We start from the raw sequence: 72,089 nt of genomic DNA, 5'->3' as shown, positions 1-72,089 counted from the left end.
TTTTAGTATGTTTTAGTTAGTTTTTAGTATATTTTTATTAGTTTTTAGTTAAAATTCACTTTTCTGGACTTTACTATGAGTTTCTGTGTTTCTCTGTGATTTCAGGTATTTTCTGGCTGAAATTGAGGGACCTGAGCAAAAATCTGATTCAGAGACTGAAAAGGACTGCAGATGCTATTAGATTCTGACCTCCCTGCACTCGAAGTGGATTTTCTGGACCTACAGAAGCCCAATTGGCGCGCTCTCAACGGCGTTGGAAAGTAGACATCCTGGGCTTTCCAGCAACGTATAATAGTTCATACTTTGCCCGAGATTTGATGGCCCAAACCGGCAATCCAAATCAGCTCAAAACTGCCTAGCGTTAAACGCCGGAACTGGCACAAGAATGGGAGTTAAACGCCCAAACTGGCATAAAAGCTGGCGTTTAACTCCAAGAAAAGTCTCTACACATAGAAGCTTCAATGCTCAGCCCAAGCACACACCAAGTAGGCCTGGAAGTAGATTTTTATGTCATTTAGTCATTTCTATAAACCCTAGACTACTAGTTCTCTACAAATAGAACCTTTTTCTATTGTATTTGAACATCTTGAGATTTTCATATCTTTAGATCTTTAGATCTTTGGACGTCTAGTTCTTAGATCATTGGGAGGCTGGCCTCCGGCCATGCCTAGACCTTGTTCTTATGTATTTTCAACGGTGGAGTTTCTACACACCATAGATTAAGGTGTGGAGCTCTGCTGTACCTCGAGTATTAATGCAATTACTATTGTTCTTCTATTCAATTCAGCTTGTTCTTATTCTAAGATATTCATTCGTACCCAAGAACATGATGAATGTGATGATTATGTGACGCTCATCATCATTCTCACTCATGAATGCGTGCCTGGCAACCACTCCCGTTCTACAAGCAAACAAGGCTTGAATGTTTATCTCTTGGATTCCTTAATCGGAATCTTCGTGGTATAAGCTAGAATTGATGGCGGCATTCAAGAGAATCCAGAAGGTCTAAACCTTGTCTGTGGTATTCTGAGTAGGATTCAATAATTGAATGACTGTGACGAGCTTCAAACTCCTGAAGGCTGGGCATTAGTGACAGACGCAAAAGAATCAATGGATTCTATTCCAACCTGATTGAGAACCAACAGATGATTAGCCGTGCCGTGACAGGGTGCTTTGAACATTTTCACTGAGAGGACGGGATTGTAGCCACTGACAATGGTGATGCCCAACATACAGCTTGCCATGGAAAGGAGTAAGAAGGATTAGATGAAGACAGTAGGAAAGCAGAGAGACGGAAGGGACAAAGCATCTCCATACACTTATCTGAAATTCTCACCAATGAATTACATAAGTATCCCTATCTTTATCTTTATGCTTTATTCATATATCATTCATAACCATTTGAATCTGCCTGACTAAGATTTACAAGGTGACCATAGCTTGCTTCATACCAACAATCTCCGTGGGATCGACCCTTACTCGCGTAAGGTTTATTACTTGGACGACCCAGTGCACTTGCTGGTTAGTTGTGCGAAGTTGTGAAATTATGTTTAGACCATGGTATTGAGCACCAAGTTTTTGGAACCATTACCGGGGACTATTTGAGTTGTGAAAAGTAGAGATCACAATTTCGTGCACCAAGTTTTTGGCGCCGTTGCCGGGGATTGTTGAGTTTGGACAACTGACGGTTCATCTTGTTGCTTAAATTAGGCATTTTTTGGAGTTCTTAAGAATGAATTCTAGTGTTTCAAGGTGATGTTCTTATCATCACCAAAGCTGATTGATTCTCATCAATTTAGCTCTTGAATGCAATGTCTTGCTGAAGCTTGGCTAGCCATGTCTAATTCCTTTAGACTAAAGCTTTAGACTAACATTGCATGATTCCTGGAATTCTCATTAAGAATTTTGATATCCTTATTTTCTTTTCCACTTAATTTTCCAAAAATCCAAAAAAAATTTACAAAATCATAAAAACCAAAAATATTGTATGTTTCTTGTTGAGTCTAGTGTCTCATTTTATGTTTGGTGTCAATTGCATGTTTCTGTTCTTCTTGCATTCATTCATGTGTCTTAAGTGATCTTCAAGATGTTCTTGATGATTTCCTTGCTCTGATCTTTAAATTCTCTTATCTTGAGTATTTTTGTTGTTTCTCATATGCATTCTCATTTTGTTAGTGTCAGTAGTATACAAACTGCTACGTTTGGTGTCTTGCATGCATTGTTATTTGATTTTAGTTGCATTTTGATTATTCCTCATTATTAAAAATCCAAAAATTTTTAATTGGTATCTTTTTCAAGTCAATAATACAGAGAATTGAAGATTCAGAACATTCAGCAAAGGAATTGCACAGAAAAAGCTGGGCGTTCAAAACGCCCAGTGAGGAAGGAAAACTGGCGTTTAAACGCCAGCCAGGGTGCCTGGCTGGGCGTTTAACGCCCAAAAGGGTAGTATTTTGGGCGTTAAACGCCATAATGTGCACCATTCTAGGCGTTTAACGCCAGGATGGCATAAGAGGGAAGATTTTGTTTTTAATGCAAATTTTTTTCAAGTTTTCAAAATATTTTCAAAATCAAATCTTTTTCAAATCAAATCTTTTCAATCAAATTTTTTTCAAAATCAATTTCTATCCATTTTCAAAAATACTTGCTATCAATTAATGATTTGATTCAACATTTCAAGTATGTTGCCTTTTCTGTTGAGAAAGGTTTAATGTTTGAATCATATCTTTTCTTGTTAGCTAAGTCATTAATTTTTAAAATCAAATCTCTTTAAATTTTTTTCCAAATCATATCTTTTTTATCACATCTTTTTAAAAATAGTTTTCAATCATATCTTTTTTATTTCTAATTTCAAATTCTTTTTCAAAAATCACTTGATTTCTTTCCCACTTTTAGTTTTCGAAAATCATCAATCAATTTTTCAAAATGTTTTTAAAAATCTTTTACTTAATTTTCAAAAATTTCTTCCCTTCTTCTCACATCCTTCTATTTATGGACTAACACTACTCCTCAATGCACAATTCGAACTCCATCTTTCATTGATAAGTTCGAATTTTCTACCTCTTCCTTCTATTTTTCTTTTCCTCTGACACCTCAAGGAATCTCTATACTGTGACATAGAGGATTCCATATTTTCTTGTTTTCTTCTCTTTCATATGAGCAGAAGCAAAGACAAAAGCATTCTTGTTGAAGCTGACCCTGAACCTGAAAGGACCTTGAAGCAAAATCTAAGAGAAGCTAAGGCACAACTCTCTGTAGAGGACCTAACAGAAATCTTCAAACTATAAGAAAAATCCATGGCAGCCGAAAACAGCAACAATGCCAACAATGCAAGGAAGGTGCTGGGTGACTTTACGGCACCTACTCCCGACTTCTATGGGAGAAGCATCTCTATCCCTGCCATTGGAGCAAACAACTTTGAGCTTAAGCCTTAATTAGTTTCTCTAATGCAACAGAATTGCAAGTTCCATGGACTTCCATTAGAAGATCCTCATCAGTTTTTAGCAGAGTTCTTGCAAATCTGTGACACTGTCAAGACTAATGGGGTTGACCCTGAAGTCTACAGACTTATGCTATTCTCTTTTGCTGTAAGAGACAGAGCTAGGATATGGTTGGACTCACAACCTAAAGAAAGCCTGAACTATTGGGAAAAGCTAGTCAATGCCTTCTTGGCGAATTTCTTTCCACCTCAAAAATTGAGTAAGCTTAGAGTGGAAGTCCAAACCTTCAGACAGAAGGAAGGAGAATCCCTCTATGAAGCTTGGGAAAGATACAAATAATTGATCAGAAAGTGTCCCTCTGACATGCTTTCTGAATAGAGCATCATAGGTATTTTCTATGATGGTCTGTCTGAACTGTCCAAGATGTCTTTGGATAGCTCTGCTGAAGGATCTCTTCATCTGAAGAAGACGCCTACAGAAGCTCAAGAGCTCATTGAAATGGTTGCAAATAACCAATTCATGTACACTTCTGAAAGGAATCCTGTGAACAATGGGACAAATCAGAAGAAAGGAGTTCTTGAGATTGATACTCTGAATGCCATATTGGCTCAGAACAAAATATTGACTCGGCAAGTCAATTTGATTTCTCAAAGTCTGTCTGGAATGCAAGCTGCACCAGACAGTACTAAGGATACTTCATCTAAAGAAGAAGCTTATGATCCTGAGAACCCTTCAATGGAAGAGGTGAATTACATGGGAGAATCCTATAGAAACACCTATAATTCTTCATGGAGAAATCATCCAAATCTCTCATGGAAGGATCAACAGAGACCTCAACAAGATTTCAACAACAATAATGGTAGAAGAAACAGGTTTAGCAATGGCAAGCCTTTTCCATCATCTTCTCAGCAATAGACAGAGAATCCTAAGCAGAACCACTTTGACTTAGCAACCATGGTCTCTGATCTAATCAAAACCACTCAAAGTTTCATGACTGAAACAAGGTCCTCCATTAGGAATTTGGAGGCGCAAGTTGGTCAGCTGAGCAAGAAAATTACTGAACTCCCTCCTAGTACTCTTCCAAGCAATACAGAAGAAAATCCAAAAGGAGAATGCAAGGCCATTAACATGACCTACATGGCCGGACTTGGAGAGGAGGAAGAGGCAGTGAATGCCACTGAGGAAGACCTCAATGGATGTCCACTGGCCTCCAATGAGTTCCCTAATGAGGAACCATGGAAATCCGAGGCTCACACTGAGACCATAGAGATTCCATTGGATTTACTTCTGCCATTCATGAGCTCTGATGAGTATTCTTCCTCTGAAGAGGATGAGTATGTCACTGAAGAGCAAGTTGCTAAATACCTTGGAGCAATCATGAAGCTAAATGACAAGTTATTTGGTAATGAGACTTGGGAGGATGAACCTCCTTTGCTCACCAAAGAACTGGATGACTTGTCTAGGCAGAAATTACCTCAAAAGAGACAAGACCCTGGAAAGTTTTCAATACCTTGTACCATAGGCACCATGACCTTTAAGAAGGCTCTGTGTGACCTAGGGTCAAGTGTAAACCTCATGCCTCTCTCTGTAATGGATAAGCTAGGGATCTTTGAGGTACAAGCTGCAAGAATCTCACTAGAGATGGCAGATAATTAAAGAAAACAAGCTTATGGACTTGTAGAGGATGTTCTGGTAAAGATTGAAGACCATTACATCCCTGCTGATTTTATAGTCCTAGAGACTGGGAAGTGCATGGATGAATCCATCATCCTTGGTAGACCCTTCCTAGCCACAGCAAAGGTTGTGATTGATGTGGACAGAGGAGAATTGATCATTTAAGTGAATGAAGAATCCTTTGTGTTTAAGGCTCAAGGATATCCCTCTGTCACCATGGAGAGGAAGCATGAAGAGCTTCTCTCAAAACAGAATCAAACAGAGCCCCCACAGTCAAACTCTAAGTTTGGTGTTGGGAGGCCACAACCAACTTCTAAGTTTGGTGTTGAACCCCCACATTCAAACTCTAAGTTTGGTGTTGGGAGGTTCCAATATTGCTCTGAGTATCTGTGAGGCTCCATGAGAGCCCTCTGTCAAGCTACTGACATTAAAGAAGCGCTTGTTGGGAGGCAACCCAATGTTATATTTATCTATTTTCCTTTGTATTTTATGTTTTCTGTAGGTTGATGATCATGAGAAGTCACAAAATCAATTGAAAAAGCAAAAACAGAATGAAAAAATAGAAAGAAAAACAGCACACCCTGGAGGAAGACCTTGCTGGCATTTAAACGCCAGTAAGGGCAGCAAATGGGCGTTTAACGCCCAGTCTGGCACCATTCTGGGCGTTTAACGCCAGAAAGGGGCACCAGACTGGCGTTAAACGCCAGGAAAGGGCTAGAAGCTGGTGTTAAACACCAGAAAGGGGCACCAGCCCGGCGTTTAACGCCAGAATTGGCAAAAAGAGCAGTTTTGCTCGCCACTTGGTGTAGGGATGAATTTTCCTTGACACCTCAGGATCTGTGGACCCCATAGGATCCCCACCTACCCCACCACTCTCTCTCTTCTTCACCCATTCACCAATCACCTCAACACCTCTTCCCCAAAAACCTTCACCTATCAAATCCCATTTTTCTCTTCACCACTCACATCCATCCTTCATAAAACCCCACCTACCTCACCATTCAAATTCAAACCACTTTCCCTCCCAAACCCACCCTCCCATAGCCGAACCCTACCCCTCTCTCCACCTCTATATAAACCCATCTTTACTCCTTCATTTTCACACACACTAAACACTACTTCTCCCCCTTTGGCCGAACCATAAAGCCATCTCCATCTCCTCTATTTCTTCTTATTCTACTCTCTTCTTTCTTCTTTTGCTCGAGGACGAGCAAACATTTTAAGTTTGGTGTGGTAAAAGCATTGCTTTTTGTTTTTCCATAACCATTTATGGCATCCAAGGCCGGAGAAACCTCTAGAAAGAGGAAAAGGAAGGCAAAAGCTTCCACCTCCGAGTTATGGGAGATGGAGAGATTCATCTCAAGGGTGCATCAAGACCACTTCTATGAAATTGTGGCCTTGAAGAAGGTGATCCCCGAGGTCCCTTTCAAACTCAAAAAGAGTGAATATCTGGAGATCCGACATGAGATTCGAAAAAGAGGTTGGGAAGTTCTTACCAACCCCATTCAACAAGTCGGAATCTTAATGGTTCAAGAGTTCTATGCCAATGCATGGATCACCAAGAGCCATGATCAAAGTGTGAACCCGAACCCAAAGAATTGGCTTATAATGGTTCGGGGGAAATGCTTAGATTTTAGTCCGGAAAATGTAAGGTTGGCATTCAACTTGCCCATGATGCAAGGAGATGAACACCCTTACACTAGAAGGGTCAACTTTGATCAAAGGTTGGACCAAGTCCTCATAGACATTTGTGAAGAGGGCACTGAATGGAAGAGAGATTCAAGAGGGAAGCCGGTTCAACTGAGAAGGCATGACCTCAAACCCGTGGCTAGGGGATGGTTGGAGTTTATCTAACACTCAATCATTCCCACTAGCAACTGGTCCGAAGTTACTATAGACCGGGCCATCATGATTCATAGCATCATGATTGGAGAAGAAGTAGAAGTTCATGAGGTTATAGCCCAAGAACTTTATAAGGTGGCGGACAAGTCCTCTACCTTGGCAAGGTTAGCCTTTCCTCATCTCATTTGTCACCTCTGTTATTCAGTTGGAGTTGACATAGAGGGAGACATCCTCATTGATGAGGACAAGCCCATCACTAAGAAAAGGATGGAGCAAACAAGAGATCCCACTCATCATGAAATCCCTGAGATACCTCAAGGGATGCACTTTCCTCCACAAAATTATTGGGAGCAAATCAACACCTCCCTAGGAGAATTGAGTTCCAACATGGGACAACTAAGGGTGGAGTACCAAGAATATTCCATTCTCCTCCATGAAATTAGAGAAGATCAAAGAATCATGAGAGAGGAGCAACAAAAGCAAGGAAGAGACATTGAGGAGCTCAAGCACTCCATAAGATCTTCAAGAGGAAGAACAAGCCGCCATCACTAAGGTGGACCCTTCTTTAATTTCCTTGTTCTTTATTTTCTTATTTTTCGAAAATTATGCTTTATGTTTTATTTATGTTTGTGTCTTATGATCATTAGTGTCTTAGTGTCTATGCCTTAAAGTTATGAATGTCCTATGAATCCATCACCTTTCTTAAATGAAAAATGTTCTTAATTGAAAAAGAGAAGAATTGCATGAATTTTGAATTTTATAACAGATTAATTATTTTGATGTCGTGGCAATACTTTTGTTTTCTGAATGTATGCTTAAACAGTGCATATGTCTTTTGAATTTGTGGTTCATGAATGTTGGCTCTTGAATGAATGATGAAAAAGAAGACATGTTACTGAAGAAAAAGCAGTGAATATTCAAAAAAAAGAGAGAAAAACGAAAAAAAAAAGAAGAAAAGAGAAAAAGAAAAAGAAAAAAAAATGAAGTTGTGATCCAAGGCAAAAAGAGTGTGCTTAAGAACCCTGGACACCTCTAATTGGGGACTCTAGCAAAGCTGAGTCACAATCTAAAAAGGTTCACCCAATTATGTGTCTGTGGCATGTATGTATCCGGTGGTAATACTGGAAGACAGAGTGCTTTGGGCCACGGCCAAGACTCATAAAGTAGCTGTGTTCAAGAATCATCATACTTAACTAGGAGAATCAATAACACTATCTGGATTCTGAGTTCCTATAGATGCCAATCATTCTGAATTTCAAAGGATAGAGTGAGATGCCAAAACTGTTCAGAGGCAAAAAGCTAAAAGCCCCGCTCATCTAATTAATACTGATCTTCATAGATGTTTTTGGAATTCATTGCATATTCTCTTCCTTTTATCTTATTTGATTTTCAGTTGCTTGGGGACAAGCAACAATTTTAAGTTTGGTGTTGTGATGAGCGGATAATTTAAACGCTTTTTGGCAATATTTTTTGTATGCTTTTAGTATGTTTTAGTTAGTTTTTAGTATATTTTTATTAGTTTTTAGTTAAAATTCACTTTTCTGGACATTACTATGAGTTTGTGTGTTTTTCTGTGATTTCAGGTATTTTCTGGCTGAAATTGAGGGACCTGAGCAAAAATCTGATTCAGAGACTGAAAAGGACTGCAGATGCTATTGGATTCTGACCTCCCTGCACTCGAAGTGGATCTTCTGGAGCTACAGAAGCCCAATTGTGCACTCTCAACGGCATTGGAAAGTAGACATCCTGGGCTTTCCAGCAATGTATAATAGTTCATACTTTGCCCGAGATTTGATGGCCCAAACCGGCGTTCCAAATCAGCTCAAAACTGCCCGGCGTTAAACGCCAGAACTGGCACAAGAATGGGAGTTAAACGCCCAAACTGGCATAAAAGCTGGCGTTTAACTCCAAGAAAAGTCTCTACACATAGAAGCTTCAATGCTCAGCCCAAGCACACACCAAGTGGGCCCGGAAGTGGATTTTTATGTCATTTACTCATTTCTGTAAACCCTAGACTACCAGTTCTCTACAAATAGAACCTTTTGCTATTGTATTTGAACATCTTGAGATTTTCATATCTTTAGATCTTTAGATCTTTGGACGTCTAGTTCTTAGATCATTGGGAGGCTGGCCTCACGGCCATGCCTAGACCTTGTTCTTATGTATTTTCAACGGTGGAGTTTCTACACACCATAGATTAAGGTGTGGAGCTCTGCTGTACCTCGAGTATTAATGTAATTACTATTGTTCTTCTATTCAATTCAGCTTGTTCTTATTCTAAGATATTCATTCGTACCCAAGAACATGATGAATGTGATGATTATGTGATGCTCAGCATCATTCTCACTCTTGAATGCGTGCCTGACAACCACTCCCGTTCTACAAGCAAACAAGGCTTGAATGTTTATCTCTTGGATTCCTTAATCGGAATCTTCGTGGTATAAGCTAGAATTGAAGGCGGCATTCAAGAGAATCCGAAAGGTCTAAACCTTGTCTGTGGTATTCTGAGTAGGATTCAATGATTGAATGACTGTGACGAGCTTCAAACTCCTGAAGGCTGGGCATTAGTGACAGACGCAAAAGAATCAATGGATTCTATTCCAACCTAATTGAGAACCGACAGATGATTACCCGTGCCGTGACAGGGTGCGTTGAACATTTTCACTGAGAGGACGGGATTGTAGCCACTGACAACGGTGATGCCCAACATACAGCTTGCCATGGAAAGGAGTAAGAAGGATTAGATGAAGACAGTAGGAAAGCAGAGAGACAGAAGGAACAAAGCATCTCCATACACTTATCTGAAATTCTCACCAATGAATTACATAAGTATCCCTATCTTTATCTTTATGCTTTATTCATATATCATTCATAACCATTTGAATCTGCCTGACTAAGATTTACAAGGTGACCATAGCTTGCTTCATACCAACAATCTCCGTGGGATCGACCCTTACTCGCGTAAGGTTTATTACTTGGACGACCCAGTGCACTTGCTGGTTAGTTGTGCGAAGTTGTGAAATTATGTTTAGACCATGGTATTGAGCACCAAGTTTTTGGAACCATTACCGGGGACTATTTGAATTGTGAAAAGTAGAAATCACAATTTCGTGCACCACCATGCTAAAGTACAGAAAAAGTAAATCTATAGAGAGTAGTGCCCAGAAGTGCCAAGCTCCTCTCTAGTTCAAAACTACTCGTATATATACTACTCCTCATGATCTTCTAGTGAGTTCTTCAAGTCTTGGATGTGGGCTCTGGACCTTGAGTTGAAGCAGTTCTCATTTTTAGTGGGCCCAGCTTGCAAAGAAATATGAGTTAGGCTTGGGCATTTAGTGAGATTAACGTTGAGTCACATTTTTAGGTGCGAGAACGTTAGTGCCATTCACTTTTTCCACTAACGTTCCACCCTTATATACCCACGTTAACTCCAACGTTAGTAGTCTTAACGTGACTACTAATGTCTCCTATTCAATCCTTGGCCAACGTTAATGGGACTCACTTTTCCCATTAACGTTGGCTTGTGCCCCTTTTCACAAACGTTAATGGGACTCACTTTTCCCATTAACGTTGGCTTGCCTCTTGCCCCTACGTTAAGTCTCACGTTAGCTTAGCTAACGTGGCTCTTAACGTGGGTGTTCTTCACCTTCGAGAGCGTTAGTGACACTCACCTTTGTCACTAACGCTCCAATTGACTAAAGTTCCTATGTTAGGACTCACGTTAACTAAGTTAACGTGGCTCTTAATGTAGTAAATGAAACCATCTCCCAACGTTAGTGACAAAAGTGAGTGTCACTAACGTTTGTTCTTTGAATTCAACTCCACGTTAACTTTCACGTTAACAATCTTAACGTGAGAATTAACGTAGGCAATGCTAATGATCCAACGTTAGTGACAAAAGTGAGTGTCACTAACGTTGGCGTTGTTGCTCCTCTTCCACGTTAGAGTTCACGTTAACTAAGTTAACGTGACTCTTAACGTGGGGCATTGTCTAGTTTCCCAACATTAGTGGTGTTCACTTTTCTCGTTAACATGGAGTTCCCTTTTTTCTTCTACGTTAACTACCACGTTAACTTAGTAAGTTAACGTGGCTATTAACGTGAGCTATGGATGGCTTCGCAGGCATTATTGGTGATCACTTTTCTCATTAACGTTGCAAGCTCCTTGCCATTCCACGTTAGTGTTCTCCTTAACTAAGTTAACATGAATGCTAACGTGGTTCTTCCATGCTTCAATTGTCCTGAAATCAAGCAATTAAAGTGCATCAAAGCTCTAGCCAAAGTCATGAGATTATGCATCATCAAGTTATCATGCAATTCTAGCAAAAATCTCATGAAATCATGCAAAATTCACAATAGTTGCTTAAATCAATGTGTAAGTGTATTTTCACCCAAAATATGCCTTATTCACTAAGAAAATGCATGAAACTACCCTAAAATAATAAAGAAAAGGTCAGTGAAACTGGCCTAGATGCCCTGGCATCACAACACCAAACTTAAAGCTTGCTTGTCCCTAAGCACGTACTGAAGCATAAGAAAAATGAAATGAAAGACAAGAAGATAAAATAGAAGTGGCATTCCTGGTTCATGGAAATTCATGCATAGCAACTTAGGTTCTTTCCCTTTAGGTTTCAAGCCTTTATCAAATCCCTAGTCACTCTATTGATTGCATCCCTGGAGGCTTCTTTCTTAGTGATCCTTCCTTCCTTTTCAAAGTTTATTTTTCTTTTTGCTAAGTGCTTTGTAAGAGGGCGACTCTTTATGATAAGCTTTCAGCCAACACTCCCAAACTAGTTGGTTTTAGGGTGCTAGGTGTTAAGACACCCCTAAGGACTTACTCCCTCAAGTCTCTTTCCTTCATACATAGACACCATAGGCACATGGTTTGTTATTCTTTCTTTCTTGAGACCTTGGTGTCCAGTACCTCTTTGGGTTACTAAGTGCTCTGTAGCAAAGGTTACTCTTGATAGTGGACTTTCAGCTGATAATCCCAGATTAGTTAACCCAAGTTACCAAGTGATAATGCACCCCTAAGAGCTTATTCATCCAAGTATATCCCTTGTACATAAACACCACAGACACATGCCTCAATTTTAAAACCCTTGGTGCCTAGCATTGTTTCTTATTGTGTTCCTTTTCTTATTTTCAATTGTATTGCTCTCTTTCTTTTCTTATTGGGATCTTATTATTTAGCTAGCCTCAAAGAATGTGTCTCAAACATAGGACTTAGGATGGCTAGTTGCTTTCTTTCCTTTCTTGGTGAACCAACTTAGCTTACTAATCAACCTACCACAAACATTCAGAATGCACTTCACAAAATGACTCCACTCTTGTTCTTCCCATAACAGTTTCTTTTAGATAAACTTAGAGAGACAAGCATACAAGTAAGGAAGATGAAAGTGAGCATTCAAGACATTAGGCTCAATAACATAGACCTAAGCAATGGAACTTAAATGCATAATTGAAAATTCTAAACTACCATGGAAGCATGTTCTATTTCATACATGACTTTCTTTATTTAAAGCTTTGAAAAAGAAAGTAAACTAAGGAGGAACTTCACCACCTTTCTCTTGTTGGCATGCTCATTCTCTTCTGCTCCCTTGCCATTTTTAGATTCGCTTTGTCCACTTGTGCTTCCTCTCATCCGATTTTCTCTAGCTAATTTCCAGTCTTCTAGTGCCTTCCTTACCGATTCATGACTTTGTTCAGCCCTTTCGCGCTCCACTCGTGCTAATTCATCCTTTACATCCTCATATTTTGTGATTCCTGGATGCAAAACAGGCAATTGTCCGACTAGATATCCAAGCCTGGCTTGGGTATTCACATGGTATCCAGTCTCACTCATGTAGACTCCTTCCAAGAATGTTCTATATTCATCGAAAAAATCTGCTTGTTCTCTTTGTTTCCTATGTATCTCATGAATGTGTGCTCCTTGATGTGCTTGGATGTTGATTAGCCTTTGGATGGCTTCTTGTTGATCATGTTTCTGATTCAGGTGGTGGAAGGATTCACTCCATTGTCTTCCTTGTTCCAATTGCTGATCCATCAGTTGTTTTTTGCCATTCCCCTTGTTGATTCATCCATCTAGAAAGTGACTTTTCATGGCGATCCCTTGATTGTATTTGGAACTCCTTTTGCGCCTCTTGATTTTCCATGCATTGCCTAGATAAGGTGTCAATATCCTCCTGCAGTTGGTGCATGCTTAGGGTGGCTGAAACTTGCTCTTGTGGATGTTGTTCTTCTTCAGCTTGATAAGCTGGCCTCTTCCGTACCCTTTGTGGAGGTAATGGAGTTGCAGCAGCGTGCATCCGACGATAAGTGAGTGGAAGACCAACCTTTATCCACTCAGGGTTTTCATATTTGAATATCACCCTGGCCAGTTTGCAAAGGAGGAAGATAGTGCTAGGATAGCCCAACTTTCTTCCAGAGTCACTCTTCTCAGCGAGCTTCCAAATGCCTTGAGCTATGAGTTCATGAACCTTGATTTCTCCTCCCTTCATTATACATTGCACCATCGTTGCTCTCTTGAGGTTTACCTCCGAGTTATTTCTAGCTGGGAGGATGGATCTCCTTACAATTTCGAACCAACCTTTAGCCTCAGGGAGGAGATCTCCTCTTTTTATAAATTTTGGCTTCCCCTTGGGACCTCTCTCTCAATCTACTCCTTGCACACATATATCCTGTATAATCTGGTCATAATTAGAGTTTTGGTCCATTCTCGAGTGATAGCACTCCTCTTCAAAGGGTATGCTTCTCAATTTCAACACTCTCATGATAGTCATGGGACTAAAATCTACCATGACCCCTCTCACAAAACTTGTGTATGAGTCATCCTCCTTGTCTTGCCTAACTGCATTTGCATAGAACTCTCTTACTAGAGTGGCATTCACCCTTGTGACTGGATCGGTGAGGAGCTCCCATCGGCGTTGTTCCACCTTCTCTATGATTCCTGGGCACTCAGCTTTTGTGACTTGAAAGCATAGTTGATAAATTATTTCCTTCTCAGTCATCCACCCATACTGAAGTGCATGATAGAAGGTTCTAAATCGCACTTCATCAAAAGGAGGATGCTCTATGGGTCCCTTCCCTTTCTGCCTCTTGGAGCTTGATGATGCCATGAGTGAGGATTGGTTTGCGAAGATGGTGAAAGCTATGAAGTTGAAGATGGAATTCGGTTGATGTGAGGCAGAATGTGTCTTAGAGGAATGTGTTTTGAGAGAAGGAAGAAAGGTGAGGATATAAGGTGTACGTGAAGTACGTATAGCCGAGAGAAAGAAGTGAAAAAGATGGGGATATAGGGTGTGTACGGAAAGGTTGTGTGAATGGGTTTTTATAGAGAGATGGCAATTGTTGAAGGGTGTGGATTGATGGTGTTGTTTGATAGTGGACAGTTGGGGTTTTGAGATTGAATAAGCACAAGGATTACCTCTTTTATGATGGTCTTGGTTCGGTCTCCAAAGCCATCCACTCCCAATGTTGCATGGCAACACTTCCAAAGACATTCTCCATGAGGACAAGTTTGAAATTCCCTTGGTGTAGTAGCCGAATCCCTCTTCCTCATTTGTCTTATCAAGTACCATCAATGTCCTTTTTTATTCCCTATACACGAAAAAGAGAGAATGTGAAAATTAATTGAAAAATTGGTGGGAAAATTCAAGGGGTGAACTAACTAAACAAAAATCTCTTTTTTTGTGTGGATAATTTCTTTCCATGAATTCATGAATACACATCAATCAACCATTAAGCTGCCCATGCATGCAACGTTGGTACACCAAACTTGTTTGTGGTCATATGGTGCAACAAGTTTGGGGAATGAATTGCTTTTTTCAAAAAGTGTGTTCAAACCCACTTGGTGTGCTTTGAACACCAAACTTATCATGTACTATACTTTGCATGTAAAGGAGTCTTATATTGGTTGTCAAAATTGATCTGAAAATCCATGAACTTTGCATTATTACTATTATTAGAGATTTAAGAGAGATAGAGTTATAGAACATGGGTTGCCTCCCATGAAGCGCTTCTTTAGCGTCACTAGCTTGACGTTTGGTTCTTGTAAATCTATAGAGAGTAGTGCCCAGAAGTGCCAAGCTCCTCTCTAGTTCAAAACTACTCCTATATATACTACTCCTCATGATCTTCTAATGAGTTCTTCAAGTCTTGGATGTGGGCTCTGGACCTTGAGTTGAAGCAGTTCTCATTTTTAGTGGGCCCAGCTTGCAGAGAAATATAACTTAGGCTTGGGCATTTAGTGAGATTAACGTTGAGTCACATTTTTGGGTGCGAGAACGTTAGTGGCATTCACTTTTTCCACTAATGTTCCACCCTTATATACCCACGTTAACTCCAACATTAGTAGTCTTAACGTGACTACTAACGTCTCCTATTCAATCCTTGGCCAACGTTAATGGGACTCACTTTTCCCATTAACGTTGGCTTGTGCCCCTTTTCGCAAACGTTAATGGGACTCACTTTTCCCATTAATGTTGGCTTGCCTCTTGCCCCTACGTTAAGTCTCACGTTAGCTTAACTAACGTGGCTCTTAACGTGGGTGTTCTTCACCTTCGAGAGTGTTAGTGACACTCACCTTTGTCACTAACGCTCCAATTGCCTAAAGTTCCTACGTTAGGACTCACATTAACTAAGTTAACGTGGCTCTTAACGTAGTAAATGAAGCCATGTCCCAACGTTAGTGACAAAAGTGAGTGTCACTAATGTTGGTTCTTTGAATTCAACTCCACGTTAACTTTCACGTTAACAATCTTAACGTGAGAATTAACGTAGGCAATGCTAATGATCCAACGTTAGTGACAAAAGTGAGTGTCACTAACGTTAGCGTTGTTGCTCCTCTTCCACGTTAGAGTTCATGTTAACTAAGTTAACGTGACACTTAACGTGGGGCATTGCCTAGTTTCCCAACGTTAGTGGTGTTCACTTTTCTCGTTAACGTGGAGTTCCCGTTTTTCTTCTACGTTAACTACCACGTTAACTTAGTTAACGTGGCTATTAACATGAGCTATGGATGGCATCGCAGGCGTTATTGGTGATCACTTTTTCTCATTAACGTTGCAAGCTCCTTGCCATTCCACGTTAGTGTTCTCGTTAACTAAGTTAACGTGAATGCAAACGTGGTTCTTCCATGCTTCATTTGTCCTGAAATCAAGCAATTAAAGTGCATCAAAGCTCTGCCAAAGTCATGAGATTATGCATCATCAAGTTATCATGCAATTCTAGCAAAAATCTCATGAAATCATGCAAAATTCACAATAGTTGCTTGAATCAATGTGTAATTGTATTTTCACCCAAAACTTGCCTTATTCACTAAGAAAATGCATGAAACTACCCTAAAACAGTAATGAAAAGGTCAGTGAAACTGGTCTAGATGCCCTGGCATCAATAATTCAGACAGACCATCATAGAATATATCCAGGATGGTCCATTCTGAAAGCATATCAGAAGGACACTTTTTGGTCAGTTGCTTGTATCTTTCCCAAGCTTCATAGAGGGATTCAACTTCTTTCTGTCTGAAGGTTTCAAACATCCACTCTACGCATGCCCAGCTTTTGAGGAGGAAAAAACTTGGCTAAAAAAGCCGTGACCAACATATCCCAAGAGTTCAGGCTATCTTTACGTTGAGAGTCCAACCATATTCTAGCTCTGTCTCTTATAGCAAAAGGGAAAAGCATAAGCCTGTAGACCTCGGGATCAACCCCATTAGTCTTAACAGTATCACAGATCTGCAAGAATTCAGTTAAGAGCTGAAAAGGATCTTCTGATGGAAATCCATAAAACTTGTAATTCTGTTGCATCAGAGAAACTAATTGAGACTTTAGCTCAAAGTTGTTTGCTCCAATGGCAGGGATTAAGATGCTTCTTCCATGGAAGTTGGAATTTGGTGCAGTAAAGTCACCAAGCATTTTCCTTGCACCTCCACCATTATTATTGGTTTCGGCCATCTCTACTTCTTTTTCAAAAGTTTCAGTAAAGTCCTCTTCAGCGTGTTGTGTTTTAGCTTCTCTTAGCTTCCTCTTCAGAGTCCTTTTTGGTTCCGAATCATCTTCAACAAGAATGTTCTTATCCGTGCTCCTGCTCATGTGAAAAAGAAGAGAACAGAAAAGAAGAGGAATCCTCTATGTCACAGTATAGAGATTCCTTTATGTGAGTAGAAGAATAGAAGAGTAGAAGAGGAAAAATTCGAACACAAAGAGAAAAGAGAAGAGGGTTTGAATAGGGAGAGAATTTCGAAAATAATTAAAAGGAAAATGAAACTATTTTTTTGTTTTTATTTTAAAAGATAGTTAGAATTCAAAAATTAGGAGAAGAAATAAAATTAAAATTAAAATTTAAAATAATTAATTAATTAAAAAGAATTTTGAAAAAGGGTGAGGAATTTTCGAAAATTAGAGAGAGAAAAGTAGTTAGGAGATTTTGAAAAAGATAAGAAATAGTGGAACAAACAAAAAAGTCAATTAGTTAGTTGAAAAAGATTTGAAATTCAACTTTGAAAAGATAGGAAGTTAGAAAATATTTTGAAATTGATTTTGAAAAAAAGATATGATTTTGAAAAATTTATGATTTTGAAAAGATATGATTGAAATTTATTTTGAAAAAGATTTGAAAAAGAAATTTTAAAAAGATTTGATTTTTAAAAGTAAAATTAATTACTTGACTAACAAGAAATTAAAAGATATGATTCTAGAATTTAAAGATTGAACCTTTCTTAACAAGAAAGTGACAAACTTCAAATTTTTGAATCAATCACATTAATTGTTAGTAAAGTTTTCGGAAATAAAAGAAAAATAAGAAAAAGATTTTGAAAAATAATTTTTAAAATTTTTGAAAATAATAAAAAATGAAAAAGATTTGATTTTTGAAAAAGATTTTGAAAAGATAAGATTTTTAAAATTGAAATCTTTACTTGACTAACAAGAAACAACTTATTTTAAAAATTTTTTACTAAGTCAACCCAAAGATTTCGAAATTTATGAGAGAAATAAGGGAGAGATATATTTTTTTATTTTAATGAGGAAAAAGAAAAACAACTAAAAGACTCAAGACATAAAATTTTTTTATCAAAACAAAGAATGCATGCAAGAACACTGAATGTCAAGATGAACACTAAGAACACTTTGAAGATCAAGATAAACATCAAGACTTATTTTTGAATAATTTTCAAGAAAAGAAAAGCATGCAAGACACCAAACTTATAAATTTTTCATGTTTAGACACTAACAAACTAAAAATGCATATGAAAAACAAGGTAAGACACAAAACAAGAAAATATAAAGATCAAACAAGAAGACTTATCAAGAACAAGTTGAAGATCATGAAGAATGCAATGCAAGAATTTTCGAAAATTTTTAGAAAATTAAAAAGATGCAATTGACACCAAACTTAAAAATTGACACTAGACTCAAACAAGAAACACAAAATATTTTTGGTTTATATGATTCTTTTTGTTTTTTTCAAAAATTATTTTGGAAAAACAAAAAAGAAGAAAAATTTGGAAAGATTTTTGAAATTTTTTTGAAAACAAAAAGAAAATTACCTAATCTGAGCAACAAGATGAACAGTCAGTTGTCCAAACTCGAACAACCCCCAGCAACGGCGCCAAAAACTTGGTGCACGAAATTGTGATCTCAATGGCGCCAACAACTTGGTACGCACAATTGTAATATCACTCTTTTTCACAACTTCGCACAACTAACCAGCAAGTGCACTGGGTCGTCCAAGTAATAAACCTTACGTGAGTAAGGGTCGATCCCACAGAGATTGTCGGCTTGAAGCAAGCTATAGTCACCTTGAAAATCTCAGTCAGGCGGATTCAAATGGTTATGGAGTTTTAATAAAAAGATAAATAAACATAAAATAAAGATAGAGATACTTATGTAAATCATTTGTGGGAATTTCAGATAAGTGTATGGAGATGCAGTGTTCCTTCTGAATTTCTGCTTTCCTACTGCCTTCATCCAATCCCTCATACTCCTTTCCATGGCAAGCTGTATGTTGGGCTTCACCGTTGTCAATGGCTACTTCCCGTCCTCTCAGTGAAAATGGTCCTCTACGGTTTCCCGCATGGCTAATCAGCTGTTGGTTCTCGATCATGTAGGAATAGGATTTACTATCCTTTTGCGTCTGTCACCACGCCCTACAGTCGCGAGTTTGAAGCTCGTCATAGTCATCCCATCCCAGATCCTACTCGGAATACCACAGACAAGGTTTAGACTTTCTGCATCTCAAGAATGCTGCCAATTGATTCTAGCTTATACCACGAAGACTCTGATCTCACGGAATGGAAAACTCTGTTGTCAGGAGAGGCAACCATGCGTCGTGGATCAGGAATCCAAGAGATACACACTCTAGCTTTCGCAGGTAGAACGGAAGTGTTTGTCAGGCACGCGTTCATAAGTGAGAATGGTGATGAGTGTCATGGATCATCACGTTCATCAGGTTGAAGTGCGAATGAATATCTTAGAATAAGAATAATCATGAATTGAATAGAAAACAGTAGTACTTTGCATTAATACTCGAGGAACAGCAGAGCTCCACACCTTAATCTATAGTGTGTAGAAACTCCACCATTGAAAATACTTAAGTGAAAATAGGGCAGGCATGGCCGAATGGCCAGCCTCCCAAAATGTAAACAATCGTCTAAAGATAGATACCAAGATCCAAGATGTCTAATACAATAGTAAAAAGTTCTATTTATACTAAACTAGTTACTAGGGTTACAGAAATAAGTAAATGATGCAGAAATCCACTTCCGGGCCCACTTGGTGTGTGCTTGGGCTGAGCATTGAAGCTTTCACGTGTAGAGAGGTCTTCCTTGGAGTTAAACGCCAGTTTGTAACTTGTTTCTGGCGTTTAACTTTGCTTTGCAACTTGTTTTTGGCTTTTAACGCCAGAATAGCGCAGAAAGCTGGCGTTAAAAGCCAGTTTGCGACGTGTAAACTCGGGCAAAGTATGGACTATTATATATTGCTGGAAAGCCCTGGATGTCTACTTTCCAACGAAATTGAGAGCGCGCCATTTGGACTCCTCTGGCTCTAAAAATTACATTTCGAGTGCAGGGAGGTCAGAATCCAACAGCATCAGCAGTCCTTTGTCAGCCTCTGAATCAGATTTTTGCTCAGGTCCCTCAATTTCAGCCAGAAAATACCTGAAATCACAGAAAAATACAAAAACTCATAGTAAAGTCCAGAAATGTGAATTTTGCGTAAAAACTAATAAAAATAAATTAAAAACTAACTAAATCATACTAAAAACTATGTAAAAACAATGCCAAAAAGCGTATAAATTATCCGCTCATCACACGTGTAGGTTACGCGCACGCGTGGATAGGCCAACGTTCACAAAAAGCTTTAAAAAATTGGAGTTGGGAACTTCGCAACGACACGTACGCATCAACATACTTATTCAGCCCAACCATGCGCACGAACAGGCAATGCAGACGCGTGAAATACCAATTTCTACCATCCACGCGTACGCGTGCACCTTGCGCACGCGTGGATGGAAAAACGTTGCTGCATCAACGTTGAGTCAATCGTTGGTGCAAACACTCATTCCTTTGAAAATCCTTTCACAAGACAAACGTTTGACTCAACATTTTCTTGCAAATGTTGAGGCCAACATTGACACCAGCATCAATAAAATTTGGCACCCATGCAGATCAAAAACGTGAATTGCCAATTGCCACTGTTCAACATCATTGAGAGCCATTCTTGCTTGCTTCAACAAGGCCAAAATGCCCAATCCAAGTAACTTGAAGATTGAATTAGAAAGTGTATAAATAGAGAAGAATTTGATTTAGAAAATGGGAGCTGGCTAGCAGATCTGATTTTGTATTTTCCCTTATGCATTTTTCTGTACTTCTCTGTAACTTTTTGTTTTATGGTTTTACTTGAGGAATGATGACCTAAACCCCAAATTTATTAGGGGGAGGAGCTTGGTGACCGGACTTTTGATGGTTTAGAATTCACAAATAGATTCTCGTTGAAAGTATAGTTTCTAAACCAATAATAATCCTTTTATACAAAAATTTGGATGTCACAAGTAACAAACCACTAAAAATAATAATAACCGAAGTATTCAAACCTTGGGTCGTCTCTCAAGGAATTACAGGGAAGTGTTCTTATAATTGGTTATGTAAAGATATATTTTGGGGTTTTTGAATAAGGAAACAAGAAAAGTAAATTACAAAGGAAATCAAATGACTAGAAAAGCTCTTGGCAAGGTTTGGTGGTCAAGGATATCTATCCTTATCACTAACCACAACATGAGAATTGGCAAGGATCAATCTCATTAAGTCATCCTCTAACTAATAGTAAAGGAAAGTTAAATGAGCTATATCAATCCAAGTCCATAAGTCCTAGCTCTTCACCAATTATATTAGTGAGAACTAGAGTTAATGGCTCCCAATCATCAATTCCTTGGACATTAGTAACTCAAGAGTTCCTAAGTTACCATCCCAAGCCAAGAACATAAAAGTCTAATTTGAGATCCTCCCAAGCATTTTATCAAACACTATTTGGGAGGAATTGAGGTTTTGAGAATTTGTGTGGCTTTTGGATAAGAGAATGTGCTCTAACTCTTCTCATGACAATTAGATCAAGGAATTAGCAAAATTGATTGTGATTAGAGAGATTGGATTTCCAAGAAATTGGGATCCAATCGATTTCAATCAGCCATAGATCTACTCATATGATTGAGAAATGCTCAAGGAGTTGAGACCCATTTGATTCATGAAGGATTATGATATCTCCAATCCATGATAAACCATTCTCTTTGATTTTCTTCACTTTAGATCTTCTGATTTCACTTTAATTCCAATCATTCAATGCTATTTTGATTTTCTGCACCCATTTCCCTTTACGATTCATGCAATTTAAGTTTCTTTGCAACTTAGATTCTGCAATTCTATTTTCTTGCACTCTAAGATTCAGTTATTTACATTTCTTGAAATTTAAGTTTCTGTCATTTTACTTTTTTGTTCTTTAAGTTTCAGTCATTTAAGTTTCTTGCCATTTAAGTTTCTGTCAATTTACATTCTGCACTTTTGATTTCATGCAATTTACTTCCTGTTGATCCAATTTCACCCAGTTCATCAATATTTTCTTGACTAGACTAATCACCATACTAAAGTTGCTTGATCCATCAATCCCTGTGGGATCGACCTCACTCACGTGAGTTTTACTACTTGATGTGACCCAGTTCACTTGCCGGTTAGTTTGAGCGGAATTAATTTTTCCCCTCATCTAGTTTTTGGCATCGTTGCCGGAGATTGATTTATTTTGACAATGATTAAGTGGGTGATAAATCTAGATTAAGCATTTTCTTTATTTTTGTCATTTAAGTTCTTTCTAATTTTCTACTTCCTGTTGCTGATACCAAGGTGTTTGTGTTATTGCCTCACTAAGAAATTCTCATCTGTGAGATGAATTTCAATTTTCATTGGTGATTGTGATTTTACAAAATTCAAATGGAGTTCACCTCATCTTTTGATCAAACAAATTTCATGGGATATTGACCATCACCACAAAATGATTCAAGTCATTATCTTAATGGTGGCCGGGAATATCACCAAGAAATGACAGATTATGATCAATCCACCCACTGGGGATATGCTCCAAAGTCGCAAAATGAGCAAGACAATTTCATGGGATATTACCCAATACCACAAAATGATTCATGTCATTATGCTAATGGTGGATGGAAATATCAACAAGGAATGATGGAGTATGAACACCTCCCAAAGACACAAAATGACCTATATTTTGATGAATCTAACAACTACTCATGTTGTGATTGAGAGGATCAAAATCAAAGAGCATTTAATAGTTCATAATCCACTTATCAAGAGCCATCATCACTTGAGCGTACCTTCAATTCATTTATGCAAAATTGTCCAACCTCACCTCCCAGATTTTCATTTGAAAATTCTTCATCACTTGACTATGCCTCAACACAAAATCCCTTCCAAAACTCACAACGCACACAAACTTCCGTGAACCAAAGACTCTCAAAGCTTGAGTCCATGCTTGAGAGACATGAAGAGGCGACGAGGAAATATTGGGAAGAATAAGAAACCTCTTTCAAAAATATGGAAGTGCTATTAGACCAAATGCTGAGTGAAAAGGAGGAAGTGGAAGAGTAAGATGAAGCGGTTCCTGTGTCAAGTGAATCTCAATGGAGAAGGAGGTTGTGGAGGTATATAAGCCTAGGATTTCATGTCTACAAAGGCTACTTGTGGTGATAGAGGAACAAGAAGACTCACTCCCAAAGGACTTAATGGAACATCATGCAGAAGAAAGGGAGAAAGACAATCAAGGAAGTCTACACTCAAATGAAGCAAAGAGCTACATAGAGGAAGGGTTCATTGAACCACCAATTCAAGATGCTTTTATTGAAGAGGACACTCTAACAAACACACAACACCCAAGTCTTGATATCCAAGAAGTGAAGGCAACCAACAAGAGCACCAAAGAGAGGATTGTGACCAAGCTACCATTGACCATATCCATTAAGAAGAAATGGTCAACTACAAGCAATCCAACCCCTGGTCCAGCAAGCAAGTTCAATCAAGAAAATAACAAAAGAAAGTGTTCCGAGGGTCACCTGAAACTGAAAGTCGATCTCGGACGAGATCTTCTATGCTGGTCGGTGCTGCCGTGTCTGACCTGTTGAAGTTGGAGGTGCTGTTGATCCTTGATCACTGGAGGGTGGTGGTACCTGCAAGAGACTCTGATGCTTAAGTTAGCACATGCTTTAGGCAGGTTTTTTTGTAGAATTAGAGTATGAGTTATATCTGGGTGCTCCAATGTATTTATAGTAGTGTGGGATGTCCTTTAAGATAAGTTAGTTATCTTATATTATCTTTTAGGGGAATCACCTTATCTTTCTAGGCTTTTCCGCCTTTAGATTGGGCTGTGTTCCTTCGTTTGGGCCTGCTTGGGCCTTTATGGTGATTTGGCCGAACTCTTTAAAGGAGAGGTCGGGGGCGCCCCAACCTGAAGAGGTCGGTCGCTTTTGTTTTCGATCAGCCCGGGTTGCCTAGCTCGACCCAGGCTATGAACAGTGCCCCTGCTCGAGCTCGGTCTTTCTTTTGAGGTTGTGTCTTTAGACTTCAGCCCCATTGGGGAAGTCGTGCTTGATCATTTTGCTTTTAGTCGTTCTCCTGTATAACTCCTGCTGGGATTCCTTGAATGCGAAGCGTTTTTTTAATTGTAGCACACGTTGCGCTTTCTTGGGAACGTGCGAGGGTTTAAAAGCTCATTAATTTCCCTTTGCCGTTTTCTCCTTTCCCACTTTTTGCATTTCATTTTGAATTTTAAAAGATCACTTTTCAGTTTCTTCTTTCCTTTCTCTTCGCTCTTTGCTTGTTATTTGCTAAGGTGCTTCGTTCTCTTGTTTTCACGCCCCCAAGATTTCCATTTTCTTTGCCTAAAAGTGATTGTTTGGCACGGATTTTGTCGTTTTTTTTTACTTGAGCGGTTATCGTTTTCTCTTCTGTAAGTTGGTCTTCCTTCTTTTTATTTCGACAATCGTTCTTTCTGCATGCTTTCACTGTAACGTATTTTGCAAAGTTTTGATTTTTGCTTGAGTTTGCTTTGAAAAGTTTGAGTCTTTCTGCAAAAGATTACATCTTTGTGCCTGATTATCGTTGTGATGTGCGTCTTTCATGTTTCTCGTAGTTTTTGCTTCCTTAGGGCTTTTGGGTTGTCGCTGCTCCTATCTTTTCATTCTTGCGTGCCCTTTTGTACGAAGTTTCTGTACTGTTGATAGAAAAAGGTTGGAGTTTTCCTGATGATTTTTTGCGTGGTCTGTGATGATGATGGCCTTTTGCTGTCTGTTTGGAGAGAGGCTACAAGAAAAGAATTGATCTCTTTGTATTTTTTATTTTGAGAGGTGTTAGGGCTGGTTTTAGGGCATAGATTGTCGACTTTCCTTTTCTGAATTCTTGCCTTGTTGTTGCCTCCAAAGGGTGCCCTTGGACTTTAGTGTTGGTCCTCCGCTTTTTTGTGAGTCCTGGGGTTCCCCTTTTGCTGCTATATCTGACACTTGCTGATTACTTGTTATTGTCCGAGTTGTTTCCTTATTGCCCGAGTTGTTTGGTAGTGATCATTTTTCTTTTTCTTACTATAGGGATAGTTGACCTATGTCTTCCCAAAAAAAACATTATTGAGATGTCTACTAAGATTCCTGACAGCTTGTCTAACTGGCTGGACTCCATAGTCTTAATATGCATTACCGTGGCCGACCCCGAGTACTATGTAAGACTTAGGAGGTTCCATAGGATTTGTAGTGATAGGGACGAAAAGAAGAATTATGAATTGGTGCCGCCTGACCCTGAGGAGAGGGTTAGTTTTCCTCCCTTAACTCATGGAGAGCTGCCCTTTTTCTATGCTTACGACTACTTTTTTAGTCAGTTGAATATCACCATTCCTTTTACCACTTTTGAGACCGACTTGTTGTAGTCTTGCAATGTAGCCCCTTCTCAGCTCCATCCAAACTCATGGGATTTCATAAAGATTTTTCAACTATTGTGTCAGGAATTGGGTGTTCGACCTACCCAAACTCTCTTTCTTTATCTTTTTGTGTTGACAAAGCCTGGTGTAGCTAAGAAGAAAGCCTCTTGGATTTCTTTCTGAGCTACTCAAGGGAAGAAAGTGTTTTCTATGTATGATGAGTCCTTTCACGATTTCAAGAACTATTACTTTAAGGTCCGAGCTGTTGAAGGTGCTCGGCCCTTCTTTTTAGATGAAAATAATGAACCCACCTTCCTTTTGTCATCGCAAAATGATCCAGTAGTAGTTAAGTACTCTTGGGAGAGCTTAAGCGAGTTAGAACAAGCCTTTGTGGGTGTGTTAGAGGAGAACTAGCAGGAGCCTCCTCATCTGGATACGAAGAGGTTTCTGGGAGATCCTTCCCTCCTCTGTCCTGAACTGGGTAGTAGCCGACTTCTTTTTCTGACAGTGATGACAAGTCATCTTATGCTAGTTTTACAAGCAATTTTACTTGCTTTTATTAGGTTTTATGCACTTTCTTGCACAATAAGTAAGTAATTGGAGTAGAATTTCATATTTATCTTGACTTAATCAAACATTGTTGATTTTATATAAAATCATGAGATTTATGCACAATTTAGTTGATTACTATGAACCTTATGATTTTGAGACTTTGATGGCATGTTTGATTCATGAAAGGCGAAATGATGAAGAAAGAAAAACAAGAGAAATACAAGGTGCAGATGAACGCTGCGTTCATTTGATGAACGCCACGTTCACAAGCAATGCGCACGCATACAAGACGCTCACGCGTGGGGAAGCAATTTTTGAGATCCACGCGTACGCATGCATGGTGCGCACGCGTGGGTGAGGGATTATTGTTCACAAGCCAAGAACGCAACGTTCACTGTGTCAGAACACTTGCAATAGTTTTAGAGTTTGAATTTGAATTTGGTCACCGACGCACACGCGTGCATGATGCGCACGTGTCGATGTGACAATATTGGTGATTGGCACAAACGCGTACATGATGCTGGAGCGTAGAAGTGGTGATGAGCCATCCACGCACACGCGGAAAAGACGCGCACGTGTGAGGAGCGTTTATAGCGCGAACGTAGTGTTCAGTCAATGAATGCTGCCAAAGGATGCACACGCGTGCATGGTACGCGCAAGCATAGTTGAGGCTGAAGACAGTATCGACACGCATGCATGTAGTATGCGCACGCATCGATGGTGTAAAACACAAGGGACGCGGACGCACGAAGGACACACACGCGTCGGTGAAAGAACGCTACGTTCACTTTAAGAAGGCTGCGTTTACCTGATGCTGCCTGGAAGTACCATTTCTGACCCACTTCACTAGAAGGTTAAAAAGCCCGCTCCAAGGACTAAATGACTGAATTAGAAAGTGTATAAATAGAGGAAGATTTGATTTCATGAGGGAGTTTTTTTAGTTTTTTGTTTTTTAGAGGATTCTTCTGCAGACCTTCTTTTAGTTTTCTTTAGAATTTAGATTTGTTTTTTAATTTCTTTTTTGTTCTTCATCTTCGGTAATTTTTCTCTACTGTTTTGGTAATTGAGAAATGATAAACTAAACCCCACTTTTATAAGGGGGAGGAGCTCTATTATAATTCCAATGAGTCAATGAAAATTTTCTTCTTCTCAATCCAATTATGTAGCTATTGGGTATCTTCTACTTTGATTGTGAATTATTCACTCTGGAAGGGGGTTAATTCAATTGAATGTTGGTGTGAGCCTCGGAAGAGGAATCACCTTCATTAGAACTGAAGCTCTATCCTTCACTATTCTTTTGATCAACACTATTCGGGAGGAATTAAGATCTTGAGGGTTAGTGCGGCTTATGGATGAGAGAAATGTGCTCTAACTCTTCTCATGACAATTAGATCAAGGAATTGGCAAGATTGATTGTGATTAGAAAGATTGAATTGCCAAGGAATTGGGATCCAATCAATTTCAATCCGCTATAGATCTATGCATATGATTAAGAAAGAAGTTGAGACTCAATTGACTCATGAAGGATTATAGTATCTCCAATCCCTGATGAATTACTTTCTTTGAATTTCTTTCAGTGTGATTTCTCTGCACTTGCTGCAATTATTATTGTCTAGTTCTGTTTTGATTCCCAAGACCCAAGTTCCTTGATTATTCATGCAATTTAAGTTTCCTTGCTATTTAATATTTCTGGACTTTTAATTCCTGCACTTTAAGATTTAGTCATTTACTTTTCTTGCAACTTAAGATTTAGTTCTTTTTAATTTCTTGCACTTTAAGCTTCAGGCAATTTAGCTTTTTGCCATTTACTTTCCTATCAATTTACATTCTGCACTTTAGAATTCTTGCATTTTACTTTCTGTTAATCCAAATTATCAATATTGGCTTAACTAAATTCATCACCATACTAAAGTTGCTTGATCTAATCAATCCTCGTGGGATCGACCTCACTCTTATGAGTTTACTACTTGATGCGACCCGGTACACTTACCGGTTAGTTTGTGTGGAAATATATTTTCACGCCATCAAGTTTTTGGCGCCATTGCCAGGAATTAATTTAGATTGACAATGATTAAGTAAGGTGATAATCTAGATTAAGCATTTTTCTTTTATTTTTGCTAAGCACACTATCTATTTGAGATTTTGTTTCCACTAATCTTAATTGCACTCAAGCAACAGAGTGTTCTATTTGGTGTTTTGTGTTGTTTTGGTTGCATGCCAGGAGGAAAAAGATGTGATTCCACCTCTTTTGATTCTGAACTAGAGAGAATATTCTTGAGATTGAGAAGAGAAGCAAGAGGGAAGAGAATCATCGAAGAAGAATCAAAAGAAGAAAAAGATCAAGAGATGGAGGGTAATCTTCCTAACCCACCTGAGGATGTGGCTAATAACAATGGCCAACCTCAGAGAAGAGTTTTAGCCTCCTATACTATCCCTAACCCAAGAAATTGTGGTAGCAGCATCTTAACCCCTAATGTTCATGCTAATAACTTCGAACTCAAGCCTCAATTGAATACCCTGGTCCAAAATAATTGTAATATATGGAGGGAGTGCTGCTAAAGACCCAAACCAACATCTCTCTGTGTTTTTGAGAATTTGTGACACTGTTAAAACTAATGGAGTCCACCCTGACATATATAATCTCTTATTATTCCCATTTTCACTGAGAGACAAAGCCATACATTGGCTAGAGACATTTCCAAAAGAAAGCATCACCAATTGGGATGATGTAGTCAGTAAATTCCTAGCCAAATTCTACCTCCCTCAAAGAGTCATCAAATTCAAAGCTGATGTGCAAACCTTCAGACAGCAAGAAGGAGAGTCACTATATGAGGCTTTGGAGAGCTACAAAATTTCTATGAAGGCTTGTCCTTGAGTTCAAGGAAAGCTTTGGATTATTCTTTAGGAGGATCATTACAAATGATGAAAACTGCTCAAGAGGCACATGATCTTATAGACATGGTGGCCAACAATGAGTACTTCTACTCTTCTGAAAGGCAAGCAGATTCAAATATGGGTGTATTTGAGCTTGAAGGAGTTGATACAATCTTGGATCAAAATAAGATTATGCACCAACAACTTCAACAACAAATCGAGATGATGTCAAAGAGGATGGACGGGCTACAACTTGTAGCAGAAAGCACCACAAGTCAACCACCTGTGGTGTGAGGACAACAAGAAGAGAGGTATGCGGAGCAGCAACCTGAACAAGTCCAATACATGCACAATCAAGGAGCTGGATCAAATGATTTCTATGGAGACACTTATAACTCATCTTGGAGAAACCACCCAAATCTGAGGTGGGGAGAGAACTGATTAACGGATTTTTGACGGTTTAGAATTTCACTAATGAAATCTCGTTGTAAAGTATAGTTTCTAAACCAACAATAATCCTTTCATACAAAAGATTGTTTGTCACTAAAACAAACCCCTAAATTTATAAACCGAAGTATTGAACCTCGGGTCGTTCTCCCTAGGTATTGTAATGAGGTGCCTTGTTATTGGTTGTGAGTTATATTTGGGGTTTTTAAGATTTTAGACAAGAAATATAAATGACAAAGAAAATAAACTAACAACTAATAAAGCTCTTGGCAAGATATGAGTACTAGAAGTCCTATCCTAGTTATCCTCCTCAAATGTGATAACAAATTATCCATTACTCCCACTTAGTCAACCTCTAACCATGGAGGAAAGTCAAGTGGATGAATCAATTTGATTCCTCAAGTCCTAATCAATTCCTAAAGAAGAGACTAGCTTTAGAGGCATCCAAATTAATTAGCAACTTCTAATCATCAATCAACAAAGGAATTAGATAACTCAAGAGTCACTAATTACTCTACCTAGGCCATGAGGAACAAAACCTACACTAAAATCCAACCAAGCATTTCATCGAACACTTGGAAGGCACAAAAGAAAAGCATAGTGAATCAACAACGAGAACAAGATCTAACAACAATTATTGCAAAGAATTAACAACAACAATCAAGGAAATCACAATTATCATGAATTACCTCAAATTGCATTATTAAAAGAAAACAAAGGAACAACAATCTATCCAAAACAAAATGAAGAATTACAATTATTAAAGCACATAACTAGAAAGAGGAAGAGGAGAGGAGTAAGAATTGATAAAGGAGAAGTGAATCAAAGCATGAATTAAACCTAGATCTAAGAAGAGAGATTAACTTAAACCTAATCCTAATTCTAGAGAGAAGTGAGAGCTTCTCTTTCTAAAACTAACTAATCATAATCCTAATGATGCTCAATGATAGATTGATGCCTTCCCCTCCTATCCTTGGTCCTTTTAGTGCATTTTGGCGCCAAAGTTGGTTCAGAAACTCCCCAAGATCGCCAGGCACGTGCTGCTTTAATGAAGTTATGTGCGGACTGCGACGCGTGCGCGCACGGTACGCGTGTGCCCCCTTGACCAATCTGCAATGTGCGCGTGCGCGTGCTTGGCTGATTCCACTTCTTTGACTTTTTATGCTTCTCTCTACTTGTATGCTTCCTTCCTTGCTCCCTTTGATCCATGCCTAGCCTATTTCAATCTTGAAATTACTAGCATACACATCAAGACATCTTATGGAATCAAAGAGGAATTAGAATTCATCAAAATAAGGTTTAAAAAGCATGTTTTTACACTTAAGCACAAATACGGGAGAGATTACAAAACCATGCTAATTCATAGGCTAAGTGCGAGAAAAGGTCATCAAAATACTCTAAATCCAATACAAGATAAACCGTCAAATTGGGGTTTATCAACCTCCCCACACTTAAACCTTAGCATGTCCTCATGCTGAAATAAGAAGGAACTAAGGGGTGTGACATTTATTAAATGCAACTAAACTATATGAGTCCTATCTAGATGCAACTACCAAAAGTGAATGCAAATGCTTAGTTCAAACAAATCAATTCCTAAGGAAACATGTGTAAGCACAAGAGCTAGGGCAATAGGAATCAAGTCCAAACCACAATTGTATTGAAACTATCAAAAGAAATTCAAGCTTGCAAGAATATAGATAATATGAGTGGACACATGTAGTTGAACTTTTGAACCCTCACCGGATGTGTATCCACTCTATTCACTCAAGTGTTTAAGGGTAATTTACTCAATTCTCTTCTAATCATGCTTTCCAAAATTTGATTTTCTTCTAACAATCAACACCTATTCAATGCATGCATACATTCGTCATGAGGTCTTTCATTTAGGTTGTAATGGGGCAAGGGTCAAGGTTTGATCATTTATGGTTAAGTGGACTAAAGTTTAGACCTTTGATTAGCATAGACATTCCCACCTAACCTATAAAATGACCTATATAAGTTCAAACTATTCTAACTATCCATTCTTCACTTTTTTTCTTACATATCCATGCATTCTATTCCTTGATTCATAACACTTATGCATTGATTCCCTTTTATTGTGCTTCACTTCGGGGCGTTTTGTCCCCTTTGGTTGCTTTCTTTTCATTTTCTTCTTTCTTTTCTTTCTCTTCTTTTTTTTTCTATATTCCTCTTTTTTTCTTTTCATTTTATTTTTCTCTTCTCTTTTTTTTTCTATTCTTTTTATACTTTGTACAAGGACATTGATGAGTGGATAATTTATACGCTTTTTGGCATTGTTTTTAGTATGTTTTTAGTTTGTTTTAGTTAGTTTTTACTATATTTTTATTAGTTTTTAATTAAAATTCACTTTTCTGGACTTTACTATGAGTTTGTGTGTTTTTCTGTGATTTCAGGTATTTTTTGGCTGAAATTGAGGGACCTGAGCAAAAATCTGATTCAGAGGCTGAAAAGGACTACAGATGCTGTTGGATTCTGACCTGGCTACACTCGAATTGGATTTTCTGGAGCTACAAAAGGCCAATTGGCGCGCTCTAAATTGCGTTGGAAAGAAGACATCCTAGGCTTTCCCGCAATGTATAATAGTCCATACTTTGTTCGAGATTTGATGGCCCAAACCGGCGTTCTAAATCAGCTCAAAACTGCCCGGCGTTAAACGCCGGAACTGGCACAAGAATGGGAGTTAAACGCCCAAACTGGCACAAAAGCTGGCGTTTAACTCCAAGAAAAGTCTCTACACATGAAAGCTTCAATGCTCAGCCCAAGCACACACCAAGTGGGCCCGAAAGTGGATTTTTATGTCATTTACTCTTTTCAGTAAACCCTAGGCTACTAGTCCTCTACAAATAGGACCTTTTGCTATTGTATTTCATATCTTTTGATCACTTTAGATCTTAGGATCATCTTGGTTCTTCTGGTTCCCTCTCTGGGGCTGAAGCCAATGATCACCATTATCACTTATGTATTTTCAACGGTGGAGTTTCTACACACCATAGATTAAGGTGTGGAGCTCTGCTGTACCTCGAGTATTAATGTAATTACTATTGTTCTTCTATTCAATTCAGCTTATTCTTGTTCTAAGATATTCATTCGCACCCAAGAACATGATGAATGTGATGATTATGTGACGCTCATCATCATTCTCACTTATGAACGCGTGCCTGACAACCACTTCCATTCTACAAGCAAACAAGGCTTGAATGTTTATCTCTTGGATCCCTTAATCGGAATCTTCGTGGTATAAGCTAGAATTGATGGCGGCATTCAAGAGAATCCGGAAGGTCTAAACCTTTGTCTGTGGTATTCTGAGTAGGATTCAAGGATTGAATGACTGTGACGAGCTTCAAACTCCTGAAGGTTGGGCGTTAGTGACAGACGCAAAAGAATCAATGGATTCTATTCCAACCTGATTGAGAACTGACAGATGGTTAGCCGTGTTGTGACAGAGCGCGTTGAACATTTTCACTGAGAGGATGGGACTGTAGCCACTATCAATGGTGATGCCTAACATACAGCTTGCCATGGAAAGGAGTAAGAAGGATTGGATGAAGATAGTAGGAAAGCAGAGAGACGGAGGGGACAAAGCATCTCCATACGCTTATCTGAAATTCTCACCAATGAATTACATAAGTATCTCTATCTTTATTTTATGCTTTATTCATATATCATCCAAAACCATTTGAATCTACCTGACTGAGATTTACAAGGTGACCATAGCTTGCTTCATACCAACAATCTCCGTGGGATCGACCCTGACTCGCGTAAGGTTTATTACTTGGACGACCCAGTGCACTTACTGGTTAGTTGTGCGATGTTGTGATAAAGAGTTGAGATTGCAATTGAGCGTACCATGTTAATGGCGCCATTGATGATCACAATTTTGTGCACCAAGTTTTTGGCGCCGTTGCCGGGGATTGTTTCGAGTTTGGACAACTGACGGTTCATCTTGTTGCTTAGCTTAGGTATTTTTCTTCAGAGTTCTTAAGAATGAATTCTAGTGTTTCAAGGTGATGTTCTTATCATCACTAAAGCTGATTGATTCTCATCAATTTAGCTCTTGAATGTAATGTCCTGCTGAAGCTTGGCTAGCCATGTCTAATTCCTTTAGATTAAAGCTTTAGACTAACATTGCATGATTCTTGGAATTCTCATTAAGAATTTTGATATCTTTATTTTCTTTTCCACTTAATTTTCGAAAAAAAACCAAAAAAATCACAAAATCATAAAAACCAAAAATATTGTATGTTTCTTGTTGAGTCTAGTGTCTCATTTTAAGTTTGGTGTCAATTGCATGTTTTTGTTCTTCTTGCATTCATTCATGTGTCTTCATTGATCTTCAAGTTGTTCTTGATGATTTCCTTGCTCTGATCTTTAAATTCTCTTGTCTTGAGTGTTTTGTTGTTTCTCATATGCATTCTCATTTTGTTAGTGTCAATAGTATACAAACTTCTAAGTTTGGTGTCTTGCATGCATTGTTGAATTGATTTTAGTTGCATTTTGATTATTAAAAATCCAAAAAACTTTTTAATTTGTGTCTTTTCAAGTCAATAATACAGAGAATTAAAGATTCAGAACATTCAGCAGAAGAATTACACAGAAAAAGCTGGGCGTTCAAAACGGCCAGTGAGGAAGGAAAACTGGCGTTTAAACGCCATCCAGGGTGCCTGGCTCGGCGTTTAACGCCCAAAAGGGTAGTGTTTTGGGCGTTAAATGCCAGAATGGATACCATTCTGGGCATTTAACGCCTGGATGGCACAAGAGGGAAGATTTTGTTTTTAATGCCAATTTTTTTCAAGTTTTCAAAATTTTTTCAAAATCAAATCTTTTTCAAATCATATCTTTTCAATCATATGTTTTCAAAATCAATTTCTTTCTCTTTCAAAGATACTTACTAACAATTAATGATTTGATTCAACATTTCAAGTATGTTTCCTTTTCTGTTGAGAAAGGTTTAATGTTTGAATCATATCTTCCTTGTTAGCCAAGTCATTAATTTTTAAAATCAAATCTTTCTAAATTGTTTTTCAATCATCTCTTTTCAATCATATCTTTTTAAAACCATAACTTTTAAATCATATCTTTTTAATCACATCTTTTTCAAAATAGTTTTCAATCATATATTTTTTATTTCTAATTTCAAAATCTTTTTCAAAAATCACTTTATTTCTTTCCCAATCATATTTTTTTCGAAAATCATTCTTTTTTTTAAATGTTTTTAAAATCTTTTAATTTATTTTCGAAAATTTCTTCCCCTCTTCTCACATCCTTCTATTTATGGACTAACACTCCTCCTCAATGCACAATTTGAACTCTATCTTTCTTGATAAGTTCGAATTCTTCTACCTCTTCCTTCTATTTTTCTTTTCCTCTGATACCTCAAGGAATCTCTATACTGTGACATAGAGGATTCCATATTTTCTTGTTCTCTTCTTTTTCATATGAGCAGGAGCAAAGATAAAAGCATTCTTGTTGAGGCTGATCCTGAACCTAAAAGGACCTTGAAGCGAAAGCTAAGAGAAGCTAAAGCACAACTCTCTATAGAGGACCTAACAGAGATCTTCAAAGAAGAAGAATCCATGGCAGCCGAAAACAACAACAATGCCAACAATGCAAGGAAGGTGCTGGGTGACTTTACTGCACCTACTCCCGACTTCTATGGGAGAAGCATCTCTATCCCTGCCATTGGAGCAAACAACTTTGAGCTTAAGCCTCAATTAGTTTCTCTAATGCAACAGAATTGCAAGTTCCATGGACTTCCATTGAAGATCCTCATCAGTTTTTAGCTGAATTCTTGCAAATCTGTGACACTATCAAGACCAATGGGGTTAACCCTGAGGTCTACAGACTTATGCTATTCCCTTTTGCTGTAAGAGACATAGCTAGGATATGGTTGGACTCACAACCTAAAGAAAGCCTGAACTCTTGGGAAAAGCTAGTCAATACCTTCTTGGCAAAGTTCTTTCCACCTCAAAAATTGAGTAAGCTTAGAGTGGAAGTCCAAACCTTCAGACAGAAGGAAGGTGAATCCCTCTATGAAGCCTGGGAAAGATACAAATAATTGATTAGAAAATGTCCCTCTGACATTCTTTCTGAATGGAGCATCATAGGTATATTCTATGATGGTCTGTCTGAACTGTCCAAGATGTCATTGGATAGCTTGGCTAGAGGATCTCTTCATCTGAAGAAGACGCCTGCAGAAGCTCAAGAACTCATTAAAATGGTTGCAAATAACCAATTCATGTACACTTCTGAAAGGAATCCTGTGAACAATGGGACGAATCAGAAGAAAGGAGTTCTTGAGATTGATACTCTGAATGCCATATTGGCTCAAAACAAAATATTGACTCTGCAAGTCAATATGATCTCTCAAAGTCTGTTTGGAATGCAAGCTGCACCAGGCAGTACTAAGGATGCTTCATCTGAAGAAGAAGCTTATGATCCTGAGAACCCTTCAATGGAAGAGGTGAATTACATAGGAGAACTCTATGGAAACACCTATAATCCTTCATGGAGAAATCATCCAAATCTATCATGGAAGGATCAACAGAGACCTCAACAAGGTTTCAACAACAATAATGGTGGAAGAAACAGGTTTAGCAATGGCAAGCCTTTTCCATCATCTTCTCAGCAACAGACAGAGAATTCTAAGCAGAGCCACTCTGACTTAGCAACCATGGTCTCTGATCTAATCAAAACCACTCAAAGTTTCATGACTGAAACAAGGTCCTCCATTAGAAACTTGGAGGCACAAGTGGGTCAGCTGAGTAAGAAAGTTACTGAACTCCCTCCTAGTACTCTTCCAAGCAATACAGAAGAGAATCCAAAAGGAGAATGCAAGTCCATTAACATGGCCCACATGACCGAACTTGGAGAGGAGGAAGAGGCAGTGATCGCCACTGAGGAAGACCTCAATGGACGTCCAATGGCCTCCAATGAGTTCCCTAATGAGGAACTATAGGAATTTGAGGCTCATAATGAGACCATAGGGATTCCACTGGATTTACTTCTGCCATTCATGAGCTCTGATGAGTATTCTTCCTCTGAAGAGGACGAATATGTCACTGAAGAGCAAGTTGCCAAGTACCTTGGAGCAATCATGAAGCTAAATGACAAGTTATTTGGTAATGAGACTTGGGAGGATGAACCCCCTTTGCTCACCAAAGAACTGGATGACTTGCTAGGCAGAAATTACCTCAAAAGAGACAGGACCCTGGGAAGTTCTCAATACCTTGTACCATAGGCACCATGACCTTTAAGAAGGCTCTTTGTGACTTAGGGTCAAGTATAAACCTCATGCCTCTCTCTGTAATGGAGAAACTAGGGATCTTTGAGGTACAAGCTGCAAGAATCTCACTAGAGATGACAGACAATTCAAGAAAACAAGCTTATGGACTTGTAGAGGATGTTCTCATAAAGGTTGAAGACCATTACATCCCTACTGATTTCATAGCCCTAGAGACTGGGAAGTGCATGGATGAATCCATCATCCTTGGCAGACCCTTCCTAGCCACAGCAAAGGCTGTGATTGATGTTGACAGAGGAGAATTGATCATTCAAGTGAATGAAGAATCCTTTGTGTTTAAGGCTCAAGGATATCCCTCTATTACCATGGAGAGGAAGCATGAAGAGCTTATCTCAAAACAGAGTCAAACAGAGCCCCCACGGTCAAACTCTAAGTTTGGTGTTGGGAGGCCACAACCAACTTCTAAGTTTGGTGTTGAACCCCCACATTCAAACTCTAAGTTTGGTGTTGGAAGGTTCCAACATTGCTCTGACCATCTGTGAGGCTCCATGAGAGCCCACTGTCAAGCTACTGACATTAAATAAGCGCTTGTTGGGAGGCAACCCAATGTTATATTTATCTATTTTACTTTGTTATTTTATGTTTTCTATAGGTTGATAATCATGGGAAGTCACAAAATCAATTGAAAAAGCAAAAATAGAATGAAAAACAGAAAAAAACAGCACACCCTAGAGGAAAACCTTGCTGGCGTTTAAACGCCAGTAAGGGCAGCAAATGGGCGTTTAACGCCCAGTCTGGCACCATTCTGGGCGTTTAACACCAAAAAGGGGCACCAGACTGGCGTTAAACGCCAGGAAAAGGCAAGAAGCTGGCGTTAAACACCAGAAATGGGCACCAGCCCGGCGTTTAACGCCAGAATTGGCATAAAGAGCATTTTTGCTCTCCACTTGGTGCAGGGATGAATTTTCCTTGACACCTCAGGATCTGTGGACCCCACAGGATCCCCACCTATCCCACCACTCTCTCTTCTTCCTTCTTTTGCTCGAGGACGAGCAAACCTTCTAAGTTTGGTGTGGTAAAAGCATTGCTTTTTATTTTTCCAAAACCATTTATGGCATCTAAAGCCAGAGAAACCTCTAGAAAGAGGAAAGGGAAGGCAAAAGCTTCCACCTCCGAGTCATGGGAGATGGAGAGATTCATCTCAAGGGTGCATCAAGACCACTTCTATGAAGTTGTGGCCATGAAGAAGGTGATCCCCGAGGTCCCTTTCAAACTCAAAAAAAGTGAATATCTGGAGATCCGAAATGAGATTCAAAGAAGAGGATGGGAAGTTCTTACCAACCCCATTCAACAAGTCGGAATCTTAATGGTTCGAGAGTTCTATGCCAATGCATGGATCACCAAGAACCATGATCAAAGTGTGAACCTGAACCCAAAGAATTGGCTTACAATGGTTTTGGGGAAATGCTTAGATTTTAGTCCGGAAAATGTAAGGTTGGCATTCAACTTGCCCATGATGCAAGGAGATGAACACCCTTACACTAGAAGGGTCAACTTCGATCAAAGGTTGGACCAAGTCCTCATAGACATTTGTGAAGAGGGCGCTCAATGGAAGAGAGATTCAAGAGGGAAGTCGGTCCAACTGAGAAGGCATAACCTCAAGCCCGTGGCTAGGGGATGGTTGGAGTTTATCCAACGCTCAATCATTCCCACTAGCAACCGGTCCAAAGTTACTATAGACCGGGCTATCATGATTCATAGCATCATGATTGGAGAGGAAGTAGAAGTTCATAAGGTTATAGCCCAAGAACTTTATAAGGTGGCGGACAAGTCCTTTACCTTGGCAAGGTTAGCCTTTCCTCATCTCATTTGTCACCTCTGTTATTCAGTTGGAATTGACATAGAGGGAGACATCCTCATTGATGAGGACAAGCCCATCACTAAGAAAAGGATGGAGCAAACAAGAGATCCCACTCATCATGAAATCCCTGAGATACCTCAAGGGATGCACTTTCCTCCACAAAACTATTGGGAGCAAATCAACACCTCCCTAGGAGAATTGAGTTCCAACATAGGACAACTAAGGGTGGAGCACCAAGAACATTCCATCCTCCTCTATGAAATTAGAGAAGATCAAAGAATCATGAGAGAGGAGCAACAAAAGCAAGGAAGAGACATTGAGGAGCTCAAGCACTCCATAAGATCTTCAAGAGGAAGAACAAGCCGCCATCACTAAGGTGGACCCGTTCTTTAATCTCCTAGTTCTTTATTTTTCTGCTTTTTTTCAAATTTTCATGCTTATGTTCATCTATGTTTGTGTCTTATGATCATTAGTGTCTTAGTGTCTATGCCTTAAAGTCATGAATGTCCTATGAATCCATCACCCTTCTTAAATGAAAAATGTTCTTAATTGAAAAAGAGAAGAATCGCATGAATTTTGAATTTTATAACAGATTAATTATTTTGATGTGGTGGCAATATTTTGGTTTCTGAATGTATGCTTGAACAGTGTATATGTCTTTTGAATTTGTTGTTCATGAATGTTGGCCCTTGAAAGAATGATGAAAAAGGAGACATGTTACTGAGGATCTGAAAAATCATAAAAATGATTTTTGAAGCAAGAAAAAGCAGTGAATACAAAAAAAAAACGAAAAAAAAAGAAAAAGAAAAAAATAAAGTTGTGATCCAAGGCAAAAAGAGTGTGCTTAAGAACCCTGGATACCTCTAATTGGGGACTCTAGCAAAGCTGAGTCACAATCTGAAAAGGTTCACCCAATTATGTGTCTGTGGCATGTACGTATCCGGTGGTAATACTGGAAGATAGAGTGCTTTGGGCCACGGCTAGGACTCATAAAGTAGCTGTGTTCAAGAATCATCATACTTAACTAAGAGAATAAATAACACTATCTGGATTCTGAGTTCCTATAGAAGCCAATCATTCTAAATTTCAAAGGATAGAGTGAGATGCCAAAACTGTTCAGAGGCAAAAAGCTAAAAGCTCTGCTCATCTAATTAATACTGATCTTCATAGATGTTTTTGGAATTCACTGCATATCCTCTTCTTTTTATCTTATTTGATTTTCAGTTGCTTGAGGACAAGCAACAATTTAAGTTTGGTATTGTGATGAGCGGATAATTTATACGCTTTTTAGCATTGTTTTTAGTATGTCTTTAGTATGTTTTAGTTAGTTTTTACTATATTTTTATTAGTTTTTAGTTAAAATTCACTTTTCTGGACTTTACTATGAGTTTGTGTGTTTTTCTGTGATTTCAGGTATTTTCTGGCTGAAATTGAGGGACCTGAGCAAAAATCTGATTCAGAGGCTGAAAAGGACTGCAGATGCTGTTGGATTCTGACCTCCCTGCACTCGAAGTGGATTTTCTGGAGCTATAGAAGCTCAATTGGCGCGCTCTCAATTGCGTTGGAAAGAAGACATCCTGTTCTTTCTAGCAATGGATAATAGTTCATACTTTGCCCGAGATTTGATGGCCCAAACCGGCGATCCAAATCAGCTCAAAATTGCCCGACATTAAACGCCAGAACTGGCACAAGAATGGGAGTTAAACGCCCAAACTGGCACAAAAGCTGGCGTTTAACTCCAAGAAAAGTCTCTACACATGAAAGCTTCAATGCTCAGCCCAAGCACACACCAAGTGGCCCCGAAAGTGGATTTTTATGTCATTTACTCATTTCTGTAAACCCTAGGCTACTAGTTCTCTACAAATAGGACCTTTTGCTATTGTATTTCATATCTTTTGATCACTTTAGATCTTAGGATCATCTTGGTTCTTCTGGTTCACTCTCTGGGGCCGAAGCCAATGACCACCATTATCACTTATGTATTTTCAACGGTGGAGTTTCTACACACCATAGATTAAGGTGTGGAGCTCTGCTGTACCTCGAGTATTAATGCAATTACTATTGTTCTTCTATTCAATTCATCTTATTCTTGTTCTAAGATATTCATTCGCACCTAAGAACATGAAGAATGTGATGATTATGTGACACTCATCATCATTCTCACTTATGAACGCGTGCCTGATAACCACTCCCGTTCTACAAGCAAACAAGGCTTGAATGTTTATATCTTGGATCCCTTAATCGGAATCTTCGTGGTATAAGCTAGAATTGATGGCGGCATTCAAGAGAATCCGGAAGGTCTAAACCTTGTCTATGGTATTCTGAGTAGGATTCAAGGATTCAATGACTGTGATGAGCTTCAAACTCCTGAAGGCTGGGCGTTAGTGACAGACACAAAAGAATCAATAGATTCTATTCCAACCTGATTGAGAACCGACAGATGATTAGCCGTGCTGTGACAGAGCGCGTTGAACATTCTCACTGAGAGGACGGGACTGTAGCCACTGACAACAGTGATGCCCAACATACAGCTTGCCATGGAAAGGAGTAAGAAGGACTGGATGAAGACAGTAGGAAAGCAGAGAGACGGAAGGGACAAAGCATCTCCATACGCTTATCTGAAATTCTCACCAATGAATTACATAAGTATCTCTATCTTTATTTTATGCTTTATTCATATATCATCCATAACCATTTGAATCTGCCTGACTGAGATTTACAAGGTGACCATAGCTTGCTTCATACCAACAATCTCCGTGGGATCGACCCTTACTCGCATAAGGTTTATTACATGGACGATCCAGTGCACTTGCTGGTTAGTTGTGCGAAGTTGTGATAAAGAGTTGAGATTGCAATTGAGCGTACCATGTTAATGGCGCCATTGATGATCACAATTTCGTGCACCAGACATCAATTGCATGAGGTCTTATACATTCAATCAATACATGAATATGTTCCCAATTCCTAAATATGGAAGTGTACTACCCCTTTTTTATTCCATCCAATGTTCCCAAGCCTCACCAACCTTGAATAATAAGCACTCTCACCAGTCTAAGCTAATCAAAGATCCAAATAAAGGACATTTATTGGTTTTCCGCCTTGGCTTGTAATGTGCTAAAATGAGAACAAGTTAGTTAAGCATAGGCTCAAAATTGGCTAACAATGGAGAGTAAAAGGTAGGCTATTTGGGTACGTAAGCTAATGAAATAATGGCCTCAATCATACAAATGCATGAATACAAGAAATAAATGGACATATAGAATCAAGCAAATCAAGGATCATAATCATAGAAAGAGAACAATTGCACACAAGAATGGAAAATAAGTGGTTATAAAATGTAACCACATCAATAGGCTCAAGTCTCACAAGCTTGTGTTCTTAGCTCAATACATGCTTCACAAAGTATGAATTCAAGCAAGTTACATAAAAATATTTTTTTAATCAATTGGGTCGGTGCCCTATAATTAAATTTCTTGGAAAATCTCAATATTTGACTAAGCATTGAAAAGATTCAAAAATTTCTTAGTTTACCCTTTCTTTCTTTTCAATTTAAGACCAATTTCTCATGCAAAAAGGTGACTAAGTTTTAACAATTCACAAACAATTTCTAATCACAACCATAAGCTAAAGAGGAAAACATCTAGTATCCAAAATACCTAAAATCCAAAATAAGCAGTAAAAGTATCTAGAACGGACTAAAATAGTAAGATCCAAAATAAACTCAAATGCATCAAATATATACAAAAGTGCACAAAATAAGATAACTAGGAAGTAGCTGAAAATGTTCACCGGTCCTCTCATGGTGCCACCGGCAACCTCCCCACACATAAGACTAAGCATCGTCCTCGATGCTAAACCTGAGGATCAGGGGTAGGTACACCGGTCAGTGCAGACTCCGTTTGAGGCTATGGGACCGGCTCCTCATGGGGCTGCTGAATCTCGGTGGCGTCAGGTGTAGCTGGAGGTGCATCCTGCTGAGTCGGCTCATCAACATCCTCCTCTTGATGATCTTGCTCATCGGAGGCTGGAGAGTCTGGGAGCGGAGGTAACTCAGCGCCCAGGGAGATGAGTGCCTGATCCATCCGATCCAGTCGGCGCATGATCCGGCGCTTTTCGCGCTTCAGAAATCGAAACAGACGCTGAACCAGTAGGTAAGTCGGCTCAGGTGCTGAAGAAGGGGCTGTCGAAGAAGATGGAGCTGCTGCTGTAGAAGAGGATGGGGCTGCTGTCAAGGCTGAAGGTCCAGCCGCCCTACAACTGCTCTAGCCCTAGATCGATGTCTAGTCGGGGGCTTCTCGTGCACCCAGCCACCACAAGGAATAGTAACCTCCTTGTCATCGTCATCTGGGGGTGGTGGTATCACATCATCATCCAACCAGGGGACCACAGCTAAGGCGGCCATACTGGTAACCAAGGTGGGAAACGGGAGTAGGCCACGAATATGTGCTCGCCACATACACTGCCGAATCAATCGAGGAAAATAAACCTCCTTTCCCTCCACAACACAACCAATCAAAAGTACCATCTCCATAGGGATCTCAGAAAAGTGAGTGGTGGGTAAGACATAGTGGGCAAATATCATCTGCCAAGTCTTGGCCTCTCTAGTCAGATGAGCAAAGAGCATCCCTTTAGGCTTAGTGTTGTTCGCATCCATGACCCAAGGAGCATCTGGTATAGCAATCACGCGCTTAAGCGCCTCATAGTTGAAGGTCATGCTCTGAATAGCTATCTCAGCCACGGCGGCGCAGGTGTGCCGGCAGTTATGGCGGAGGGAGAAAGTGAGAGAGCGGGTGTGTGTGTATGAACGAGAGAGTGAGGATGGAAAGGAGAGTGAGGTCGGCGACGGTCGGAGGGTGGTCGCCGGTGGCGTGTGGTTTGGCCGAGAAGAAAAAGGGAAGAGAGGAAGAAGAGGGTGTCGCGCTACTGCGCAGCGTTCCTCACGTGTTAGGGTTTTCATGTTTTTAAATCAAGGTGGGCGCGCACAGTGCGCGTCCGCGTGGATTGATGAAAATAAGAGCTGACGCGTGCGCGCCTTAAGCGCTCAGGCGTGGATGATAAAAATAGGTAATGACGCGTGCGCATATGGTGCGCGCACGCGTGCGAGGAGTTGGGCTGGAGGCTTAAGGTTGGCCTAGAATAGGCCTAACTCTCTGGTAAATGGTCTGGAAGTTGCACTACCAGACCTGCGCGCACGCGGCACGTGCGCTTCCGCGCAAGGTGAGTTAGGCTGGGTGCTTAAAGTTGGCCCAGATCCAGCGCAACTCTCTGGATATCGGCTCAGAAGTTGCAGCAGCAGATCGACGCGGACGCGGCAGGTGCGCGTCCGCGTGCATTTTCTTATAGCTGTATGGACGCGCACGCACATAGTGCGCATCAACGTGTAATGAGTTGGGCTCGAGGCACAACGTTGGCCTAGGAGAGGCCCAACTCTTTGGAATTTGGGTAATAATGCACCTACTCAGGGACGCGTGCGCGTCCATCGTGCGCGCGCGTCCACCCCTTTTCTTTTTTTTTTGCCCTTTAAGCAGAAAAATTGTGCACCAGTGCTCCCTGTAATGCTCACAAGTCTTTATTCACTCAACCATCATACAATTCACAAAAAAATGCAATTTGATGCTATTCATCTACTACTAAACACAACATACATGTGACTATGCTTACAATTAAGTTGTACAAACAAATCTATATGAAACATCTACCTACAATGGCAACTCAAAGCACTTATTAAGCAGAATTAAAAGAGAGTGGAAAGAGTTTACCATGGTGGGGTGTCTCCCACCTAGCACTTTTATTTTAAGAATTGAAGTGTTTGAATGTATTGTGTTATAAAATGTACAGGGAATCAGCCTCTTTATAGAGGAATTACAGAAATAGAAATAACTAGAAAATAGGAAAGAAAGGAAAAATACTAGCCTAAAATAAAGAAAAGATTTCTAATCATAAAATCCCTAAAATTAAGCTAAACCTAAAAAGGAAAAGATTTAGAATTAATTCTATTTACATAAAAGATTCAAGAAAGAAATTAGGAATCTGATTTTGATTTGATCTAGTCAACACTCCCCCTCAAGCTGGCTTGAAGATATCATTCATTGACAGCTTGCTTATTATGCTATCAAAAGTCTTCTTGGGTAATCCTTTAGTTAGAACATCTGCTAATTGTTCCGTAGTTGGAACATAGGAGATGCAAATCTGTCCTCTCTCAATCTTTTCCCTGATAAAATGCTTGTCAACATCAACATGTTTAGTTCTATCATGCAACACTGGATTATGAGAAATGGAAATTGCAGATTTGTTGTCACAATACAACCTCATTGGTGGAGAAATGGAAACTTTTAGTTCTTGTAGGATTTTCTCTACCCATAGTGCTTCACATATTCCATGAGCCACTGCTCTAAACTCAGCTTCTGCACTACTTCGTGCCACAACACTCTGTTTTTTACTCCTCTAACTAACCAGGTTTCCGCCAACAAAAGTACAATACCCAGATGTTGACCTTCTATCCATGACATTCCCAGCCCAATCTGCATCTGTATAAGCTTCTACTTGAAGATGTCCATGCTTTTTATAGAGTAACCCTTTCCCAGGCGACCCTTTCAAGTACCTTAGGATTCTAAAGACAGCATCCATGTGTTCTTGACCAGGTGAATGCATAAACTGGCTTACCATGCTCACAGCAAAGGCTATATCCGGGCGTGTATGGGATAAATAGATTAGCCTTCCTACCAACCGCTGATATCTCCCTTTGTCCATTACATTTTCTGGTTCAGCTGGCTTCAATTTTAAGTTGGGCTCTATAGGTGTTTCAGCAGCTTTACAACCAAGTAATCCCGTCTCTTTTAAAAGATCTAGGATGTACTTTCGTTGGTTCATAAAAAATGCCTTCCTTAGACCTTGCAAATTCAATTCCAAGGAAGTATTTTAATGAGCCAAGTTCTTTGATTTCAAATGCTTTGGCAAGCTTCTCCTTCAAGTCTTTTAGCTCCCAAAAATCATCACCTGTCAGAATAATGTCATCCACATATACAATTAAGATGGCAGTTTTATTAGCTGCTGAATGCTTATAGAAAAGTGTATGGTCAGCTTGGCTTTGAGTATAACCAAGTCCCTTCACCACCATTCCAAGTCGTTCAAACCAAGCTCTTGGGGATTGTTTCAATCCATAGAGAGATTTCTTTAGTTTGCACACTTTGTTCCTCCCTAGTTCAGCTTCAAATCCAGGTGAAAGTTTCATGAACACCTCTTCCTCTAGTTCCCCATTCAGGAAAGCATTCTTTATATCCAATTGATGTAAAGGCCAATTGTAATTCGCAGCAAGAGATAAGAGAATCCGCACAGAACTGAGTTTGGCAACTGGAGCAAAAGTCTCTCGATAGTCTACTCCATAGGTTTGTGTATATCCCCTAGCTACTAACCTAGCCTTATACCTCTCTATGCTTCCATCAGCATTGCACTTGATGGTAAAAACCCACCTACAGCCAACCAATTTTGTATTCTGTGGCAGATCTACAATCTCCCAAGTTTCATTTTTCTTGAGTGCATGCCACTCTTCCATCACTGCTAATTTCCAGTTGGGATCATCTAGTGCTTCCTCTGTATTCCTAGGCTCAAACAGATTTGTATATTTAGAAGTAAAAGCTCGATGTTTTTGAGAGAGATTTTGGTAAGAGACATAATTGGAAATAGGATGGCTGGTGCTGTTTTTGAGTACTTTTTGGGTGCAGGTTCTAGTTTCTTTCCTAAGGGCTATTGGCAAATTATTATTAGAAGTGACAATTTCAGATTTACCTGGAAGTTCCTGAAGTACTATAGTTAGGCCGTCTTCCGGGTTTTCAGATTGGGTTGGTACAGAGATGATGGGCTGTTCTCTAGTTTTCTTGGGATATTTCCGAACATAACACCGAAGCTCCTTTTCTTGTGGTATTTCTTTTCCTGTTTGGATTCCAACTAATTCTGGCACAATTTCAGAATTGGTTTTCACATCTTGTTTTGCAATTGTTTCAGAATTTACTTGATTAGTGGAAGTTGTATCCTCAATATGTAAAATAGGAGTGGGTAAAGGTTCATGCAAAAAATTTTCTTCCCTTAGACTCTCCCCCTGAAGAGAATTCTTTTGAAAAAAGGTTTCATGTTCCAAAAAAGTAACATCCATACTTACATGAAATTTCTTGGTGTGTGGATTGAAACATTTATAACCCTTTTGACTTGGGGAATAGCCAATAAAAATGCATTTTTCTGCCCTTGGATCAAGTTTACTTCGATATGAAGGTGTATGTAAAAACACAGTGCAACCAAATACTTTTAAAGGTAAGTCAGAATGCAACCTACATGCTGGAAAATTCTTTTTGAAAGTATCCAACGGTGTGCAGTAATTTAACACACGTGTGGGCATTCGATTTATGAGATAGGCTGCTGTTAGAACAGCATCTCCCCATAAATACTTTGGAACATTACCCTCAAACATAATGGCACGTGCTACTTCAAGAAGGTGTTTATTCTTCCTTTCAGCAACGCCATTTTGTTGGGGTGTATTGGGGCATGTAGATTGATGTTGAATACCTTTCTTTTGAAGAAATTCACCAAGATTTTTATTAAAGTATTCAGTGCCATTATCACTTCTTAATATTGAAATTTTGTGTCAAATTGTGTTTCTACCATTGTTGAAAAATACTGAAAAATTTTAGAAACCTCAGATTTTTCATGCATGAGATAGATCCAACATAGTCGTGTGTGGTCATCGATAAAAGTTACAAACCATTTTTTTCCAAATTGAGTTGTTATTTTTGATGGACCCCATACATCACTATGAATCAAGTGGAAAGGTTTAGATGCATGATAAGGTTGAGAGTAATAAGGAGCTCTATGGCTTTTTGAACGAATACAACTTTCACATTTAAGTAAGGAAGAATCAATATTTTTAAACAAACTTGGAAACAAATGTTTGAGATATGGAAAACTAGGGTGTCCTAGTCTATTGTGCCAGAGAATTATTTGGTCCTTTATAGGCATAGAACTTATACCACTAAATCCTTGAGCTATTTTATCCTCCGAAATATCCTCAAAGTGATAAAGCCCATCCATCATCTTAGCACTGCCAATCATCTTCCCCGAAGTCCGGTCCTGAAAAATACCATGAGTGTCAAAGAATGTCACAGCACAATTGGAATCCTTGCAGATCTTACTAATAGAGAGAAGATTACAAGAAAGCTTTGGTACATGTAGGACATTTCTTAGGTCAATGTTTTTGGACAGTTTAATTGTACCTTTTCCAGCAATAGATGAAAAACTTCCATCAGCAACTCTAATTTTTTCATTTTCAAAGCAAGGAGAATAAGTTTTAAATAAAGGAGAGAGGCTGGTCATATGGTCAGATGCACCTGAATCGACAATCCATGGTGCATTCAAGTTTGAGGTGCAGTTAAGGGACATAGGAATACTAAAATTACCTGTTTGAGCCAAAGAACCACTAGGAGTACTAGACACAGAACTGGAATTTAACAGCCTTATGAGCTGCTCAACCTGTTCCTTACTCAATGATGGTTTTTCAGCCTCATGAGCAGTTGGGGTAGAGCGTATTTTGGGACCAGGTTTGCTGCCTTTAAGATGTGCTGGTTTTCCATGAATCTTCCAGCAGGTTTCTCGGGTGTGACGAGGTTTATTGCAGTGGTCACACCAAAGATTGGAGGGGTGCTTCTGATTTGATGAACTTTTAAGTGCAGCAGGTGCCACTAAAAGTGCATTAGACTCCAAAGAGGTCTGTTCAGTCTTGCATTTTCCCATCATCACAGCTCTACGAGTTTCCTCTCTTCTAACTTCAGCAAATACTTCTCCAATTAAGGGTAGGATTGCTCTTCCAATAATTCTGCCACGAACTTCATCTAGCTCCACGTTGAGGCCTGCAAGAAACTGGAATATCCTCCCTTCTTCCACTGTTTGTTGGTGGTGTTTGGCATCAGCGGCTGAATTCCACTTGTAGTTATTGAAGTGGTCAAGATCCTGCCACACCCGCTTCAATGTGTGGAAATATTTGGTGACATTGTCACTCCCTTGTTGAATTTCTCTAGCTTTTAGAGTAAGTTCATAAATCTGGGATTTATTCCCAAGATCAGAGTACATCTCCTTGACACTATCCCACAATTCTTTGGCTGTGGTATAGTACATGTAGTTACTGCTGATATCCTCCTCCATTGAGTTCACCAGCCATGTCATCACCATGGAATTTTCGGTATCCCACACATGATATTGTGGGTCAGTGATGTTAGGCTGGCTTCACTCACCAGTGAGATATCCAATCTTCCCTCTTCCACGGATATACATCTGAACTGATTGAGACCACCTAAGGTAATTTGACCCATTGAGTCGAAATGTGGTGATCTGAACTGAATGGGAGTCACCACTAACTAGTACTCGTTGCTCAGATTTTAAATCTGATGGAGTAGGAGTGGTGTTCTCCTTCTGTTCAGGATTAATGACGGAGGAACTGTCAGCCATAGCTATAAATCAGAGGCACAGTGCAGAGATCCTGCTCTGATACCAAATTGAAGTGTTTGAATGTATTGTGTTATAAAATGTACAGGGAATCAGCCTCTTTATAGAGGAATTACAGAAATAGAAATAACTAGAAAATAGGAAAGAAAGGAAAAATACTAGCCTAAAATAAAGAAAAGATTTCTAATCATAAAATCCCTAAAATTAAGCTAAACCTAAAAAGGAAAAGATTTATAATTAATTCTATTTACATAAAAGATTCAAGAAAGAAATTAGGAATCTGATTTTGATTTGATCTAGTCAACATTAAGTCCTTAAGTTGGACACGTTGAGAGACTCATTGTCATGGTGGCTTGTGCTTGTACTCATCCTTGAATCTCCAAGAGTCCTTGCTTCTTGAATGGTTGATAGAATTTCCAACCATCTTCATCAAGCTTGTGGGAGGATCCACCCAAGATACGAGTCCCCATAGTTGATCGTCATATGGTGAACCGGGATCCCATATCTTATCTTCACACCCATCCGTGAGTTGAGTTTCATGAATATTCCGTATGGGTGGTTGACATGTAGAATTCTCTTTAGTCCACAAATTCTTCCTTCTAGACCCGTACCAAGTGGTGCTTGTCCCATCATCATCCCTATACTTTAAAGCCTTGACCTTAGAGAGCTTTATACCAAGTTTCCAACCACTACACAATTCTCTTTTTCCTTTTAGTCCACAAAGAGCTTTAAGTTGTCCATCTGTTTCAATCAAACCATATTCAAGTGAAATAATAAAGCTTAGAGCAAGGGATTTTACCCACTTGAATGATGTGTTGGATGGTGACTTGGAAAGGGGGACTTCCCCACACTTAGGCAATGCAAGGTCTACTTCCTTGTACTCTTCTTTGTGTGTTTCCATCTCTTGACCAATTTCTTTAATTTCATCCTTTTCCCTTTTTCTTGGCTTGGTGTTGTTGTCAAGAACTTCGGTTTCTTGCTCGATGAGAGGTGATTCAATATTGGATAGGAATTCATTGATGGACAAATCCATCCCTTGCTCAACCTCTTCATAGTCTTCAATCTCAATATACACCGTGCCAATGTTTTCTCCTTGGTAAATCTCCTTTGGTTTAATCTCTTCTTTGTTGTTCACCAAGGTTTTGGGTGGTTGTGCACACTCTTCTATTGTTCCAATGGAGGGGAAATTAAATGTAAATAGAAATTCCTCCATGATTGAATTTATTTCTTGATTGACCTCCTCATAGTCTTAAATTTTGATATGCTCTGGAGGTTGTTGGGATTCACATGGGGGTTCCACGTCTCTTAGATCTTGAACCACTTCCTTCTTTGTTTCAATAACCGTGGGCCTCTCCAATTGTTCTATGACTACCAATTCTTCCTTTTTCACCGGATTTTCCAATTTCTCCTTCATGCTTTGCTCTTCTCTTGATTTTTCACATGTGGTCACAGAATTACTTTGAGTATTCAAGCATTGGTGGGCTAAAGTGTTCACCACCTTGGTCAAATTGGTCACAAACTCAAGTGTATCCCGTTTCATGGCTTCTTGTCCTTGAAGTAACAAAGTGAGAGGATCGTCTATTGGGGCTTGGGGTGAGTATGAAGGTTCATTATATTGGAGAGAGGGTTCATAGTAAGAAGGTGGTTCTTCTTGATGAAATTGTGGAGGTAGTGTACATTGAGGTGGTTCTTGGTAGTAATCTTGATAGGGTTGTGGTGGTTCTAAAGGTTCTTGCTCATAATGGTCATAAGAGTATGGCATGGATGATTGGTGATATGGTGGATATGGATCATAGGAAGGTGCTTGATGTGGAAAGGCTTGTGAGTATGGTTGATGTTCATGTTGAGGATAAGGTTCATAGGCATATGGTGGTGGTTGATTATCATAAAAGGTGTCACCATAGCTATTAAGTTGACATGCATTAGGATGGTGATTATACCTATGATTATCCGGAGGTTGTTGCCAATAGGAGTGATCAATTCCTTGAGGCTTCTTCCATCTTTGTTAGTTCCATCCTTGGTACATGTTATCATTGAAGTGCACATTTTCTACAACACAATTAGAACCAAACTCATAGCCAAAGTGAGAATTCATTATAGAAAAACAAAATAAAACTAACAAAATCTAGTAAACAAACAAGAGACAAACTATTCACAATATTCACATATGTACAATAACCAATAACATAACACCATTGCAACTCCCCGGCAACAGCGCCATTTTGATTAACGGATTTTTGACGGTTTAGAATTTCACTAATGAAATCTCGTTGTAAAGTATAGTTTCTAAACAAACAATAATCCTTTCATACAAAAGATTGTTTGTCACTAAAACAAACCCCTAAAAATTTATAAACCGAAGTATTGAACCTCGGGTCATTCTCCCTAGGAATTGTAATGAAGTGCCGTGTTATTGGTTGTGAGTTATATTTGGGGTTTTTAAGATTTTAGACAAGAAATATAAATGGCAAAGAAAATAAACTAACAACTAATAAAGCTCTTGGCAAGATATGAGTACTAGAAGTCCTATCCTAGTTATCCTCCTCAAATGTGATAACAAATTATCCATTACTCCCACTTAGTCAACCTCTAACCATGGAGGAAAGTCAAGTGGATGAATCAATTTGATTCCTCAAGTCCTAATCAATTTCTAAAGAAGAGACTAGCTTTAGAGGCATTCAAATTAATTAGCAACTTCTAATCATCAATCAACAAAGGAATTAGATAACTCAAGAGTTACTAATTACTCTACCTAGGCCAAGAGGAACAAAACCTACACTAAAATCCAACCAAGCATTTCATCGAACACTTGGAAGGAACAAAAGAAAAGCATAGTGAATCAACAACGAGAACAAGATCAAACAACAATTATTGCAAAGAATTAACAACAACAATCAAGGAAATCATAATTATCATGAATTACCTCAAATTGCATTATTGAAAGAAAACAAAGGAATAACAATCTATCCAAAACAAAATGAAGAATTACAATTATTAAAGCACATAACTAGAAAGAGGAAGAGGAGAGGAGTAAGAATTGATAAAGGAGAAGTGAATTAAAGCATGAATTAAACCTAGATCTAAGAAGAGAGAATAACCTAAACCTAATCCTAATTCTAGAGAGAAGTGAGAGCTTCTCTCTCTAAAACTAACTAATCCTAATCCTAATGATGCTCAACGATAGATTGATGCCTTCCTCTCCTATCCTTGGTCCTTTTAGTGCATTTTGGCGCCAAAGTTGGTTCAGAAACTCCCCAAGATCGGCAAGCACGTGCTGCTTTAATGAAGTCATGTGCGGACTGCAACGCGTGCCGCCCTTGACCAATCTGCAATGTGCGCGTGAGCGCCTTGTGCGCATGCGCGTGCTTGGCTGATTCCACTTCTTTGACTTTTTATGCTTCTCTCCACTTGTATGCTTCCTTTCTTGCTCCCTTTGATCCATGCCTAGCCTATTTCAATCCTGAAATTACTAGCAAAAACATCAAGACATCTTACGAAATCAAAGAGGAATTAGAATTCATCAAAATAAGGTTTAAAAAGCATGTTTTTACACTTAAGCACAAATACGGGAGAGATTACAAAACCATGCTAATTCATAGGCTATGTGCAAGAAAAGGTCATCAAAATACTCTAAATCCAATACAAGATAAACCATCAAATTGGGGTTTATCAAGAACCAAAACCAGTAACTTTGGTAGAAAAACTCAAACCAAAACAACTCCAGAAACATAAACCATCAAAACCATCAAAACAATAACCAAAACCAATACAGAAAACCACAATAACCCCTCAACCACTATCTGCCGAATAACCCCTCAACCAACCAAAATAATTTTCATCCACCTTCAACATCCCACACTCAACCACAACCACCCCAAGAATCTCAAAGAATCTCCAATTTGGAGATAATGATGGAGAAAATGATCAAGCATCAAGAATTGGCCAACAAGAACCATGAAGCTTCATTGAGGAACTTAGAGAGATAAATTGGACAATTGTCCAAGAAAACAGTAGCTAACAGACAAACCAATGCACTACCAAGTGACACCATTCCCAACCCCAACAAAGAGTGTAAATCAATTCAACTTAGAAGTAGAAGAACATTGGAGAATGACAAGGCTAATAGCAAGAAGCAAGTGGAAGAAGACAAGCATGACCAAGAGGCGTCTAATAAGAAGGAGGAAGAACCACAAGCCTCAAAGAAGTGAAAACAAGTCATGGAAGAGCATCCACAAGAAAAGAGGAAGGAGGTGAAGCCTTACACTCCTCCTCTTCCATATCCTCAAAGGCTGCAGAAAGAACTCATGGATCTACAATTTCCTAAGTTTTTAGTGGTCTTTAAAAAGCTGGAAATTAATCTCCCCCTTGCTAAAGCATTGGAGCAAATGCCTTTGTATGCCAAATTCCTCAAGGAGCTCATCAACAAGAAGAGAACCTGGAATAAAAAAGAGATAGTGATCTTAACCCAAGAGTGTAGTGTAGTGATTCAAAAAGGCCTGCCACCAAAACTTATGGATCCTGGAAGTTTCTTCCTATCATGTACCATCGGCCACATGTCAATTAGTAAGGCTTTATATGATTTAGGCTCGAGCATCAACTTAATGCCACTTTCCATGATGAGAAGGCTATCCATTGAAGAGGTGAAACCCACAAGAATGTCCTTGCAATTAGCTGATAGGTCACTTATCAGACCCAGTGGAGTGGTGGAAAATCTCCTAGTAAAGGTGGAAAAGTTCATATTTCTAGCAGACTTTGTGATCTTAGATTTATATGAAGAAGGAAATGATTCCATCATATTGGGAAGACCTTTTCTAGCTACAGCAAGGGCCATTATAGATGTAGAAAAAGGAGAAATGGTCTTGAGGGCACATGATGAGCATATAATCTTGAATGTCTTTAAGGAGATGCAGTACCCTGCTCAAAAGGAAGGTGGCATGATAATTGAGGAGGAGGATTTAAATTGGAAGGAAAAGCCCCAGGAAACATTCACTAACTCACCCCTGGTGCAAAAGAGAGACATTGAAGAAAAATAAGAGAATCATGAGAATAAGAAAGCTGAGGAAGGATTGCAAAAAGAGGATACAAGTTTGATCACAAGGAAGAAGACCCCTGACATAAAGTCAGATGCCACGAAGGAAGTGTCGCCAAAAAAAAGGGAAGAAGAGCAGAAAAAGGATTCCAAAGTGATGGAGAAACAAAAAGATCCCAACTGAAGGATTCTCAGAGGGAGACAGAGTGAAGTTGATATACCAACAGTCTGAGACATCCTCACAATCTGATGACTACTACACTGTCAATAAAGTATCCTCGCTGGAGCACATAGAGATTGTTCATCAAAACACAGGAAGAAGGCTCACAGTGAGAGGAGACAAAATAAGGCACTATGATCATCAACCACCCTAACAGAGATTTGATGTCAAGCTAGTGACACTAAAAGAGCACTCCATGGGAGGCAACCAATGATTTAATAATCTTGCTTTTATTTTAATAATCAATGGTTCTTCTAGAATGAATTTGAGCTTTCATGACTGCATGCATCATCTTAAGGCATATGTCTGATTCCTAAGTTTGGTGTGCCTCAAGGCACTATAAAATAGATTCCCAAGCATGATGATCATATAACAATCTTAGGATATATACTCATTCATCTTATTAAAGTATGTAGCCAAACATTAAGTTTGGTGTTCTACATGTGCCATAAGTTTCAAGGAAGTCACATTTGCTCTAAGAGTCAAATTCAGGAAAAGATAAACCATGTCTTGCATCATTTTGTAAATTTATTTGGTCAAAATAGAAAATAAAATGTTCCCTAGAATGAATAAACTAACAGTGATAAAAATCAAAATCTCACATGAAATATTTGATGTAAAACAAGTTTGGTGTCCACCAAAACTGTGTGTACTTACCTGTGGCACGGTTAGTTATTCATATACAAGGAACATGAAGCCAAAACTTTTAATTTTCTTCATATAGCCATTAATGTTCACTTACTATTCACCATCTCTTTAAACTTAAATTTTGTTGTTTTGCTAGGGTGGATAAGTATGAAGAGGAAAGGATTGGGAGAAGTGACAAGACCATGCTATACGGTTAATTATAATGGTGAATAACATGTGGCATGTGCTTGGAAATGGATTCTTGGGAAGCACACATCTGCACAATGGTGGGAAGGGCTTATCACCTAGAAAACCGAACCCATGTGCTCAATGAAGAGGTGATCCTTGTCCTTACTCAACACCACATGCACACCGTTCATTCCCTTGATGTCAACAACATCTTCACCCTTTATTTCAATATGGCCGAACCACCAACTCCTTGTTTTGCCTTAATAACTCATGTCCTTGCTATAAATTGGCCAGTAACACTTCATATGCTCACACACCTGTACCTTTTTCACATTCTCTTTCCATACAACCTATATCAATTTTCTCTCAACCAAGAACATCACACTGTGGCCATTCTCTCTGTCTCTCACTTTAAGTTGTGCTCTAATAAACACTTTCTTGTTACAACCCTTTCTTAATTTAATGGCTTCGTCAAGTTCCAGAAGAAGAAAAGGAAAACAACCAGTTGAAGCTGAACCACCCACCTATGATAACAAGAGATTTAAATCTCAGTTTCATAAATCACAATATCATGGGTGGATGGAAGAGAAAAAAATAATCCTGGAGGTCAAATTTAGAATGAAGGATGGTGAATATCCTATAATAAGGGGAATCATTGAGAAGAGAAGATGGGAACTCCTCTGTGAACCCCTCACAGACATAAGTGCAACTATGGTATGGGAGTTCTATGCTAATGAAGTGAGACAAGACAAAACTGAACTCCCCTACAAAAGTTATGTGAGGGGAGTGAAAGTGGACTTCAATCCGGCTACAATCATGCGGTTTTTATAAATAGGAGCAATACCTTTCAGAGAACCTAGTATTGATGAAAGAACAAATGGTGAGAATGACTCTGATGAGCTCATAAATGATATTTGTCTGGATGGCAAAGATTAGTTGAGAGATTCAAATGGGGGAACCATGCCACTTAAAGAGAATGGATCTCTCACCTGAGGCCAAAGGTTGGTATGAAATAGTGAGGAGATCAATCCTCCCCACTGGAAACCCCTCAAAAGTTACCATAAGAAGAGCAATCATGGTACACTGCATACTCAAAGGAGGAGAAATAAATGTCCCTCAACTAATTGCAGACAACGGAGATGGCTGAAAGCAGCAGCAAGTCAGTCAGAATTGGCCACCCAAGTACCATATTCCGTTTGTGCAAAAGAGTAGGGGTGCTTTTTGAAGATTCAGACACAGATTGGGTGCAGGATGGAAAGGCACTCACCAAGCAGAGACTAGAAGGTGCCACTGATGATTAGAGTGAGAGAAGACTTCAAAGATAGGTTCTGAAAACCGGATGAACTGGTAGGTCGAATCGGTCAAACCGTGAATCGGTGAAGTTTTCGGTTCGGACAGAAGTCATAACCGTCCTTTTTTAAAACCGTTATCGAACCGTCGAACCGGCCTGTCGAACCGAACCAGAACCCGGCCGATTTTTAGATTTTCCACCAAAACTTATTCCTCTTCTCCCGTCCTTGAGCACTCACTTCACTCACACTACCCGTAGCAACATCTGGCCATTGAGCTCCTCCGTCACTCTGTCACTTGCTCCGTCTAGCCACTGCGGTGCCACCACGCCGTCGAAAGTGTCATCTCCGGCCACTCTACCCCAAGCCATTCCCCCAATTCGCAGTCCTTCCTCTCTCAACTCTCAACACTAGGTTACAGTCTCCCCCACCGCTGCAAGGCTCGACTCAGCACTAAACAATTGGTGCCTCCGCCTGTATATTCTCCTGGTAGCCCGTCATCCGTCGCACGTCGTGGGTCGTCGTTCTCATTGCCTAGTCCACCGTCGCCCTCACCTTCTCATCACTGGCGTTCTTGCTCCTTCACCCTTATACTCTGCTCATTGCTCACTTTTCAGAGTCTCGTATGAAAAGTAATGGTTATTTTCTTGCCTTTTTTTTGTTCATTTGTAGTTAAGATTCAGAGATGTCCCTTTCATCCTTTGCTTGGTAAGATTAGTATGATTTAGTTTATTCATTCAAGATCTTGCTTAGGTTTTTTTTATGCTTCATCACTTAGTTGGGCATTTGGTTAAATTGGGGATAATTGTGCAGAATAATGACTAGATGAACGTTGCAGATCTTGTTTTATTTAGTGGTTCTTTTAATTAGTAGGTTGCAGTTTTAGTTCTTATTTGGTTGTTGGATTGCTATATTAACTTATTTTGTTATGCTCTTGATCTTTATAATTTGTTACTTTGATAAATTGTTGTTCTAGGGGCTGTTCTTGATTTTGTAAACTGTAATTGTTAGATTGTGCTGGTTTTGATATTTTAATAACTTATTAATTTGATAAATTGTATTTGTGGTTTTTTATTTTTTATTTTGATATATGTGTACACAGGGAAGGAACTAGACAAAAGGTTATTCAATGTAATACTAAACACTATTAGTAATACGAACAAAGGTAATTAAATGTTCTTCACATCAATTCCTTAGTTCTAAGCTTAATGCAGGTGTCCACAAGGAAGGAACGAGAAGCTGTCTTAGATATGCTTCCTTAGATGTTTTGTTTTTCTTCGATGAGTTTTTGGAATGTTAAGAAAACCCATAACGAGAAGCTTTATTCGCCCGCGCTCCAACTTTGTTAATGATTAGTATGTTGTTCAAGTTCTTGTTTTCTTGTTGGTTTGCTATATTTCAAAGCTTTAGTTGTTCTTGTTATTTTGATTTTCAGTTCTAATTGATCTTATTAACTTGTTAATTTGATAAATTAATGTTTTAGTGCTGTTCTTAACTTTTAAATTTTAGATTGTTAAGTTGTTGTGTTGTTCTTGACCTTTTGATAATTTGTTAATTTTATAAATTGTTCTTGTTATGGTTTGCTGTTCTTGATTTGATAAATTGTTCATGTTATTAATGTTGATTTGATAAATTATTCATGTTGTTGATCTTAATTTGCTAAATTATTCATGATGTTTATCTTAATTAATTGTTCTTGACTTCTTGTAATAGAAAGAGAATGGAATTGAGGTATATCAATTTACAAGTAGCTATAAATTAAAAAGAGGATACTCACTGGGCAGAGCTCCTTTGTTACTTCATCAAATGTTTTTTTGTGTTTCTAATCCAATACCTGAGATTAAGAATTGAATGGAAGATGAGCAATATTGACTTTCTTTTCGTTTGTTTGTTTGAATATGAATTCAATATTCTGTAAAACTGACTTTTACTAGGAATCCTACCGCTTGCTTAATATGTTTCAGTTCCTCCCAAGATGAGCCAACATACTGTGCGTGACAGATTCAGGTCATGATGCAACAGAAGACTGGCAGTAATCAAATTAAATACCTTAAAATGTTAGTATTCTCTATGCAGCAATTTATGTAATATGAAGATGGTGAATAATTGAATGGTTTATGATTGATTATTTATTTTTTTTTTGTTATTTGACTTTTGTGTTTGTATTTGGATAAGATTATAATATTGTGGTTGATGCAATACTTTTAATTTGGATAACATTTAAAAGATTATAGTAGTCTATAATTATATTTTGTGTGTTTATTTATATTTATTTATTATTTTTTTATAAAATGGTTTTTTCGGTTCAACCACGGTCGAATCGGTTGAACCTATAAACTAGTGAATCAGTAGCTGGAGTGGTTCGATGACCGGTTCGATTTTCAGAACCTTGCTTTAAAGAAGAAGAAGGAGACCACGTAGAAGAAGCACAAGCCTTAATGACATGTCATCATGTCATGTTTTTCTATGCTTAATTGTTGAGTGTTTTTGTGCTTAAATAGTATATCTCTTTGATCTTTTGATTTTATAAATATTGTAGGAAATAAGTGGAAAAAGAAGTAAAACAAGCACAAAATAAGCTCAAAAGAAGAATTTTTGACACACTGTAGAATTTGAGCATGCTTTAGAGCCCTAGGCCACGCTTTTGAAAGTGTGGCCCATGATTAATCAAGGAAGAAGCGCTCTCAGGCCAAGAATGCTATGTTCACAAGTGACGCGCATGCGTACAGGACGCGTACTCCCAAATGACAAATTTGCAATCCACGCGTACGCATGCATGGCGCGCACACGTGGATGAAGGATCAGCGTTCATTTAGCAAGAATGCTACGTTCGTTGCCAAAGAATGCCTGCGACAAAGCATGAAAGTTGGAAATGAAGTTTAGCCATCGACGCGTACACGTGTATGATGCATACGCATGGGTGTGGCAATGGAGATGAAGCACACAAACGCGTGAAGGAGGCGCAGCGTGGATGTGACATTTTGCAATCCACGCGTACACGTGCATGATGCGTACGCGTGGGAGTAGCATTCATTGCATGAACACTACGTTCGTTTTGTGAACGGTGCAAGGGACGCGTACGCATGCATGATGCGTACGCATCAATAAGCTAAAGCACTAGGGACGCGGAAACATATAGCATGCATACGCGTGGGTGTCCAAACTCTCCGTTCTTCAAATGAACACTAAGTTCTCCTGGTAGCAAAATTTTGGTTCATCTGATTTGATTCCAACCCCATTGAAACTTCAAAGCAAGCAGAGCCCAATTGACATCACTCAAAGGCACAAAGATCATCTAGAAGAGGAATTTCATTTTAATTGTAATTTGTTTTCAATTTCATTTGAATTTGTAGCTTATATAAAGGCATCAATTTCATTTCATTAAGGGGGGCTTGTTGACAGTTAGATAGGAGGCTGGTTTTTAGGAGGAGTTCTGTTAGTAGTAGTAGTAGTAGGAGTAGGAGTAGGAGTAGAATAGAAAGCTCTTGATACACTTTTTCTTCTCTGCACTTTACATTTCTCCTGTACTGACTTTAGTTTTATTTCAATGTAATTTTCAATTTCTGCAATTCTCTTCTGCAAATTTAGTTTCTGCAAAGTTTATATTGCTTTTCCTATTGAGCTTGATTTGCTTTCCTGTAATTTACATATTTTGCTAATGTTCTTAGAGCGATGACCAATTGAACCCCACTCATTAGAAAGAGGAGCTCTGTTCTGATTCATATAAATTAACTGAAACTCTTCTTCCTCTCAGTTCATTTGGATAGCTAAGAAATAACTTCTCTGTTGATTGAGATCCACTGACTCCAGAAGGGGGTTTGGATCTGTGAATTTCCATGTGAGCCTCAGAAGGGGAATCATGGAAGTTAGAACTGAAGCTCTATTTCTCACAGCTCTCTTGATCAACACCATTCGGGAGGAATTGAGATCTTGAGAGTTTATGTGGCTTATGGATGAGAGACATGTACTTAACCTCTTCTCATGACAATTAGATCAATGAATTGGCAATATTGATTGTGATTAGAGAGATTGGATTGTGATGCACGAAATGCAATCCCACTCTTTGACAATTCGCACAACTAACCAGCAAGTGCACTGGGTCGTCCAAGTAATACCTTACGTGAATAAGGGTCGATCCCACGGAGATTATTGGTTTGAAGCAAGCTATGTTTATTTTATTATTCTTAGTCAGGATATCAATTAAAATTATCAGTTGGAATTATTAGAAAAATAAAAGACCATGAAATAAATAATTGTTACTTTAATAATGGAGAATATGTTGGAGTTTTGGAGATGCTTTGCCCTCTGAATTTCTGTAATATAATATTCAACTCAATTGCATGTAAAGTTCCTTCCATGGCAAGCTGTATGTAGGGTGTCACCATTGTCAGTGATTACCTCCCATCCTCTCAGTGAAAACGGTCCAGATGCTCTGTCACAGCACGGCTAATCAGCTGTTGGTTCTCGATTATGTTGGAATAGGATCCATTGATCCTTTTGCGTTTGTCATCACGGCCAGCAATCGCGAGTTTGAAGCTCGTCACTGCCATTCAATCCTTGAATCCTACTCGGAATACCACAGACAAGGTTTAGACTTTCCGGATCCTCAAGAGTGGCTGCCATCAATTCTAGCTTATACCACGAAGATTCTGATTAAGGAATCTTAGAGAAGCTCATTCAATCTAATATAGAACGGAGGTGGTTGTCATGCACACGTTCATGGATTGAGGAAGGTGATGAGTGTCACGGATCATCACCTTCTTCATAATTAAGCGCGAATGAACATCTTAGATAGGAACACACACATTTGAATGGAGAAATAGAAATAATTTCATTAATTCATCGAGAAGCTGCAGAGCTCCTCACCCCCAACAATGGAGTTTAGAGACTCATGCTGCCAAGGAATATAAAATCCAGTTCTATAGACGTCATGAGATACAAAGTAATCCTCTAAAAGTTGTTTAAATAGTAAACTAGTAGCCTAGGTTTACAAAGAATAAGTAAACTAAGATAATTGGTGCAGAAATCTACTTCTGGGGCCCACTTCGTGTGTGCTGGGGCTGAGACTAAAGCTTCTCACGTGCTTGGGCTGTTTGTGGAGTTGAACGCCAGGTTGTAACGTGTTTTGGGCGCTGAACTCCAACTTGTAACCTGTTTCTGGCGCTGGACGCCAGACAGCAGCATGAAACTGGCGTTCACGTCATCTATCTTTGCACAAAGTATGGACTATTATATATTGCTGGAAAGCTCGGGATGTCTACTTTCCAACCCAATGGAGAGCGCGTCAATTGGACTCCTGTAGCTCCAAAAAATCCATTCCGAGTGTAGGGAGGTCAGGATCCAACAGCATCAGCAGTCCTTTTTCAGCCTAACTCAGATTTTTGTTCAGCTCCCTCAATTTCAGCCAGAAAATACCTGAAATCATAGAAAAACACACAAACTCATAGTAAAGTCCAGAAATATGATTTTTGCCTAAAAACTAACAATATTCTACTAAAAACTAATTAAAACATGCTAAAATCTATATGAAATTACACCCAAAAAGCGTATAAAATATCCGCTCATCACAACACCAAACTTAAACTGTTGCTTGTCCTCAGGCAACTAGATAAATAAAATAGGATGAAAAGAAATTAAGAAGTAATAATATCTCAGAGTTTTAAATGGAGCTCATATTCTTATTAGATGAGCGGGGCTTGTAGCTTTTTGTTTCTGAACAGTTTTGACATCTCCCTTTATCCTTTGAAATTCAGAATGATTGGCATCCATAGGAACTTAGAATTCAGATAGTATTATTGATTCTCCTAGTGTAGTATGTTGATTCTTGAACACAGTTACTTTATGAGTCTTGGCCGTGGCCCTAAGCACTTTGTTTTCCAGTATTACTGGTGCACGAATTTGCAATCCGTACAACTAACCAGCAAGTGCACTGGGTCGTCCAAGTAATACCTTACGTGAGTAAGGGTCGATCCCACAGAGATTATTGGGTTGAAGCAAGCTATGTTTATTTTATTAATCTTAGTCAGGATACCAATAAAGTTCTTTAGCCTCGTATAATGTAAAAAGGGCATAAAATAGATAGTTGTTACTTGTTGTGCAGTAATTGGGAATATGTTGGAGTTTTGGAGATGCTTTTGTCCTTTGAACTTCAACTCTTCCTTGAAATCCTTCAACACACGCAAGGCTCCTTCCATGGCAAGCTCTACGTAGGGTGTCACCGTTGTCAATGGTTACTTCCCATCCTCTCAGTGAAAACGTTCCTATGCTCTGTCACAGCACGGCTAATCATCTGTCGGTTCTCAATCAGGTTGGAATAGAATCCATTGATTCTTTTGCGTCTGTCACTAACGCCCAGCCTTCAGGAGTTTGAAGCTCGTCACAGTCATTCAATCCCAGAATCCTACTCGGAATACCACAGACAAGGTTTAGACTTTCCGGATTCTCATGAATGCCGCCATCAATCCGGCTTATACCACGAAGATTCTGATTAAGGAATCTAAGAGATACTCATTCAATCTGATGTAGAACAGAGGTGGTTGTCAGGCACACGTTCATGGATTGGGGAAGGTGATGAGTGTCACGGATCATCACCCTCTCCATAATTAAGCGCGAATGAACATCTTAGATAAGAACAAGCGTGTTTGAATGGAAAACAAAAGAATTGTATTAATTCATCGAGACGCTGCAGAGCTCCTCACCCCCAACAATGGAGTTTAGAGACTCATGCCGTCAAAAAGTATGTAATTCAGATCTGAAAATGTCATGAGGTACAAAGTAATTCTCTAAAAGTTGTTTAAATAGAAAACTAGTAACCTAGGTTTACAGAATATGAGTAAACTAAGGTAATTGGTGCAGAAATCCACTTCTGGGGCCCACTTGGTGTGTGCTGGGGCTGAGACTAAAGCTATCCACGAGTAGAGGCTTTTCTTGGAGTTAAACTCCAAGTTATGACGTGTTTTGGGCGTTCAACTCCGGATCATGACGTTTTTCTGGCGTTTAACTCCAAACAGCAGCGTGTACTTGGCGTTCAACGCCAAGTTACGTTGTTTATCTTCGCGCAAAGTATGGACTATTATATATTGCTGGAAAGCCCTGGATGTGTACTTTCCAACGCCGTTGAGAGCGCGCCAATTGGACTCCTGTAGCTCCAGAAAATCAATTTCGAGTGCAGGGAGGTCAGGATCCAACAGCATCAGCAGTCCTTTTTCAGCCTAAGTCAGATTTTTGCTCAGCTTCCTCAATTTCAGCCAGAAAATACCTGAAATCACAGAAAAATACACACACTCATAGTAAAGTCCAGAAATATGATTTTTGCCTAAAAACTAATAATATTTAACTAAAAACTAATTAAAATATACTAAAATCTACATGAAATTACCCCCAAAAAGCGTATAAAATATCCGCTCATCACAACACCAAACTTAAACTGTTGCTTGTCCTCAAGCAACTAGATAAATAAAATAGGTTTTAACAGAAATTAAGAAGTAAAATTATTTTAGAGTTTTAAATGAAGCTCAGATTCTTATTAGATGAACGGGGCTTGTAGCTTTTTGTTTCTGAACAGTTTTGGCATCTCCCTTTATCCTTGAATTTCAGAATGATTGGCATCCATAGGAACTCAGAATTCAGATAGTATTATTGATTCTCCTAGTGTAGTATGTTGATTCTTGAACACAGTTATTTTATGAGTCTTGGCCGTGGCCCTAAGCACTTTGTTTTCCAGTATTACCACCAGATACATAAATGCCACAGACACATGACTAGGTGAACCTTTTTCAGATTGTGACTTAGCTTTGCTAGGGTCCCTAGTCAGAGGTGTCCAGAGCTCTTGAGCACACTCTGTTTGCCTTGGATCACGACTTTAACCACTCAGTCTCAAGTTTGTAACTTGGACCTGCATGCCACAAGCACATGGTTAGGGACAGCTTGGTTTAGCCGCTTAGGCCTGGAATTATTTCCTTAGACCCTCCTATCCACTGATGCTCAAAGCCTTGGATCCTTTTCACCCTTGACTTTTGGTTTTAAGGGCTCGTGGCTTTTTCTATTGCTCCTTCTCCTTTTTTTTTTGACTGCTTTTTCTTGCTTCAAGAATCAAGTTCATGCTTTTTCAGATCATCAATAATATTTTTCATGTTCCTCATTCCTTCAGGAGCCAATATTCATCAAATTCAAAGTACAAGTTATGCACTGTTCAAGCATTCGTTCAGAGAACAAAAAGTATTGCCACCACACATAATTACTTATAATTTTTATTATTAAGAACTCGAAAAATATAGATTACTTCTTTATTCTAAAAAAAATCTACTACTTTATTCATGCCTGATGATGATGAGAGAATTAAATTATAGCTTAATTGGAAATAAAATCAAAATAGACATACTAATTACTACTACTAAATATCTCCTAAGGTAAATTTCTATAATAGTACTATCACTAAGTTAAAGCAGAAAAATTGGAACTCAGCAACCTGTTGTTTTGAGGAGTAGATGTTCCTCTAATCTGTGGGGTGCTTTTCAAGGATTAATTTTTGGCGCTTTAGCTCCCTTAGATCATGCCCTTGCTCTTCCTGTTCCTTAAGCAGTTTGCAAAGCATGCTACTTTGATTGTTCTATTCTTCCTTTATTTGGTCCATAGCTTCTTGCAATATGGAAACAGAAGCCTCAAGATGTTCCCAATATTCGAATTGAGGCAGTTCTGGGAGGGCTTCCTGTGCTCTCCTCTTGGCTGAATCATCTTGTTGCTGTTGTCTGAGCATTGATATTCCAGTAATTGGCTTTTCAACTGGAATATATTCTGTTATTCCCATCTTCACTCCGGCATCTTTGCAGAGCATAGAAATTAAGATTGGATAGGCCAATTTGGCGTCCTTGGAATTCCTGTTTGCTATTTTGTATAGCTCACATGAGATCAGTTGATGGACTTCTGCCTCTTTTCCCAACATGATGCGGTGAATCATGACAGCTCTTTTGATGGTAACTTCAGAACGGTTGCTGGTGGGCAGTATGGAACGCCCAATGAAATCTAGCCAGCCTCTGGCTACTGGTTTTAAATCTTCTCTTTTGAGTTGAATTGGGGTGCCAGTGGTGCTGGTGGTCCACCTGGCTTCAGGGATGCATATATCCTCTAGGATCTTGTCTAGACCTTTATTTACCCACATCATTCTCCTGTTAAAGGAGTCTGGGTCATCTTTCAGTTGAGGAATCTTAAATATCTCCCTGATCTTGTCAGGATGAGTATGAACAATCTTTCCTCTGACTAAGGTCCGATGGTCATAGAGAGCAGCTCCAATTATTCTCTGCCTGTCTGTCTGCCATAGATTAGCATAGAACTCTTGAACCATGTTCCTTCCCACTTTCGTTTCAGGATTGGTCAGAATTTCCCAATTCCTGATTCGAATTTGCTCTTGAATCTCCTGATATTCATCTTCTTTCAGATCAAATTTGACTTCCGGGATCACTGATCTGTGACTCATTATTTTGTAGTAATGGTCTGAATGCTCTTTAGTTAAGAACTTCCCTTGATTCCAAAGTGGCTTTGGAGCACTCTCTTTCTTGCCCCTTGGGGTGTGTTGTTTTCCTTTAGGGGCCATGATCTTAATGAGTATGTTTTTATGATCACGGATAACCACACCAAACTTAGAGCTTTGCTTGTCCTCAAGCAAAAGAGAAGAAAGAAGAGGGAGATGAGGAGAGCAAGTGTGGCATGGTGAGGATGAGAGGGGCGCCGAATTCAATATAAAGGGAGGGGGTGGGAAATTTCGAAAATAAGAAAAGAATAAGATAGAAGATATGATAAAAAAAAGATAGATATGATAAGAAAAAGATATAGTTTAAAAAGAGAAAGATATGAATAGTAATTAAAAAGATAGATTTGAATTTTTAATTTTGAAAAAGATTTTAAAGAGATAATTGAGTTTTGAAAACAAACTTAAAAGAGTTGGATTGTATTGAAAATAATTTGTCTTTATGGATTAAGATACATTTGATATTTTTGAAAAAGGGATTTTAGAAATTAGGATTTTTAGAACACTAATTTGATTTGAAGGATGACATTTTGAAACATGTTGATGCAAGAAATTATGAATTGAAACATAAAAGTTTTGAAAATTTGTAAAAAAAATGAATTTTACCTCCTCCCCACCATCCTGGCGTTAAACGCCCAAACGATGCATGTTTTGGGCGTTTAACGCCCACATGCTGCTTCTCCTGGGCGTTCAACGCCCAGCTGATGCTTCTTTCTGGCGTTGAACGCCCAGAAGATGCTCCTTTCTGGCGTTTAACGCCCAGATGACTACCCTTACTGGCGTTGAACGCCCAGTGGGTGCTTCTTTTGGGCGTTCAACGCCCAAAATGTTTCTTACTGGCCTTTTTTCGCCAGTGAACTTCCAAATTACCCTGTAACTCTGTGAATTCAAGCAATTGCTATTATACCTTGAAGATACTTGGACACATACCTGTAAAAAAAGAAATTTATTTAATTAGTAAATAAACTTTGTAAATGGCTGGGTTGCCTCCCAGCAAGCACTTCTTTATTGTCATTAGCTGGACTATTACTGAGTTTTAATTAAGTCTCAATTTTGAGCATTCTTGCTCAAAATTGCCTTCAAGATAATGTTTGACTCTTTGTCCATTAACAATGAACTTTTTGTTAGAGTCATTATCCTGAAGCTCTATGTATCCATATGGTGATACGTTTGTAATGACATATGGACCTCTCCACCGGGATTTTAATTTCCCGGGGAATAATTTGAGCCTAGAATTAAATAGCAGAACTTTCTGCCCCGGCTCAAAGACTCTGGATGACAATTTCTTATCATGCCATCTTTTCGCTTTCTCTTTGTAAATCTTTGCATTTTCGAAAGCATTGAGTCTAAATTCCTCTAGCTCATTTAACTGGAGCAATCGTTTTTCTCCAGCTAACTTGGCATCAAGGTTTAGGAATCTGGTTGCCCAATAGGCCTTGTGTTCCAGTTCCACTGGCAAGTGACATGCCTTTCCATACACAAGCTGGTATGGAGAGGTCCCTATAGGGGTCTTGAATGCTGTTCTGTATGCCCACAGAGCATCATCCAAGCTTCTTGCCCAATCCCTTCTACGGTTAATTACAGTCCGTTCCAGGATTCTTTTGAGTTCTCTATTTGAGACTTCAGCTTGCCCATTAGTTTGTGGATGATATGGAGTAGCTACCCTGTGGCTAACTCCATAACAAACCAGAGCAGCATAAAGTTGTTTATTGCCGAAATGAGTGCCCCCGTCACTGATTAACACTCTAGGGATACCAAATCTGCTGAAGATATGTTTCTGGAGGAATTTTAATACTGTTTTAGTGTCATTGGTGGGTGTTGCAATAGCCTCCACCCATTTGGATACATAATCCACTGCCACCAGAATATAAGTGTTTGAGTGTGATGGTGGGAAGGGTCCCATGAAGTCAATGCCCCATACATCAAACAACTCAATCTCCAAGATCCCTTGTTGAGGCATGGCGTAACTGTGAGGTAGATTGCCAGATCTTTGGCAACTGTCACAATTAAGTACATACACTCGGGAGTCTTTATAGAGAGTAGGCTAGTAGAAGCCACATTGGAGAACTCTTGTGGCTGTTCGCTCACTTCCAAAATGTCCTCCATACTGTGATCTATGGCAGTGCCATAGGATCTTCTGTGCTTCTTCCTTAGGCACACATCTACGGATTACTCCGTCTGCACATCTCTTAAAGAGATATGGCTCATCCCAAAGATAATACTTTGCATCCGTGATCAGCTTCTTTATTTGTTGTCTACTGTACTCTTTGGGTATAAATCTCACTGCCTTGTAGTTTGCAATGTCTGCAAACCATGGCACTTCCTGGATGGCAAAGAGTTGCTCATCCGGAAAGGTTTCAGAGATCTCAGTGAGGGGGAGGGACGCCCCTTCCACTGGTTCTATTCGGGACAGGTGATCTGCTACTTGATTCTCTGTTCCTTTTCTGTCTCTTATTTCTATATCAAACTCTTGCAGAAGCAGCACCCATCTTATAAGTCTGGGTTTTGAATCCTGCTTTGTGAGTAGATATTTAAGAGCAGCATGATCTGTATACACAATCACTTTTGATCCTACTAAATAGGATCTGAATTTGTCAATGGCGTAAACCACTGCAAGTAGCTCTTTTTCTGTGGTTGTGTAATTCTTCTGTGCGTCATTTAGAACACGGCTGGCATAGTAAATGACGTGCAGAAGCTTGTCATGCCTTTGTCCCAACACTGCACCAATGGCATGGTCACTGGCATCACACATTAGTTCAAATGGCAATGCCCAGTCTGGTGCAGAGATGATTGGTGCTGAGACCAATTTAGCTTTCAGGGTCTCAAATGCTTGCAGACATTCTTTATCAAAGATAAATGGCGTGTCAGAAGCTAGCAGGTTGCTCAGAGGTTTGGCGGTTTTTGAGAAATCCTTTATAAACCTCCTGTAGAATCCTGCATGCCCCAGAAAACTTCTGATTGCCTTAACATTGGTGGGTGGTGGTAATTTTTCAATTACTTCAACTTTAGCTTGATCCACCTCTATTCCCTTGTTCGAGATTTTGTGCCCAAGGACAATTCCTTCAGTCACCATAAAGTGACATTTTTCCCAGTTTAAAACCAGGTTGGTCTCTTGGCATCTCTTTAGAACAAGTGCTAAATGGTTAAGGCAGGAGCTGAATGAGTCTCCAAACACTGAAAAGTCATCCATGAAGACTTCTAGAAATTTTTCCACCATATCAGAGAAAATTGAGAGCATGCACCTCTGAAAGGTTGCAGGTACATTGCACAGGCCAAATGGCATCCTTCTGTATGCAAATACTCCAGATGGGCATGTGAATGCCGTTTTCTCCTGATCTTGGGGATCTACTGCAATTTGATTATAACCTGAATATCCATCCAGGAAGCAGTAGTATTCATGACCTGCTAGTCTTTCTAGCATCTGGTCTATGAATGGTAAAGGAAAATGATCCTTTCTGGTAGCTGTATTGAGCCTTCTGTAATCAATACACATAAGCCACCTAGTAACTGTTCTTGTAGGAACCAGTTTATTTTTTTCATTATGAACCACTGTCATGCCACCTTTCTTAGGGATGACTTGGATAGGGCTCACCCAGGGGATGTCAGAAATAGGATAAATAATCCCAGCCTCTAGTAATTTAGTGACCTCTTTCTGCACTACTTCCTTCATGGCTGGGTTCAGCCGCCTTTGTGGTTGAACCACTGGCTTGGCGTCACCCTCCAGTAAGATCTTGTGCATGCATCTAGCTGGGCTAATGCCCTTAAGATCACTGATGGACCACCCAAGAGCTGTCTTGTGTGTCCTTAGCACTTGAATTAGTGCTTCCTCTTCCTGTGGCTCTAAGGTAGAGCTTATGATTACAGGAAAGGTATCACCTTCTCCCAAGAATGCATATTTTAGGGAAGGTGGTAATGGTTTGAGCTCGGGTTTAGGAGGTTTCTCCTCTTCCTGAGGGATTTTCAGAGGTTCTACTATTTTCTCTGACTCCTCCAGATCAGGCTGGACATCTTTGAAGATGTCCTCTAGCTCTGATTCGAGACTCTCAGCCATATTGACCTCTCTTACTAGAGAGTCAATAATATCAACACTCATGCAGTCATTTGGGGTGTCTGGATGTTGCATGGCTTTGACAACATTCAACTTGAATTCCTCCTCATTGACTCTCAAGGTTACTTCCCCTTTTTGGACGTCAATGAGGGTTCGCCCAGTTGCTAGGAAAGGTCTTCCTAGAATGAGAGTTGCACTCTTGTGATCCTCCATTTCCAGCACCACAAAGTCAGTAGGAAAGGCAAATGGCCCAACCTTGACAATCATGTCCTCAATCACGCCTGATGGGTATTTAATGGAGCCATCAGCAAGTTGAAGACATATCCTGGTTGGTTTGATTTCTTCAGTTACACCAAGCTTTCTGATAGTAGATGCAGGTATTAGGTTGATACTTGCCCCAAGATCACATAAAGCTTGCTTGGTGCAAGTGCCCTCTAATGTGCATAGTATCATAAAGCTCCCAGGATCTTTAAGCTTCTCAGGTAAGCTTTTCATAATGACTGCACTGCATTCTTCAGTGAGGTAAACTTTTTCAGTTTCCCTCCAATCCTTCTTATGACTTAAGATCTCTTTCATGAACTTAGCATAAGAGGGTATTTGCTCAAGTGCTTCTGCAAACGGAATCTTTATTTCAAGAGTCCTGAGATAGTCTGCAAAGCGGGCAAATTGCTTATCCTGTTCCGCTTGGCAGAGTTTTTGAGGATAAGGCATTTTGGCTTTGTATTCCACAACCTTAGTTGCTGCAAGTTTATTACCTATAGAAGTGGGTTGGGAAGCCTTTTTAGAAGGGTTGTTATCAGCACTTGTATGTGACTGATTCCCCACTGGCATTTGAATGCCAGTGGTGGGAGCTGGAGTGGCGTTAGACGCCACTTCCTTGTTTGTTACTGGCGTTTGAACGCCAGAACCATGCTCCCTTTGGGCGTTCAACGCCGGATTCATGCTTGTTTCTGGCGTTGAACGCCAGGAATGAGCATGGTCTGGGCGTTCAGTGCCAGCTTTATTCTTCCCTGGGCTCTGACTGTCCTCAGAGGGATTTTGAGTATCCACTTGTTCATTTCTTGGTTTCCTGCTGCCTTGAAGTGAGGTATTTAATGTTTTCCCACTTCTTAATTGAACTGCTTGGCATTCTGCTGCTATTTGTTTTGACAGTTGCTTTTCTGTCTGCTTTAATTGTACTTCCATATTCCTGTTGGCCATTCTTGTTTCCTGTAATATTTCCTTGAATTCGGCTAGCTGCTGAGTTAGAAAGTCTAATTGCTGATTGAATTCATTAGCCTGATCCACCGGACTGAGTTCAGCAGTTATTGTTTTAGCTTCTTCTTTCATGGAAGATTCACTGCTTAGGTACAGATGTTGATTTCTGGCAACTGTATCAATAAGCTCTTGAGCTTCTTCAATTGTTTTTCTCATATGTATAGATCCACCAGCTGAGTGGTCTAGAGAAATCTGAGCTTTTTCTGTAAGCCCATAGTAGAAGATGTCTAATTGCACCCATTCTGAAAACATTTCAGAGGGGCATTTTCTTAGCATCTCTCTGTATCTCTCCCAGGCATCATAAAGAGATTCATTATCTCCTTGTTTGAAGCCTTGGATGCTTAGCCTTAGCTGTGTCATCCGTTTTGGAGGGAAATAGTGATTCAGGAATTTTTCTGACAGCTGCTTCCATGTTTTTATGCTATTCTTAGGCTGGTTATTTAACCACCTCTTAGCTTGATCTTTTACAGCAAATGGAAACAGTAATAATCTATAGACATCCTGATCCACTTCCTTATCATGTACTGTGTCAGCAATTTGCAAAAATTGTGCCAGAAACTCTGTAGGTTCTTCATGTGGAAGACCAGAATACTGACAATTTTGCTGCACCATGATAATGAGCTGAGGATTCAACTCAAAGCTACTAACTCCAATGGAGGGTATACAGATACTACTCCCATATGAAGCAGTAGTGGGGTTAGCATATGACCCCAGAGTCCTCTTGGACTGTTCATTCCTACTTGCTTCCATGATGGAATACAAGGGATAATTTATATGTTGATTTTTTTTTGAATTAAAAATAAAAAAAACGAAATAAATAAAAGAAATTGGAAATATTTTGAAATTGAAATTTGAATTTTTATATAAAATTTTCGAAAAAAAAGAAGTTCAAAATTAGTTAGAAAATATAATTTTTTTTTTGAATTTTGAATTTTGTGATGAAAGAGAAAAACACACAAAAGACACAAGACATAAAAAATTTTTAGATCTAATGCTCCTTATTTTCGAAAA

General features: G+C 39.2%; 1 protein-coding gene and 1 non-coding gene across 2 annotated transcripts; one reads left to right on the top strand and one right to left on the bottom strand.

Annotated features, from left to right (window-relative positions):
- Window positions 1-35,287: 35,287 nt before the first annotated feature.
- On the bottom strand, window positions 35,288-35,391 carry LOC130984414 (small nucleolar RNA R71). Its single transcript, XR_009088352.1, has one exon. It is a non-coding gene; the product is annotated as a small nucleolar RNA R71 (small nucleolar RNA).
- Window positions 35,392-53,113: 17,722 nt separating this feature from the next.
- LOC130980923 (uncharacterized) lies at window positions 53,114-53,929 on the top strand. The gene has a single exon (XM_057904564.1). The coding sequence runs from the start codon at window positions 53,114-53,116 to the stop codon at window positions 53,927-53,929; it is 816 nt and encodes a 271-aa protein (XP_057760547.1).
- The last annotated feature ends 18,160 nt before the right edge of the window (window positions 53,930-72,089 follow it).

The sequence above is a fragment of the Arachis stenosperma genome, chromosome 5, assembly GCF_014773155.1.
Source record: "Arachis stenosperma cultivar V10309 chromosome 5, arast.V10309.gnm1.PFL2, whole genome shotgun sequence".
Taxonomy (NCBI): domain Eukaryota; kingdom Viridiplantae; phylum Streptophyta; class Magnoliopsida; order Fabales; family Fabaceae; genus Arachis; species Arachis stenosperma.
This window is presented reverse-complemented; position numbering and strand designations above follow the sequence as displayed.

Bases quoted from the DNA above. Each gene is read 5' to 3' on its own strand.
- LOC130980923 (XM_057904564.1), top strand. From the start codon at position 53,114: ATGGAAGAGCATCCACAAGAAAAGAGGAAGGAGGTGAAGCCTTACACT.